The sequence below is a fragment of the Lepidochelys kempii genome, chromosome 25, assembly GCF_965140265.1.
Source record: "Lepidochelys kempii isolate rLepKem1 chromosome 25, rLepKem1.hap2, whole genome shotgun sequence".
Classification (NCBI taxonomy): domain Eukaryota; kingdom Metazoa; phylum Chordata; order Testudines; family Cheloniidae; genus Lepidochelys; species Lepidochelys kempii.
This window is the reverse complement of record NC_133280.1, coordinates 10,581,346-10,647,235: the sequence shown is the minus strand read 5'-3', so window position 1 is coordinate 10,647,235 and position 65,890 is coordinate 10,581,346. Positions and strand designations below refer to the sequence as shown.

General features: G+C 42.1%; 2 protein-coding genes across 6 annotated transcripts; one reads left to right on the top strand and one right to left on the bottom strand.

The window, feature by feature from the left end:
* Nucleotides 1-5,402: 5,402 nt before the first annotated feature.
* LOC140903099 (scaffold attachment factor B1-like) lies at nt 5,403-38,543 on the bottom strand. The gene is given in 24 exon segments (XM_073323855.1): nt 5,403-5,769; nt 6,118-6,169; nt 6,260-6,372; nt 7,465-7,586; nt 8,291-8,333; nt 9,044-9,181; nt 10,387-10,680; nt 12,340-12,446; nt 12,740-12,831; nt 13,907-14,046; nt 15,505-15,584; nt 15,681-15,830; nt 18,039-18,139; nt 25,314-25,360; nt 25,762-26,260; nt 27,158-27,185; nt 28,298-28,360; nt 29,393-29,599; nt 29,680-29,741; nt 34,358-34,445; nt 37,922-38,214; nt 38,217-38,259; nt 38,261-38,440; nt 38,442-38,543. Coding segments are annotated over 24 exon segments (3,159 nt in total). The 5' UTR covers nt 38,529-38,543; the 3' UTR covers nt 5,403-5,639.
* On the top strand, nt 38,472-62,559 carry LOC140903100 (scaffold attachment factor B2-like). Of its 5 annotated transcripts, none has more exons than XM_073323857.1 (21): nt 38,472-38,793; nt 39,613-39,700; nt 41,920-41,984; nt 42,071-42,277; nt 43,528-43,590; nt 44,655-44,682; nt 45,598-46,087; nt 46,495-46,541; nt 47,560-47,660; nt 49,839-49,988; nt 50,096-50,196; nt 52,592-52,728; nt 53,966-54,057; nt 54,612-54,748; nt 56,447-56,740; nt 59,065-59,202; nt 59,773-59,812; nt 60,708-60,829; nt 61,621-61,730; nt 61,915-61,981; nt 62,207-62,559. In XM_073323857.1, the coding sequence occupies exons 1-21, from the start codon at nt 38,605-38,607 to the stop codon at nt 62,331-62,333; spliced, it is 2,793 nt and encodes a 930-aa protein (XP_073179958.1). In that variant the 5' UTR covers nt 38,472-38,604; the 3' UTR covers nt 62,334-62,559. The 5 variants fall into 5 exon arrangements, 4 of the variants coding, with proteins under 4 accessions (XP_073179958.1, XP_073179957.1, XP_073179959.1 ...); XM_073323856.1 differs by having other exon boundaries at nt 42,071-42,349; XR_012156155.1 differs by lacking the exon at nt 61,621-61,730 and having other exon boundaries at nt 42,071-42,349; nt 62,207-62,238.
* Nucleotides 62,560-65,890: the final 3,331 nt, after the last annotated feature.

The window sequence follows — 65,890 nt, the reverse complement described above, 5'->3', positions numbered from 1 at the left end:
TACCTTGTGTGTATACGGTCTAATACGGCCACCTAATGGAATCGGGGAGAAATGCAACTTGTCTTCTGAAACCCCTCGGAGAAAAATCTACACTAAGCTTTCATCTTGAGGTTAATTCCTGTTTTCAGATGCAGCAAACCCCACAATAGGGTTAGAAAGGGCAGTGCCTGTTTGGAGGTTTGCTCTACAGTCTAATTCACCTAGGAATGCACCTGAGATTGCAAACCCTTATGACTGTGGACGGTGTAAATAATAAAATCAACCAACCAACAGAAACAATTTAGAGTAAAAAGAACGAGGAGGACTTGTGGCACCTTAGAGACTAGCAAACTAAGGTGCCACAAGTCCTCCTCGTTCTTTCTGCCGATTCAGACTAACACAGCTACCGGTCTGAAATTTAGAGCAAGTTGATTTTATTGTGCTCAGTATCCACTCCCCAGTTTGGGATAAACTCCTAAGTCCACTTACTTGCCTGAGGGCATCTGAACGGTGTCAATTACCAGGTTTAGAAGGATGCGTCTTATCTAGCTGTAGGACTTACACAACACCCAAAGTGCTACACAGTAATAAAACCCAGCTCCTGATCGTACTTTTCAGCAGTGAATCCCAACATGGTTTACAAAGGAGGTATTGCTAGCTTGTCCAGCCTGTTCTCAAAACCCTCCGATGATGGGGATTCCACAACCTCCCCGATCCAGAGCTCTACCAAGAGCCCGTGGCCCACTGGTCATCAATCATTGTGAAATGTACGTACCGCTAATATTCAAGGAATCGTGTGTCTATACTGAAAATTATGTTCTTAAGGCAGATAACCAGGGGTGACTTCTTTCGGGCAGGTTCCTTTCGGGCCAGGGGTAAAAGCTGCATATCCCACTGCCTGGTCATAGGCCCTCAGGGTGAGGGAGAGAGAATTTGCAAACTGAGCCAGATTAATAGATTGCAAAATCTGCAAGAGAGGAGTATACAGGAAAAAACAATGGGGGTGTGAGAACATATTGTTCTGATCTATCTGGGGGTGCAAACAGGCATCCAGGATCTTTCACCAAGGAGGTAAGCTGACAGCACAATTTGTCTCATGAATGGAAGATCACAGCCAAGCCTGGCTGTAAAACATTGGAAGGACTGTGGGTGACCATTGTCCGGCAAGTCTAGCCTCTAGAATGCACGTCGATTTTATTCTATGTAATCATTTGCCCCCAGTGCTTCTACTTACCATCACTTGAATCTCTGTGTATCATCACATAAACGGTAGACATGGCTAAGGGCCGCAGTGAAGCCATGAATACTGTACATCGAGTTTCCAGCAGCACAGGGGCTGGATGCTCAGGGACATGCTTGGAGGGCTTGGTGGTTGGAGGGTGCCTATTGCCATCCTGTAGAGGGCACCTGGCCTGCATAGGTCCAGAGTGGAGCTCATGTGTTGCCATGGCTGGTGAGTCGGGGAGCTGAGCCCTGTTGTGCCCAGACAAGACTTCCCCCCAGCTAAGGGCAAGTGGCAGAGACGTACATCACAACCCTGGGTACCCCCAGGAAGTATCAGACAGGGAGACAGGGAAGGGTCAGCAAGCAGGCTGTTTGGAGCGGGGAGTACTGCTGAAGATACACCGGGGTGAGGGGGCTCCATAAAAGGCACTGGGAGATGGTGCAGAAGGTCACAAACAGGGGACGGAGGACAAGGCAGGAGAGTAGGAGTCACAGGGGATTGAGAGGAGGGGGGAGGCAAGGGACCCAGGGGAGACAGTTGGGCTGGACAGGCTCTGCCAGCAAATGGCAATGGGGGTGGGGTGGAGTGGGGGTTGGTCCCAGCTGAGCAGAGGGCCCCGAGACCACCCAGCAAGTTGCCCCCACCGGGGCAAATGCCTGATTCCCAATTCTGGGCAGTGACTCACATCCATGCACTGTGTCCTACAGCTCATACTTACAGTGCACGCAATGACGGGTCCTCACGGTGTCTGGCTCCCATGCCCTTCACTGCCTTGGGAGTGTGCCATGTGTTGGGGGAGCAAGGACACCCAAGCTTCCCTGCCTTATGGCTCCCGCTCTTTTCTGCCCCTTTCAGTTGCTCTCCTTTATATGGCCCAGATGCCTTCTCTTAAGCCCAGCTGGGAGGCAGCTGACAAGTCCCAGGTGCACTGGACCCTGGTCAGTCGCCCTGTGATTAGGTGTTTGCAGCAGACGGGTTACTTTTCTGGCCACCAAAAATGTAAAAACAAAAAAAGCCTCTAAATGTGTTAAGCTGAAGAGGCTTTTGTATGCAAGAGAGACAAATACTGCTGGGTCTGCACCGGAGTTCAGGAGGGACGCAGAAGCAGCCTGAGAGTGACCCCAGAGATCAGAAGGGGCAGGGAGTGAACCCGGCATGCAGAGCCCAGCTCCTGGGCCTTGCAGACAGCTACTCCCATGGAGACCTGGAGAGATGAGAGTGACTGGGCCCAGGAGCGTGGGGGCTCCCAGGCTACACATGGACCCAGCAGTTACCCATCCTCAGCGTACAACTGAGCTGTACATATGGTAGCCTCCAACGTTTAAACCCACCCAATTCTCTCTTTCAGCCAACCGGCCAATTGCAGGAGCATGATATGTAACACCACATGGTTACCAAGGTAAGGGGACAGGGTCATTCCCCACCTTGTAAGCAAATTCCTGGGTTGTGCTGGGATGAGACTGTGATTGGGATGGCAACCACTGCACAGGACGCACGGGAACCCCACTGGCCCAGTCCGACCTGGCCATCTAAGTAGGGAGAAGGGTGAAAACAAGCGAAGATGGTAAAGTTTCCATCTGTCCAAGTTATGTCAGGGATTATTAGTGGCACAGAAGGTAATTGGTATTAATTTAGAAGAAATTTTAATCCTCCCAAGTCATCCTATGAAACTCAACTCCCTCCCCGTCCAGGTGTTCCTCTCCCTTGCTTTTAATCCAGTGCTTGCAATCCCCTTGATTATTCTCATGTTCCGATTTGCAGTAGCTGCTAAGCTCTGGGTTGATTTCCTGAGATTTCTGACCGGCTCTGGGTGCCTGCTGTCACAGAAGCATCCTTTGACTAAGGATATGTCTACAATACAGAGACAATGTTGGCATAGTTGTATTGATCATAGAATATCAGGGTTGAAAGGGACCTCAGGAGGTCTTCTAGTCCAACCCCCTGCTCAAAAGCAGGACCCATCCCCAATTAAATCATCCCAGCCAAGGCTTTGTCAAGCCTGACCTTAAAAACTTCTAAGGAAGGAGATTCCACCACCTCCCTAGGCAACACATTCCAGTGTTTCACCACCCTCCTAGTGAAAAAGTTTTTCCTAATATCCAACCTAAACCTCCCGCACTGCAACTTGAGACCATTACTCCTTGTCCTGTCCTCTTCCACCACTGAGAATAGTCTAGAACCATCCTCTCTAAAACCACCTCTCAGGTAGTTGAAAGCAGCTATCAAATCCCCCCTCATTCTTCTCTTCTGCAGACTAAACAATCCCAGTTCCCTCAGCCTCTCCTCCTAAGTCATGTGTTCCAGACCCCTAATCATTTTTATTGCCCTTCGCTGGACTCTCTCCAATTTATCCACATCCTTCTTGTAGTGTGGGGCCCAAAACTGGACACAGTACTCCAGATGAGGCCTCACCAATGTCAAATAGAGGGGGACGATCACGTCCCTCGATCTGCTCGCTATGCCCCTACTTATACATCCCAAAATGCCATTGGCCTTCTTGGCAACAAGGGCACACTGCTGACTCATATCCAGCTTCTCGTCCACTGTCACCCCAAATCCTTTTCCGCAGAACTGCTGCCTAGCCATTCGGTCCCTAGTCTGTAGCTGTGCATTGGGTTCTTCCGTCCTAAGTGCAGGACCCTGCACTTATCCTTATTGAACCTCATCAGATTTCTTTTGGCCCAATCCTCCAATTTGTCTAGGTCCCTCTGTATCCTATCCCTGCCCTCCAGCGTATCTACCGCTCCTCCCAGTTTAGTATCATCCGCAAATTTGCTGAGAGTGCAATCCACACCATCCTCCAGATCATTTATGAAGATATTGAACAAAACCGGCCCCAGGACCGACCCCTGGGGCACTCCACTTGACACCGGCTGCCAACTAGACATGGAGCCATTGATCACTACCCGTTGAGCCCAACAATCTAGCCAACTTTCTACGCACCTTGTTGTGCATTCATCCAGCCCATACTTCTTTAACTTGCTGAGAAGAATACTGTGGGAGACCGTGTCAAAAGCTTTGCTAAAGTCAAGATACAATACATCCACTGCTTTCCCTTCATCCACAGAACCAGTAATCTCATCATAGAAGGCGATTAGTCAGGCATGACCTTCCCTTGGTGAATCCATGCTGACTGTTCCTGATCTCTTTCCTCTCATGTAAGTGCTTCAGGATTGATTCTTTGAGGACCTGCTCCATGATTTTTCCGGGGACAGAAGTGAGGCTCACTGGCCTGTAGTTCCCAGGATCCTCCTTCTTCCTTTTTTTAAAGATTGGCACTACATTAGCCTTTTTCCAGTCATCCGGAACTTCCCCCGTTCGCCACGAGTTTTCAAAGATAATGGCCAATGGCTCTGCAATCACAGCCGCCAGTTCCTTTAGCACTCTCGGATGCAACTCGTCCGGCCCCATGGACTTGTGCACGTCAAGCTTTTCTAAATAGTCCCTAACCACCTCTTTCTCCACAGAGGGCTGGCCATCTATTCCCCATGTTGTGATGCCCAGCACAGCAGTCTGGGAGCTGACCTTGTTCATGAAGACAGGGGCAAAAAAAGCATTGAGTATATGCTTACATGTGCGACCATAACCTCATAGCATAGATGCAGCCTACCCCCCATGGAAGGGGTTTTACTGTTGATGTAGGAACATCTCCCTAAACAAAAGTTTGTTTCTATTGAGGAAACTTTTGTCCATCGACATAGCTGCATCTACACTGGGGGTGAGGTCATCATAGCTATGTCAGTCACGGTGTGTTTTGTTCACTCCTTTGACCTACGTAGCTAACTTTTAAGTGTAGACTAACCCATAAGAATAATGGTCCTCTGCCTTGCTTGGGGGCACCACTCCCAATGTTCCCTGTATGGACACACATGATTCCAGAATAAAAGTGAGTTAATTCCAGTATAATTATTCACAAGGGAACTTCGAGAGACCTAGTGGAAAAACGAACACCGGACACAAATCTCTGCCTGTTTCCTCATCACTCCAAGAGCCTTATGGGATTTGGTCAGTGTCTTTTCTGTGTCCCTTGACCCTCCTCTCTTTCTTCTCCATTTAGCCTGTTTCTCTCTTCCTAAAATGGCTGGTGAGAGAATCCTCCTTTTAAAGTTGCAGTCCCTTTTGGGACCTCCTGGTCAGTTTCAACATCCTGGTCAAATTCTAACTCTGGCGTCTGCAGTGTCATTGGGACAGAAGACAGTTAACTGTAAACTGGTTTTATTTATGGAAAATGGAATGCTTCATCGACAAACATTTTAAATGGGGTATGAACAACACATTACAAAAACAAAGGAATTCACATTGTAGTGAGCTATATAATGTGGCAGCAGCTTAAAAAATTACACATGTAGGGTAACCCATCAGTTACAGTTAATGGTAACCCAGGGTAATAGAGAATTCACCTCTGTTGCCATCTCACATTAAAAAATTAAAACATTCAGTAGCGACGGTTGAAACGGGGGTCATTGGGTCTGGTTGCTCTCTCCTGGCCTGCAAATCCTTCCCCTTGAATCCCTCCGCCATGCATTATCTGGCCTTGGTTGCCACTCTGCATGAAGCCTCCACGCCTACAAAGAGAGTCACACATTAATTTATCTTCAAAGTGTTTAAGTTTTCACTGCAACTTTGATTATCAAATGGATACAATTAGTGCCATTTGCATTTCTTGTATGATTTTCGTTCAGTAAGATGCACCAGATATAATCATGGGAATATTCATTACTCACGGATATTATATCAAGGACAAATCACAAACATTCTTGAATTATTTTACTTTGCATAACTCCAAATTACTTTTGTTCTCTCTCAAAAGATTCCGCTGAATAATTTAAACATGCACAGGAATGACTGTTACAAAGGGAAGAGAACAGGAATAAAAGGTACAAACCCCAATTATCCTTGATAAAGCTGCTTACCCTGACAGGCCTCCCCGATGCACTGCATGGCCTGGTCTGCCTCTACCACCACCTAGAATTAAAAAGAATGTTCAAACATTCCCTTCATCATTCCCCCTATTCCAGTTTTGCTTTCTTTATGCTAAGAATGCTCTATGTTTACCTTGCCATCTCTCATGATCCCGTCCCATCATTCCCCCATCTGCACTGCCCTGCCACGAACGATCTTTATGTCCTTCAAACTTTCGACCATGATCTCCCCAATCACGTCCGTCACTGGAAAGAAAGAAAGAAAGAAAAATCTTTAGGTATGTTTCTTACCAGTTTCATAGCACGCAGTGAAGCCAAACGTAACATCTCATTCATAAATATATTAGTATCCTTTACCAAGATACAAGCTTACCAAACCTGAATCTACAGTGTTCAGCTGGTTTAACCATATCTCAGTAATAAAGTTGCTGAACAATCCACCTAACGTAACAAATGAGGAAATAGGAGTTCCTTAATTCTATTTCTGCAACAGGGTATATTTGATGCCCAATGACTTCTTCCCCGAGTATCCAGGCTGGCCACTCTGACCAACCCACTAATCAAAATTCAATCTGAGAACAATGTATGTTGTCATGTTCTGTATAGTGGCTTATTCAGGGGAAATAGTATCTAATTTTAAAGTTAACAAAATGTTCAGCTTTGGAAACACTTTTACTGGGTTGTTTTCCTGAAGGGCGCTAAATTCCAGGCTGGTCCCTGCCACTTCAACTGAAAATCAGAGGTAAAACCCCACTGTGGAACTGACAAATGTGTATAGACACAGAAGTAACAAACCGTAAATCTTAATACTGTGATAAAAGGAGAAGTAATTTCACTGAATACCTGTGAGTGCTCCCCACTATACAGTTGGAAAATTTTAATTCATGCTAAGACTGGCATGATGGTTAAACAAGAACAGTCTGGGATTCCAAGTTTGTCCCATATTGGGTTTTCCATTAAGATTCTGGCTTCTCTTCCATTTAACAGTCTCAAATTCAGTCCACTAGCTACAAGTTACTCCCTCTTCAAAGAATTTCAGGAGCACCAGGGTCAATCAAATTTGACCCTTAGAAGAGGAAGCCTTACAAGAGAACTGTGAATACAGGCAAACCACAGCAACTCTTTACTACAGAGCTCCATGATGCACAGGGGCACTACATGTGTAAATCCACTGCACAGCCAGGAGAGAGGAGACCCTCAGTAAAACTATTTGGAGAGGATTTACTCTGGTAAAACTGCTTCCCTACTATCACCCTTCAAAAAGTTCATTTGAAGTTTCAAAGAAGCATGACCATTGCAAGTGCTGGTAAAAGACTGTCCTCGTTTCCCCATACTAACCGAGACTGTGGAGGTATCCCTCTCCCTTCACTCATTCTTCTGTCAGACCCATAGCCACCCCAACTGTCCCGTGAGTCTCGTGAATGACGATCTGGTCCTCCATGGCGCTCATCTCCATAATGCTGAAAGGTGAAGGTACACATTGGAATGCTGTAACCTGATCCTCAACTTGGTAAGAGCTGATCAATAGAATTTACCCAATTCAATAACCTATCCATCAGTAGAGAGCACGTTAGGATCCCAAGATTTCAGAAAGCCCATCCAGGAGTGTCACCACTGGAGCAAAAATTTTCCTCTGAACAACTTCAAAACTTTTTCGCTAATTCCATTTTGGCCTAGTTTAATCTGAAAGTTACTCTGTGGAATTAAATTCTTCCAATGACTTCCTTACTCACCTTTACCTCTGTTGTGTCTTTGCATTTTCTACGCACACTTTTGGTACACTTTACCATACTGCTTTCAGAGTAGCAGCCATGTTAGTCTGTATCCGCAAAAAGAAAAGGAGGACTTGTGGCACCTCTCTCTAAGGTGCCACAAGTCCTCCTTTTCTTTTTACCATACTGAGACACTCACTAGTTGGGTTTGTCATGCCAGAGGAATTACCTCTGATGTATTTGTGTACCAGTAAATAGAACAAGTGATCAGATTACTCAAGTGTTTTCATTTTTACCTATTTAAAAAGAAATTAAGATTTATAATGCATAGGTTTTCCTTTCCTTATCTGCATCTCTTACACTAGTTCATTATATATTAATCTGACACTCAGTATAGGAAATCAGTTTATAAAAATTAAGCTACTCTAGGTCCATATCCACATACAACTCACCTGCCCATCGCGATCTCCCATCGCTGTTCTTGATCCCTCTCTCCTGAAAAGGAGCAATTCGAATCAGAATCTTGCGATGACATCATAAAACTAATTTACATGAAGTATTTAGGGCTGTATTTTCACAGGTGCTGAGCACAGGTTTCTGCTGGAATTGCAGATTCTCAATCTTTACAAACTATCAAATTTCACTTGCACATATGGAAACTGGGAAACATTCTGGCCAGTTTAAAAACCTAGTCAGTCCCAACGTAAGAAGGTAAATAGAATATTCACTGTATAAAGACTTTTATCTTGTCTACATGTTAGTGTGAGCTTTTAAAACATTTGGCAACTTTCTGACTTGCAACACTGGGAATATATAAATACGAAAGAAACCAATTAGTCATGGGAAAAAGGCACTGGGTGCTCACAGTGCTATTTCAAGGACTTTATGAGTCCTATTGCAATCAGTTCTGCTTGTAATGCTATTTCCCACATTTTGAACAAATCTGCTGGAAGCTTTTAGTTGATGACACAGTACATTCAAACACCTTGTTTTGTAAGGTTTCTTCTGGTTACACAGGTTTCAAAAGTAAACCCCACAGACAATTACAAACTTCAGCATGGAACAAGAATAGACAAGCTCTGATGTCTTTTTTTTTTTTTTTTAAAAAAAAGCAGCATTTATCAAATAAATAGAGAAAAATGTCATACTAAATATTCTATTGCTGTTACCTGATTTCAGGCAATGCAGAAAAACAAATCACTAACCTGTCCATAGAATGGTCTTGGTATCGGCCACGATCCCTGTGGTCATAATCATGGAAGCGATCTTGGCGGCTAAAATCAGAATGGTATCTGTCATCCATCGCCATTCGCTTTGCCTCTGGCCAATAGGAGTCATCTCGCCTACAAGAAAGTTCAGATTTAATACAACATTGTAGTCCAGACAGAATTATCTTTCTCTTTTGTTCTCTTCATATCTAGTCTCATTTAGTTATTACCTTTTTTTAAAGGTAAGCATAATTGATAGGATAAGGTATTTTCTTACAGAAGAGGAAAAAAGTGACACATGAGAAAGGAATACAGCAGAACTAAGGCAGTACAAGTTATGAGTTACACAGAATTACCAAAATTATCTGAATTACACTGTTAATCAGTTCCATCCATGTTTGGTCCATGTTTCTTTGAATCTAAATTAAGGAAATACATTATTCAATTTCTATTCTGTGGGTTAATCTGAACAGTCAATAATTATTTAGATTTGATTATTAAAATCTGATCTGCCAAAATGGTGTCTTTGAGTTTCAGAAAAAAGACTGCTTTGAGTTAACCTATATCAATCTTTACCTTATTGTGCATGTGCTGAAACAAGAGAAGAAATATTGTCTTCTATCTGCATTTGTTTTAGGATTTTCTACAGTAATTTGTCCATCTGTCACAAGGCCTGTCTATATGAACTATTAGTGCAGGGCACGCTGGGATGTAAATCTACCTTGTGCTAGCCTGCCACGCACTAACTGTGTAGACTCTGATGCTGTGCACTAAAAGTTCCCTACTGCGCTTTGATCTACCCCTCTTCAGTACACCACGAAACTTTTCATGGGCAGCAGCAGGGTCCACAGAGACAGTTAGTACATGACAGGCTAGCACAAGGTAGCTTTACATTCCAGCGTGCCACACACAATCCCTCAGTCAACTTTTCCCTGAGGGCTTATAAAACAGACTGCTTTAACTCCAGTCAAAACGAGATTCTGATCAGCAACACAGGGAGAAAGACAGACTAGGTTTTTTGCAATTACATGGATCTTCTAATCCACCTGTAGGGAAATTTACTATATTTTGAGTTTTTTCAATTCAGAGAGAACTGGTATGGGTAACTCTATGAAGAGTTTAATGTGTTTAAGAATGATTACTGATTGAACTGTTTACATGCAAAAATGTGCTTGTCACTATTAATCTAGTGGAGCATTTGACACAAAAGCCCATCAATGACTGTCCGCCTACGTAGTTCTCTCCGTGGTTTGGAACTTCCAGAGAGAATCTAAGGACTGCTAGCTTTTCTACTTGCATCAAACGGGAAATCATTAACTCACTGTATTTGTAGTTTTTACCTCCCATCTATGTCATATGGTCTTCTCAATGCCGATCGCCGTTCCTGCTCATAGCGAAGTTGCTCGTGCTGACGACGCAGCTCTTCTCTCTCCCGCTGTATGCGATCCTGTTCTCGTCTCCTTTCATGTTCTATGTGCATTCGCTCTCTCTCCAGGCGCTCTCTTTCCATCCGCTCTCGCTCAAGGCGCTCTCGTTCAATTTGTAGGCGCTCTCGAGCTATCTCAAGCCTGTCTCTTTCTTCTCGTTCCCGTATGGTTTGCAAATGCTGCTGTCTCTCCCGACGCTCACGGGTGCTATATAAATAACAAGGTAAAAGGCTTAAAGATTTAACCCTTCAATGCTGACAATGAACTACAAAGCAAAAATAGAAACTGCAATAATCCTAGATTTGTGTTGGGGGTTCCCTCTAACCAGGCTATGGGGTATTTAGCACTGAGGATGGCTGCTCACCTGTAACTGGAGTTCAATTATATCACCTCTGCAGAAGCACGCACATCCTCACAGATCTGAACACTAGGTGCAAGGCCAAGGGACCATGATACTAAATGCCCTAAATTCATTCCTATTACTCAAAATATCATCCAAGGACTATGAAGAAGCAAGAAGGGAGGGTGGGTTAGCGTGAATCTGCTAAGGCTAAGAACTCCACTTACAGGTGGGTGAGTAACCTCTCTCTTCCGAAGAAGAATTACCTCAGAATATCCACTATTAAGAGGGCTGAAAACTGAATACAGGGTCTAATCCATTTAGATCTACAAACAGATACAGATTCTCTGGACTTGTCCAAAAAAATACTAAAAACCATGTTGAAGTCTTATGAAAGGGTTTTTGGTTTTTTTTTAAAACCCTACCCAGATTTAGCTTTCCCTAGATAAGCTGTGAAATTTTGCAAAGGATGGGAAATGGATGCACTGATTAAGATGAGTAAAGGCCAAGGAATTTAGAATGTGGACACAGTACTACCTTTATCCTTTTACAGAACACTATGAAAGGAGTATCAGAAAAAAATAAGCATCTGCACTAGGGTCCCTCTCTGAGCTGAAAGGACACAGAGAATGTAGCTTTGAGGCACGGATAGTAAACCATTATTTATATTTCTATACATAAAATCATAGGACTGGAAGGGACCCTCAAGAGGTCATGTAGTACAGTCCCCTGCACTCATGGCAGGACTAGGTATTATCTAGACCATTCTTGACAGGTGTTTGTCTAACCTGCTCTTAAAAATCTCTAATGTTGGAGATTCCACAACCTTCCTTGGCAATTTATTCCAGTGCATAACCACCCGGACAGTTAGGAAGTTTTTCCTAATGTCCAACCTAAACCACCTTTGCTGCAATTTAAGCCCACTCTTTGCATACATGTGTAACCAGCTTTTTTTTAAATTTCAAATTACATGTAAACTTTGAATGGTCTGACAAGGTGAGTCACCTAAAAGGGAGTTAAGATTCACCCTGCCCGATGGAATGAGTCTGGATGGAAATCTGTCCCTGATTCTGAGACAATCTTCCTTCTTCCCCTCAGGCATTTTCCTGAAAGCACTGAATTGGGTGGGATGGAATTGTTTTGGGGGATTTTCCTTTTTCTTGCCAAGCAGCAGAGAATACTTAACATTAATTAAACCTATGTACAAAATAGAAAAGGCAGAGGAGGACAATTTGAGCTATGTTTTCACATATAACTTCACACTGCATGTTCAGATCCAAAGAGGGTATATGAATAACCTCAACAATCAGTGCTCTGCAGTCTCTTCTGGGGCTTGTGGCCTCCCGATGTGTGACCTGACAGTGGGCATCTACATAGACAATGCTTACTTAACTGAATAAAAAAACTAAACTTCAAATACCAACCATAAAGGGACTATGTCCCCTTTAAATAGCTTTAGTGAGAAGACAGTCACCAAAGTTCTAAAAAGAAAAAAAAATTCCACACAACTTTGCCATTGAACTTACCGGCGTTGTTCCGCCTCTCTAATTTTTCGCTGTGCTTTGATTTTGTCGAATGGCACAATACCTTGTCGCTCTTTGCTCTCTGATTTGCGGTCCTGGCTCTTAAGGCTCTATAGTTAATATAAAAGTTGATAAAGGCTTACTGGAGTGCATTTATAAGAACACAATTATGATAACCAATCAAACAATACTCATAACATCCCTTCCTTTCACAAATGGTGTGTCTGAGAGCTTAGTCTCTGCATGAATTTTTTTAAACATATTTATTCCTTTTATAAGCGCAGACAAAACACACAAAAGAAATATGTCTTAGCTTGAGTGTAGTGCTGCAGGTTTTGTGATGTCAGCCATTTAAAAGCTATTTGACTAATGGGAATTTTGAACCCAGAAAAATTAAACTTACTCTCTCTTTTGATGTAGTTGAAGTTTTCACGCTAATAACAGGTTCTCCTTTGGATTTGTCCATTACTACTATCCTTTCTGCTCCCTTACTTCCTACACAAACCACAACAAAAGGAGATTACATAATATAATGGGAGCTTTGACTTTCAATGGTAGAAGTCCTTGCAATGTGAACATTTTTAACATTAACTCCTTTTCAAAATGCTGTTTGACAGTAGTGACTTTTGAATACTCTGCAATTTGTACCCATAAAGTAAAGTAACATTTTTATTTTATCTTTTCTACTTAAACTGAGTAACACCAGGGGCAGATCCCTTGTAAGACTTTTAGATGCTACTTGATATCAAAGTGATCAGGTACATAGTGAATACATTTTTATACAACTGTTTCAATTTCTAAAACCAATAGATACTAAATATGAAATGCACTTGTCAGCATAACCTGAACCATTCAATAATGACTGTTATAACAGAAAGAAACCAAATCCATAAACAAGATATCTATAAGTTTTGTAATTTTGGCAGTTTCCATCAGATTTCTACTGACTAGTTATGGTTAAATTTTACTTACTGTTTAGTTTACTACTAAGTTATATTTGATTAAATTACCCACCCCGCATATTCACAAATATATCAGGCATGGAGACATAAGAGAAGTCGAAACAGAAAAACAAAACCCTGTTTTCTCATTCTACCCAGCATTTACTACATAACTAGGGTGATGTAAACGTCCAGTGTGACATTTTTTGATTACACATCCTATTTCTAATTACATTCACTTGAAGTATCCTAACATATATAGCGAACAGTGCTTGTTTCTAAGCTTTCCCCCTAAAAATGGACCTGATCGACATCAAGGCTAATAAGAACATAGGTAGCTGTGTAACTGTGACTATTTCACATACGTGCATGTAATACCTCCATTTTTCAAATGATCAGTGCCACAAAGTCTTGACAGAACTCCAGCAGCATTTCATCACCCAAAATTATGCACTGTAACTCTGTTTAATATGATGACCAAAACGTAGTCAGCTATAGCAATTTTTAAAAAGTACTATCCTACCTTCCATCTTACAAAACATTTAAATCATTTGGTTTGGGAAGACATAATTGTAAGCATCCACATGAATCATGCCTAATACTCTGTAACAAAACAGCAGTTAAATTACCTGATTTTGTAGTCTTCAGTTGATCTGAGGACCCAGACTTCAGCTCATCTTTATCCTTCTCTTCTTTTTCATCTTTTCCTTCTGCTTTCTTAGCATCATCTTGTTGGTCAGTCATCTCGTCGTTTTTAACACTGCCAGACCTATAGAAAATAAACTGATTTAAAACTGAAGGAAAAAACTCAACACATTGACAAAGAATGATATAAATGTGCAGAAAGTCTGAGCTAAAAGCAGATTGAAATACATGTCCTTTTACATATAAGGCTTTGGCTTAAGTCTCTGGAAGAGATGCATAGTATGCCCAACGGCACTGATACTGAAAATGCTAATTCCTCTGTTGGCATGAAGTGAAAAAGATCAGAACCTACTGTACAGCTTCAAAGAAGTTTTGGCCTAGCATAAGATCAAGATAACTGAACTATACACAATAGGAACACACACATTATGGTGTGCCTAATGCCAGAAAAGATTCCTGAGAGAAAACATGGCAACCAACGTCAAACCTAGTAGAATTTTTGTAGCATGGCCGTTGAACACAACAAAACTGACCCCATACAGTAGGCGGGCAGAGCCTCTCATAAAATTAAAAGTTTCCAGAGATGAGAGCTAAATTAAACAAAGCCAAAATCTAGTTATCAAACAGCATCTGACAAGAGAGTTATACTTCAAGAAAACATTTAAAGCAGAGGAGTTATCTTAACCCTTCTGGCTATTCTAAGTATTCCAAAAAGAAAAAGCAGTGTGGCGCTGATGAGAACAAATGGTGGGAACAGAATCTTGAACATCTGATCTCCAACAGTAGCCCTAGGTAGCCCTGTTCCATGAGAGAATCTCTTGTGTGTAAAAAGCTCTAGTACGGGAACAGACTAATGAATGGATCAGAACTCTGGAGTGGTGCTCTTTATAGGTTTATGATATTGATGTGTAGCAGGCTTTATTGCAGGCTGGCATAAGAAGATCTAGACATACCAAAAAGCCTATGACCGAGAAAACATGGGTCTTATATATGCCTAACAAGGCATGCAGTTGAAATATCTGCACTTCACTCACTGTTAACTTTTATAATAGTATATTTGGTAATAAAGATCAGAAAAAACAGTCATTATGATAAAACAGAGAGCCAAAAAAAAACTGAACTGGAAAATGGAACTGAGAATTACAACTGAGCTAGGGAGTAAGGTTCCAAGCACATACAAGGGAAAGTTAGCATTCAAGGAAAATAACCAATTTCTGAGATTTCTCCACCCACAACAATAATCAGGATACTTCAAAGTCTACACAGGGGAGTCAGGGTGGAGACCTTTTAATGAAATTCCATCAGGGAGTTGTGTTTTCAGTGGTTTCTTTTTTGCTACTTAAGCCTTATTAGTTCCTAGATAATCAGATAAAGATTTAATTTGTGACTGCATACACTTGACCAGAAATGTGACAATGAAACACAAATATTGCTTCATTCATATTTTTGCATGCATCACTCCAGACCTCTTTATATATTCACCTTGCTCACTTCTTAACACAGCTTTGTTTTTCCAGACAAAGCAGAAAATACCCCAAAACTATCAAACTATTTTTCAGATATGGGATCTATAGAATGATACCTCTCACTGACAACTGTTTCCTTCTTCACTTCACTCTCTTTTTTCTCTGTAGGTTTTTTCCCAGCAGGTTCATTTTTTGCCTGAAATTATATTTGACAAACACCAGGTGAAACATTTCAGTAATATAGGAATTCTTAGACAGGTTATTCTATCTTTTCTTGAGAATGATCACTTACTTTTTCTACAGAAATTATTTTCCCATGTAACTCTGTTTTATGAAGGTGTGTAATACACTTTGTTGCCTCCTCAGCTGTAGACATTGTAACAAACCCATAGCAGCGAGAACCAGGACTGCGAGCATTGGTCACCACTTTTGCACCAACCACCTTAAGGAGGACAATTACAGTGTCACTTTATTATAAGTACACAACACACTCATACACAGCCCATTTATAACCTTAAAATATTAGGTTTCAGAGTAGCAGCCGTGTTAGTCTGTATTCGGAAAAAGAAAAGGAGTACTTGTGGCACCTTAGAAACTAACAAATTTATTTGAGCATAAGCTTTCGTGAGCTACAGCTCACTTCATTGGACACATTCACCATGTCTTTTACCTACTCTAATGCAGCCTATCATACCTGGATTATCTGTTTTTAAGCGACAAACAACTATGAAAACAACATTTTGGAACCAAGCATTATAAGTGCAATGTTGCAAAAGTTCAACTGGTGAAAAGCAAAAAGAAAAGGAGGACTTGTGGCACCTTAGAGACTAACCAATTTATTAGAGCATAAGCTTTCGTGAGCTACAGCTCACTTCTGAAGAAGTGAGCTGTAGCTCACGAAAGCTTATGCTCTAATAAATTGGTTAGTCTCTAAGGTGCCACAAGTCCTCCTTTTCTTTTTGCGAATACAGACTAACTCGGCTGTTACTCTGAAACCTGTCATGGTGAAAAGCAGACTATGTGAAGTCTATTTATAAGAAATCCTGTAAAATGTGCATCACCAGCATCATTTTGATGAACGGTAATAAAAGGAACAACAGTCAAGGGCAAGTATAATTTCCACTCATGTTGATACGAGTTCAACAATCTGCTAGGATGAGTCCCAACAAAAATGTAACTTTTCAGTCATTGGTAGTTGTATGCACAAAATATTAACGAATTAAAAATTTTTTCAAATAAAATTCAGTTTGAGAGGTGGGAAGCACTCACCAAAAATATGATTTTAAAAAGCCTACTTATATGCAATTTTCAAGTATGCTACAGAAGACAGGGAAGAAAACATTGAAACAACATGTATAGATAAGTATTTCCATAAAAGCTCTTTGTTTATGCAGATAAAGTCTATACAGCACACTTAATACTGGGGGAATAAATCAGAAATTCATACAGGCTTCCCATTTTAAAGTGCAGCTGAAGGTGGAATATGCTTTTAACATGTACTTTACCGCAGGTGTACTTTTGCCTCTTGAAAATTTAACTTTGTCCATAATTAATATTCAAAGAAGAATATGGATTCTTTTGTTTGAATTACAGTGACTGCTGTCAGATTATTCAGGCAAATACAAAGACAGCTGTCACCGGTATTTTGGATGCACATTTGTGCCATTTCTCTAGAATCATCTCCTCCCAGATCACTGGATGAAATTTTGGATTAAACTAAGAAAATGAGTACACCTCATTTTAATAATGTAATTTGACACAGTTAATTTTCTTGGCATCAAATGCAATAACCACATGCAATTCAAACAAATACCCAGATGTGCTGAAGTTAATTCATTTGATTTAATGTAAGATCACAATATGTTAAGTTTTGTTTTTTCTCAAGGTGAATTTGCAGAAAGCCATTCCCGCCGCTTGCAGTGGGAACGGTATTTAAGCATTCTCAGCATCTGACAACGTCATTTTAAAGTACACTACTGAACCTCTGAGAAAAATACTTAAATATTCCTTCAAATACGAGGGAAGTTATTAATTTTGGCATCCATCATCTATTAAATCAGCCCTTCCAATTTTCCTCTTAACAGGAGATATGGGATTTAATTCAGCACACCATTAACAGCAGCATACAAAACCTTTTTCAAGTGTTAATTTTAGTATCAGTGTCAATTTTAGACCAAACAAATCTTTGGACTTACTTATTTTCTTAGTTTAATCCAAAAGAATGGAGACACCATTCTTACATACTACACCAGAAAGAAGGCTCTAAATTCCAATATTATTTCATTCAGGTTCAAATATAGCCCCTTCATATTATTAAATTTACGCTGAGTGACCATGAGGGTGACACTACAGTATAGGAAATGGAGAAATATATATAACAAAGACATTAGCCTAAATTAATTCAAACCAGGATCTGGAGAGGAAAGGATATTTTTTGTACGGGTGAGGGAAAAATACAAAAGCTTAAATAGCTTAGATTAGTACATCTTATTTGCTTTTGTGTGCAACAAGAATATTTTTGATAATTTAGACTTCCAATTACCTGTACTTCATCTGTGGTACTGGTATTCCATTAAAATACTTTAAATAGCAAACACCAAGAGAAGAAATATTGTTAGCTAGTTTGGGGTAAAAGGATCAAAAACTGTACCTTCCCATATTTGCTAAAAAGATTCTTCAAGTCTGTAGCTCTAGTCGTGGAGGCAAGTCCACTCACCCAAAAGTTTCTACCAGAACTGCTACTAGTGCGACCTAATTCAAAAAGAAAACTCATTTCACCATAATTAAAAAAAGCAATTCCAGTTCACATTCTTTAGTCACAGGTCAACTGAAATATAAAGTGTAAAATTTACCTTCACTGATTGACATTCTTCAAAGTGAATAGTACCTTTAAGTTCGACGTATTTGCAGTTGTAACAAAGTACAAGTTTTGACATGCATGATAAAAATATAGTACATTACTTTACAAAGACTCAGACTTCACTAAATAGAATGGTTACTCACCTTAGGTAACTGTGGTTCTTAGAGGTGTTTTGTCCATGTGGATCCCACTTATGGCACAAATATTCCTCATGTGTGAGAGACTGAAATTTTTGACCATTCAATCTAGACTCCTAATTGCCTACATCCCTTTTGAAAATGAGATTTAGGCTCATAAATTAGTTAGTTGTGGTGCTGAGTGCCGCAAAACCTAAATACCTTTAAAAATATGGGCCTACGTGTTCTAGGAACCTAAGTGACTTGAAAAAAAAAATGGATTTTCGGTATTTCTGAAGTAAAATTTTCAATCACCTAATCCAGCATATAATGGCTGTTAAAGGTATGGCTTGAGCTCCAAGTGGCAGCCTTGCAGATCTGATATAGGAAAACTTCTTAGGCACCCTGAAAAGGCTGTCTCGCTTTAGTTGTGTGGGCCCTGATGCCCAACGGAGGGGGCTTATCTACTAGTTGGTAACAAATTGTAATGCACTGAGTGATCCACTTGGATCCATCCACATAAGCATAGCCCTGAAAAGCAGGTTCTACTAGCTGTTGAAATGCTTTACTGGGTTCCAGTTGAGCTGTATTCTGCACACACATCCTCCAGCTGGTTTTAGAGCAACAGCCGTGTTAGTGTGTATTCGCAAAAAGAAAAGGAGGACTTGTGGCACCTTAGAGACTAACCAATTTCTTTGAGCATGAGCTTCGGCAACTCTGCCTTGCAAAATCCCTTGTTCTTCCTTATACAGGTGTGGGTCTACTCTGCTCTGATTACCTGCTAATGAGCTGTCAATGCATTAAATTGGGATTGGGAGAGTTTTCAGCCACCTATGACAGGTTTCAGAGTAACAGCCCTGTTAGTCTGTATTCGCAAAAAGAAAAGGAGGACTTGTGGCACCTTAGAGACTAACCAATTGAGCTGTAGCTCACGAAAGCTCATGCTCAAATAAATTGGTTAGTCTCTAAGGTGCCACAAGTACTCCTTTTCTTTCAGCCACCTATGAAATATCCTTGCTGTCCATAATTGAAACAAGTCTTTTTATGACAGGTTTCAGAGCAGCAGCCGTGTTAGTCTGTATCAGCAAAAAGAAAAGGAGTACTTGTGGCACCTGAGAGACTAACCAATTTATTTGAGCATAAGCTTTCGTGAGCTACAGCTCACTTCATCAGTGAGCTGTAGCTCACGAAAGCTTATGCTCAAATAAATTTGTTAGTCTCTCAGGTGCCACAAGTACTCCAAGTCTTTTTATCAATCCTCGCTTACCAATTTCCTTAGGCTTCTGAGTGGTCAAATGTCCTCCTTAACTGGGTGGAGTAGATCTTGATCTAGCTATCTGCAATTGAACCAACAGTTGCTCAGTTTGGAGATATTTCTCTTTCAGTCTCTTAGAACTGCTCTGATATTCCTTCCAGTTCCTTCACCAAATGCAGGCTAGCTTTACTAAAGCCCTTCGCTTCTCTTGACAATGTTCTCTTTTTCCAAATCACAGCATTCCTTCTCCATAGGTTCTCACTTTCAACAAGAATTGTACACTGGAAATGTTTCTCTGTCAACCATCTGGACTAATACCCTTGTGATCCTCAGTGTGGTTAGCAATGATTTGTGCCAACAACCTTCTAAAACTGGTCTTGTTTACAAGAGTCTAATTCTGCATATTTCACTCCACCTCAAGAATTTTTTGGACTAATGCATGTAATCTGCTCAGGTACACAGCTGTTCTCCAGTATGTTGATCAGTTTCAGAAACTGACGCTTAAGCTCTGATGCTCTCTCTATAGCTCCATATGCCTTTTCTAGACTCTTAAAAACCATCTCCAGCACTTGTCTTGATACCAGCTAGTATGATTATCCTCACTGCTGGGGTCAATGCATTTGCAGTGATATTACCTCTCTTTATCTTGTCAGAGATTTCATCACCTTTCATAAAGTCTCTGGTTTGAGCTTGCCAGGCAGGATAATCAACCTCTCCACTGAGTCTGGGTGAACTGCCCGAAAAAACATTTCAGTTTAAACTTTACATCTGTCGTTCTTTGTCTCACTGGTAGATTTCAAAACCTGCTCTTGTAAACAAGACAAAGATTTACAGCAGCAACAGCTGCTTCCACTGAATGACTACCTGTTAACCCTCTCCTTTGTCAGTCACATGTGTAAACTGTCTGTCAGTATCAGATCCTCCATCAGAATGTTCAGGATCCCCATGCTCATTGTGCTGGGAATCTGTGAGCAGTTCTAGTGGAAATAAGTAGCATAATCCTATGGTGAATAGATATCACAACCCATTTCTTCACTAATCTGTGTATTTCACACACTCTCTCCCCTTGTGTATTAAGGGAGGCAAGATCTGGAAATTCACAAAACATTTAAAACCACTCTCCTTCAAAGGTCTGTATATCAGTTACCTGACTATATGCCCACCTATCAGCCCACCTTATTGCTTCTGTACTGTCAGTATGAGACATCACTGATGGAAATGGGTCTGTAGGAATTCGGCCCAAATGTCTGCAAGTGTCCATGACTCTAGTCAATAGAATCAATACAGTACATGCACACACATATACTACCACTCTATTCTCTTTGACTGAATAATACTGATTGTCTCAGAAAGAGAAATCAGATAAAACTGTTTAAACCTCAAGTCCAATTTTGGGCACTATTTGTGTAACAGGAAGGGAGGTAGATGAAGAAATATTACATATAACTATTACACTCCCCCGTTTCCTACATCTCAGTTTAACACTTTTCTGAGGTACAAGCCAGAGTTCTCTCTTTATGCATTATGCAGTTAAACCTCATGGCTACTGTATGTAAAACCCTGAATGTAGCTGTTAACTGTTCCCAGTCAGCTTCAAAGAGAGTACTATACAATTTCTAAATAAACAAAGATTTAAGACACAAAAATATTGTAAATAGTATTTGGAATACTTATGAATATTTTTAAACAACGTCTTTTAGAATGTAATAGAAACATCGGTAGATTTACAGACTGTCCCATTTTGTTGCTGTTATATATATATATATTTTTAAATGTTAAGGTTTCAACGTAACATTTGCACTTCTATACTTTAGCACGCACATATAAACAAACCCCACTGATCCGATTTCAGAGGATTTTTCAGTCTTTATAGTGTGGCCCTAATATGTATAGTATCACCTGGATTCTTCAGAGCTTGAGAAGAATGGAAAAGAATAGAGATTTTGCCAAACTCATCAGAGCTTTGTCAACAAACAAAAATCTGGGGATCCTTACAGCTAGGAGGATTCCAGCCCCTGGATTAATAGTTCCTGGTCTCAGTTGTTGGTGAAATAGAAATCTGAAGTCTATAACCAAAGTGGTAGAGGCACTGGAATCAACATTTCTATGAAGCGCTCACTCTGTAGGGTACCATATTTTCCCTCACAAACCCACCTAAGTCAGGTAAGAATTTACAAACCTTTACCTTTGCTCTGTTCTCTTTTGGACAAAACCCCTTTTTAACCTCCACCTCCTCCCTCACCTAAACTGTGATTGGCACAGCTCTCAACTGGTGAATGTGTGGGACCTGAACAACTGCTCGCCCTAAATGAATGCTACTCCCGCAGCTTCAGAAGCAGCTACTGAGCATGTCTATTAATGACATGTTTCTGGATGTCCTGGGTCCTTCCACCAGACCTTGGGCCTCAAAGTTTCAGAGGCAAGAATCCGGGAAGGATCCTGGGATGGTAATTGCTCTGAAGAAAAAGGAAAAGTATTTGATGTTCTTGTTGGCAAACAGGTTTATTATGGAAGGGCTCTATTTGCAGAATAGAGGCTTGAGGATGGAGTTCTTCAGCAACTACTAGTGGTTGGCAGAGTACTGAATGTCGAGGCAATTATGCCAATTGTTTGTTCCTGGTAGTTATCCTGTAAAGATGGCGCTAATGCCACAGCTTGATTGTCTCCTGACAAAGAAAGGATGAGTTGGCACCCTCCTGCCTATCGATATAAAATATTACTTTACCAAGGTGTTGCTTTACTGTGGTTCTTTTCAAGAGCAGCAAATTGATATGGAGTAAGGACTCTTTCCAGAACAATATGCCTTGCATTTGCAGGTGGTTTAAATGGACCAGAAACCTGCTATGGAGACACTTGTAATCTTTGTTGCTGTGGGAAGAGAGGTGTAGAATGGTATCTCTTCTTTGCAGCTCAACTAGGGATAGGTCCATCAGTCCAGGGAAATACTATAGGATTTGGAAACACAAGGCAAATGTTTGTATTTGGTGGGTTGGTAAAGAAGACTTCAGCCGGCCTTGAAGGTGAAGACTTGCAAGAGTGTCACATGAGTGCACAAGGCCATGTACCTTAACAGTTTGATTCTTGCTGTTCTTGCAGGGTTTCCCTGAGGATGAAGATCAGGAAAACGATAGCCTCAAATCTGTCTTGAGGAAGATATTCCTTTGCTGTATTGGAATCTAGAAAAGCCCCTATAAAAATGCTATGGACTGGGTTGGCCAACCTCAATTTGGAGGATCCAGAGGCTGAACAAAGGGTTTGCTGACCCTGTCTCAAAACTGGTAAGGAGACTTAGCGCACAGTCCCTACTTACAAAGGCATAAGAATGGCCATACTGGGTCAGACCAAAGGTCCATCTAGCCCAGTATCCTGTTTTCCGACAATGGCCAATGCCAGATCCCCCAGAGGCAATGAACAGAACAGGTAATCAAGTGATCCATCCCGCTGCCCATTCCCAGCTTCTGGCAAACAGAGGTTAGGGACATCATCCCTGCCCATCCTGGCTAATAGTGATTTATGGACATATCCTCCATGAACTTATCTAGTTCTTTTTTGAACCCGGTCATAGACTTGGTCTTCACACATCCTCTGGCAAGGAGTTCCACAGGCTGACTGTGTGTTGTGTGAAAAAATACTTCCTTTTGTTTGTTTTAAACCTGCTGCCTATTAGTTCCATTTGGTGACCCCTAGTTCCTTTGTTATGAAGAGTAAATAACACTTCCTTATTTACTTTCTCCATACCAGTCATGATTTTATAGACATCTATCACATCCCTCCCCTTAGCTGCCTCTTTTCCAAGCTGAAAAGTCCGTGTCTTATTAATCTCTCCTCACATGGAAGCCGTTTCATACCCCTAATAATTTTTGTTGCCCATTTCTGAACCTTTTCCAATTCCAATACATCTCTTTTGAAATGGGGTGACCACATTTGCACGCAATATTCAACATGTGGGTGTACCATGGATTTATACTGAGGCAATATGATATTTTCTGTCTTATTACCTATCCTCTTCCTAATGATTCCCAACATTCTGTTCACTTTTTTGACAGCTGCTGTACACTGAGTGGATGTTTTCAGAGAATTATCCAGAATGACTCCAAGATTTCTTTCCTTAGTAGTAACAGCTAATTTAGACCCCATGATTTTATATGTATAGTTGGGATTACGTTTTTCCAATATGCATTACTTTGCATTTCTTAACACTGAATTTCATCTGTCATTTTGTTGCCCATTCATTCAGTTTTGTGAGATCTTTTTGTAGCTCTTCACAGTCTGCTTGGGACTATCTTGAGTAGTTTTGTATCATCTGAAAATTTTGCCACCTTACTGTTTACCCCCTTTTCCCTGATCATTTATGAATATGTTGAATAGGACTGGTGCCAGTACAGAGCCCTGGGGGACACCACTAATTTACCCTTCTCCATTCTGAAAACTGACCATTTATTCCTATCCTTTATTTCATATCTTTTAACCAGTTACCAATCCATGAGAGGACTGTGCCCTCTTATCCCATGACAGCTTACTTTACTTTTTTGGTGAGGGACCTAAGGCACTGAAGAGGTAGAATCTCTGGGAGTCAAAGTTCCTTTTTGGAGTCAGAGGAACATCTTTCCAAACCCAACACTCCCTATATGACTTGTTCAAGAAGGCAGAAATATCTAGAGTGATGAATTCTGGCGGAAAAAGATCAGCATATGGTCCAGAATGTGGCCTTCATAAAAACAGATTAATAAATTAAGAGTATCTATCCGTTAATGAAGTAAGTCCATTTGGCTCGATGTCAGTGTTTAGGCTCAGCCACTAGGTGAAGAGATGCCAAGTAGGAGTCAGGAAGAAGAAAATGCAAAGAAAACAAATAAGACACGGCCAAAAGGGCAGAAAAGTGTCCTTAAAATACTTATAGCAATTACTAATATATACAAAACTGATTTGATGAAAGGGTGTCAGCAGGCAGACACTGCCAAGTTCTGTTCTACTGCTGGAGTGGTCAGAGCGAACGGGGAGGCAATTGGATCTGCACTGCCCTACATATCCTTGAATGGGAGAGGAGACAGATATAAGGACATGCACAGGCAATGGGGCCCAGCTGACACTGCTGGGTGAAAGATTATGATCTCACTTGCATATGGTATGTACATGTCCCATAAGTGGGATCCACAAAGACAGATTCCATGAAGAAACAAAATAATTTGACTAAGGGAGACTGCCTTTGAAGATTGTCACAGAAGTGTACAGCTATTTTAATTTAAATGTATAGGCAATTATTAGAATCCTTATTTTAGCAAAACAGAAGATTATATATGATAAATTTGTTTCATATATTTAAACTGAGTAGAATTATGAAAGGCTCTTCACTCAATGAGATGTCCATAAGCACCTTCACTGGTCTGAAGGACGTATCTGCCATGTATTAAAAGTTTTCTTTGAAGTCACTGTTACAATTTGTAGGATATAGTCACCTAATATCCATAGAAAATGATTAGAACAATAAGCTTTCCATGATACACACTAAGTATTTTTGAAACAATGGTTACATAATGCAGATAGAAAGCCTTAATTAAATCTTGCAATCATTGCCACTGATTTCAATTATTTTCAAATCATTTACAATAACCTACTCTGCAAAAAAGCAAAAGGAATTACACAAGTTTTACCAAATGAATCCTAGGATGAAGATTATTTTCCTTTACAACATACCTTTCTCATCTTTTGAGACTGTCTTTGTAGCTCTGTCCTCCTCAGGGCTAAAGACAAAAATTAATGTTAATCAATGAGGAAACAAAAAGGAAAATTAACTCTAAATTATGGTATTAAAATACCTACCAGAAACTAGTTGAGAAACAAAAGACACCTTTGCAAACTTGTATTAAGAAATCTGACATGAAATAAGGAAAGTCAGATTCTTAAAACTTATGTCTGGCAGAAGATAAAAATAAGAATTTAATAAAACAACCTTTGAAGGTTGAGGAAAGGAAGGAAATCAAACCATCAGTTAAAAATTGCACAAGAAGAAATAAAAGATTCTTTAGGAATAGACTACAATTTCATCAGTCTTGCTGGCCAATTGAAGGAAACAGCTTATTTGCATCACTTAATGACCAATAAAAAAAGATAGCATCTGGTCTAAAACTGAGAAAAAACAAACCTCTTTTTCTGATCACCGCCCTCATTGGTAGAGGACTCTTTAGTAGCAGATGATTCTTCAGAAATAGCTTTGTCTTCTGTTTTCTTGGCATCTTCTTTACTATCTTTGGTTTCAGGACCTGCATCTTTATCCGCTGTTTCCCCACTAGAAGCTTCCAGACCTTCTGATGGTTTGCTACTCTGATCACTTATGTTTTCTACTACTAAAGATTCAGAGTCCATTTTCTCTTCATCTATTGTCTGTTCACTTGTCTCCCCTTTTGCTACAACTAAATGCTTTGCTTCCTTCCTTGAAAGATCTTGTGCTGACTTGCTGTCCAAATCTAAAGCATCTTCCTCCGACTGACTGGCAGCAAGAGCGTCCTCTTCCTCTGCTAGCTTTTTGCCTGCCACGGCGTTACTTGCTTCTTGTGCATATGGCTGCTCCACTTCGGAAATTTCTTCTTTAAGTGGTTCAGATTTACAAGTTTCCCCCAAAATCTCGAGTATTTTCTCATTTTCTACGGATTTAACAGGAATAGAATGGCACAAGATTTAATCACCAGGGAAATAAAGCAATCACAAATGTGGAACTGGCATGGCTGCCACACTAACACCAAGAGAAGTTCTAAGCTACACAGAGATTGGAAAACCCTAATGTACACAATATTAAAGTTCTAAACTATTTGCAGCCTAACAAATTATATTAAGCCCAAACGTTATAGGGAAGAAAACGCCCCCACAGATTTAACAAAAACCTTCTGGCTGATCCTTGACATTCTTCATGAAATTGTTCAGTTCTGGTTCTTCTCAATTTAACTTCCACAATCCAAGATGTTTAACTGAATGTATCAATGCACTGAAAGTTCAATTTTCTAATTTCTGTGAAATTCTTTTAGCAGACACTCCAACATGAAAACTGGGACATCTTCTGATGGTGCATGAGTATATTTTCAGTCCAGAAAGTGAATAGAATCTGTATGGAATTTCCATGAAGAAACTGTCTTCTTTCTTCTGTATCCAGTTACTAATTTTTAAATTTTAGGTCCCTACAATGGCTTTATACTGCCTTTTCTGCTCTACTAGTTAAAGAATTAAGATACTCTGTGATATCACAAGATCTGTTTTACATGTAGAATCTTTAGCTTTTAAACTGAAATTAACTTTTCTAGATCCATTTATGTAGTTTAGGAGGCTTTTAAATAACCACTTTATGTCAGTGAAAATATTTAAATGACAGACATTAGTTCACAGATCTGGGGATATGATTGGGTTTCCAATCTCTATGACCCTTGCATGATCTGGATTGTCCACCATAGGAATAATGCAAACTATAACATTGCATTTTTTGTTAAAACAACTAGTGTTTTAAAAAGGGTTAGTTGAAAAGATGGGATTACATTGTTCTTTAATAGTACCTGGCTCCAAGGGTGATTCCTCGATTTTCTGTAAAAATAATAAAATAAAATAAAACATTTGCAAACACTTTTATAAACCTAATAAACTGAGTCTAAATTATGAACAAAAATAGAATTTAGACTATTTGAAGTTACTGTATTTAAAACTGGCTCACCTAGAACCATTTCAAACGAATGTTTATATAAATAATGAAAATTTACATAAACAAAACCACAAAATAAATCAAGACTACCTGAGTTCACCTACATTTGTTATGTGTCTTTCTAGCTAACTCAGGCTATGTCTACACTATGGACCTGTTTACAGTGGCACAGGTGTGCTGTTGTAAGGTCTCCCCTGAGCTCCCCAGAGAGCTCTCCTGCTGGCATAATTAAACCATTCCTAATGAGCAGTGGCAGTCATTTTGGCAGGAGAACATCTCCCGCTGTCCACACCAGCGCTTTTGTCAGTGAAACTTTTGTTGGTCAGAAAGGTGTGTTTTGTTTTGTTTTCACACCCCAACCGACAAAAATTTGTCTACACTAACACTTTTGTTGGGTAAAAGCCTCAGAATACTAAAGGCCTTAGAAAGAACATTTATGTCTACTATGCCGAAAATAATAAATATGGAGAAAACATATTGCACATTTGTACTAACCACTGTAATTCACAATGATGAAAAAGGAAATGAAGTGAACTGAAAATCAGATTATGTAATGTTAGCATTAATGCGGTATTTTTGTTTCCTCTCTAAAAGAAAGTTCATCAAAATATGTATAAGCAGGGGGTATTTAAGTTCTATTGGTGCCCACACAAAAGGAAGTTAAGCTTTCCAAACTAAAACCACTTTTATTTACAACTCAGATAGTAGAGGATGATGATGATTTCTCAAAGTGGGCAGCCAAAACTGGCAAATGTGCTCAATCAGCTTATAGATATGAGTAAAGATAGTGTCCAGACTCCAAAATAAGTAGGCACTGCCCTGAGACCCCACTGTCATTATGACTTTATTAAGTATTACAACATCTATACTAAATCATAATATGAATTCCAATTAGAGTAAAAGACGTGAGTTCAGTTTTATTATGTTGAGAGATTAATTGGCAATTTTCTATGTAGTACTGAAAATAACCCGCAGTAGAGCTAAAATTTCAATTTACCTTCATGATATTTAAATCAGATGAGGCAGCATCTAAGCTGTTTCCAATTTCCTCACAGTCTTCCTGAAAGATTGAATGGAAAATATTTCACTCCTTACAAAAAATTAACTATAGCTTTACAGATAAAAACCTAAATAAAATATTGGAAGGTAGGAGAAACAACACTACTTTATCTGACTTTCCCAGGGAGATAGCATTTGTATAAATATTTACCAATAATCAGAGGAACTTTTGCTCCCAAACCTCAAAATGCTACCCAAGAATGCTGAAAAATGTCAGGAAAATTATTCTAATAATTTAATGAAATTATTCATCAGCAATAAAACATCAGTTTACAATGGTCTTGCACATTTAAAGCTCCTGATCTGAAGAGAAAATTCGTTAATTTGTTTGACAGCTTTTAACATTAGTATGTCTCATTGCCTTGCTTCTCCTGCTTCTAAAGGGAAAAAAGTAATCTGAATTAGTTAACACAAGACTCATACTCTGGGTTTTTGGAGACAAAGCATGTCCTACAAGTAACATACTTGGACCCTGCTGAGAAATGAACAATAAGACACATAGCTCAAAGCGCTGCTATATGATTTAGAGCAGTTTTAACTTGTAGAATACCAGGTTTTGCCTTCCAGATTAAGGGGCCACTGCTGCAATGGCAGAACTTAAAATGTAAGAGTAATAACGTTAGTACAAAATTGGCATTCCCAAAATAGAGGAAAGTAACATTGGGGGAGCCCTGAAGTGAGCAAATTAGTTAAAATTCTGTGTCAGCCCAATGAAAATATATTGTACAATAATGCATATGTGGGTCTCTCATAAGGCTCTCAGACATACGAAGGTATAATTTAAAAGAATGCAAATGTAGAATTAGGGCAAAATAGAATACACAAAGACTTAAAACCTAAATATTTTTAACAAGGACATTATTTACATAGATGGTGTGGACGAAATCAAAAAAGTTCAACCTCCAAATTATTTCCATTAAGTGGAACACTAACATGCAATAAATAAATATTGATTCCTGACATTTAAGTGATGCATATCATCTACAATTTTCAGAAATTAAATATATGATAAATTGTATCTCCAGTTACTTACCTCGTTTTCTGTAAGTTGATCTGGAAGTTCTTTCATTTCTGCATCAATATTGTCTTTACTATCAGACAGTGAGTCAAGAATATTATCAGCATTGTAATCATCTCCACAGTCTACAGCACTGCCATTATCTATTTCAGCTTCATCTAATACGCTAATATCCATCATGTCAATATCCTGTAAATTATCCAAACTTGCTTCAATATCCTCCTGTAAAAAGAAAAGAATAGCTGTATATTCATTGTGACTTGAAAGCAACACTATTTAATCTTCATCATGGTTTCACATACCTGTTCATCTCTAGAGTTTTCCTCCAGTCCATTGTCTTCAATGCCTTCTTCTGGTTTTCGCCCTGAAAAAAGCATTATTCAAACGATTAAGAGCAATATCTGTTTCAGAATACACACTCTTTGCTAAATTAGCTATTCAACCTTGAGTTTGTTCCAAAAATTAATCATTAAGACCCCGATTCTGGAGCTGCAGATAATCTGGGCTGTATTTACCACTACAATGTCATTACATGGCATCAACTTGAACAAGTGTAGTGTTTCTGGTGCCTGTTCTACACCTAAAATTTAGGTTGACCTATCTATGTCACTTGGGGCTGTGAAAGATTTCACACCCTGAACTCTGTAGTTAGGTTGACCTAACCCCCAACGTAGACGTGGCCAGGTTAACCTAGCAACCATCTCTCGGAGAGGTGGATTGTCATCAACAGAAAAAACCCCTTCCACTAACGTAGGAAGTATCTACACTATGTGCTGCTGCAGCACCACAGCGATGCCGCTTTAGCGGCTCCAGTGTAGTCATACCCCAGGTGACTATTTAGATTTCCCTACATCATTCTCTTACCCCTATACACCTCAATAAAAGGACACTATAAAAATAAAATTTTAAAAAAGCCACCTTAGAAATTATAATAAACAGAATCATAATATTTTGCTTTCTCCATTTATGTTCTGCTCATCTCAAAAACAGATTAGTCAATTATTAGTTTATAATTTAGATCCCAATATTGCAAGCAGGTCCATATCATCTCTTTGCAGGATCAAGGACTTTGATTTTAAGAAAAAAAGAAAAGGAGGACTTGTGGCACCTTAGAGACTAACAAATTTATTTGAGCATAAGCTTTCGTGAGCTACAGCTCACTTCATGGATGCATTCAGTGGAAAATACAGTGGGGAGATTTATATACATAGAGAACATGAAACAATGGGTGTTACCATACACACTGTAATGAGATTGATCACTTAAGGTGAGCTATTACCAGCAGGAGAGGCGGGGGGGGTGGGTGGGGGGGAAGGGGACGGGACTGGGACAACACACAGAGGGACCTTTTGTAGTGATAATCAAGGTGGGCCATTTCCAGCAGTTGACAAAAATGTCTGAGGAACAGTGGGGGGTGGGAATAAAGATGGGGAAATAGTTTTACTTTGTATAAAGACCCATCCACTCCCAGTCTCTATTCAAACCTAAGTTAATTGTATCCAGTTTGCCAATTAATTCCAATTCAGAAGTCTCTCATTGGAGTCTGTTTTTGAAGTTTTTTTTGTTGAAGAAAGATTAAGAATGAGCTCTCAAAATTGGATACTCTCATAAAAACATCAACCTTCCACACAAACTTCCTCGTGGCTGGACTTTACTAAAACTAGACAAGCCATTTACAACACACACTTTGCTTCTCTACAAAAGAAAAACGACACTAATCTAAACTACTACATGCCACAAGGGGTCACAACAGTGGTTCCCTTAACCCACCCAGCAATATTATTAATCTATCCAACTATACTCTTAGCCCAGCAGAAGAATCTGTCCTATTTCGGGGCCTCTCCTTCTTCCCCCTCCACCCCACGAACATGATACAGTTCTGTGGTGACCTAGAATCCTATTTTCGACATCTCCGACTCAAGGAATATTTCCAACACACCTCTGAACAACATACTAACCCACCGAGACCTTCCTACTAAGACTACAAAAAGAAGGATTCTGGGTGGACTCCTCCTGAAGGTCGAAACAACAGACTGGACCTCTACATAGAGTGCTTCCGCCGATGTGCACAGGCTGAAATTGTGGAAAAGCAGCATCACTTGCCCCATAACCTCAGCCGTGCAGAACACAATGCCATCCACAGCCTCAGAAACAACTCTGACATCATAATCAAAAAGGCAGACAAAGGAGATGCTGTCGTCATCATGACTAGGTCGGAATATGAACAAGAGGCTGCTGGGCAGCTCTCCAACACCACTTTCTACAAGCCATTACCCTCTGATCCCACTGAGCGTTACCAAAAGAAACTATACCATTTGCTCAAGAAACTCCCAGAAAAAGCACAAGAACAAATCTGCACAGACACACCCCTGGAACCCTGACCTGGGGTATTCTATCTGCTACCCAAGATCCATAAACCTGGAAATCCTGGACATCCCATCATCTCAGGCCCTGACAGCAAGATTGTCTGGCTATGAAGACTCCCTCCTCAGGCCCTATGCTACCAGCACTCCCAGCTATCTTCGAGACATCACTGACTTCCTGAAGAAACTACAATCCATCGGTGATCTTCCTGAAGACACCATCCTGGCCACTATGGATGTAGAAGCCCTCTACACCAACATTCCACACAAAGATGGACTACAAGCCGTCAGGAACACTATCCCTGATAATGTCACGGCAAACCTGGTGGCTGAACTTTGTGACTTTGTCCTCACCCATAACTATTTCACATTTGGGGACAATGTATACCTTCAAATCAGCGGCACTGCTATGGGTACCCGCATACCGCCACAGTATGCCAACATTTTTATGGCTGACTTAGAACAACGCTTCCTCAGCATTCGTCCCCTAATGCCCCATCTCTACTTGCGCTACATTGATGACATCTTCATCATCTGGACCCATGGAAAAGAAGCCCTTGAGGAATTCCACCATGATTCAACAATTTCCATCCCACCATCAACCTCAGCCTGGACCAGTCCACACAAGAGATCCACTTCCTGGACACTATGGTACTAATAAGCGATGGTCACATAACCACCACCCTCTACCGGAAACCTACTGACTGCTATTGCTACCTACATGCCTCCAGCTTTCATCCAGACCACACCACACGATCCATTGTCTACAGTCAAGGTCTACGATAGAACCGCATTTGCTCCAACCACTCAGACAGACACAAATGCCTATAAGATCTCCATCAAGCATTCTTATAACTACAATACTCACCTGCTGAAGTGAAGAAACAGATTGACAGAGCCAGAAGAGTACCCAGAAGTCACCTACTACAGGACAGGCCCAACAAAGATAATAACGCAACGCCACTAGCCATCACCTTCAGCCCCCAACTAAAACCTCTCCAGCGCATCATCAAGAATCTACAACCTATCCTGAAGGACGATCCCTCACTCTCACAGATCTTGGGAGACAGGCCAGTCCTTGCTTACAGACAGCCCCCAATCTGAAGCAAATACTTACCAGCAACCACACACCACACAACAAAAACACTAACCCAGGAACCTATCTTTGCAACAAAGCCCATTGCCAACTGTGTCCACACATCTATTTAGGGGACACCATCATAGGACCTAGTCACATCAGCCACACCATCAGAGATTTGTTAACCTGCACATCTACCAATGTGATATATGCCATCATGTGCCAGCAATGCCCCTCTGCCATGTACATTGGTCAAACTGGACAGTCTCTATGTAAAAGAATAAATGGACACAAATCAGACGTCAAGAATTATAACATTCAAAAACCAGTTGGAGAACACTTCAATCTCTTTGGTCACTCGATTACAGATCTAAAAGTTGCAATTCTTCAACAAAAAACTTCAAAAACAGACTCCAACGAGAGAGTGCTGAATTGGAATTAATTTGCAAACGGGATACAATTAACTTAGGCTTGAATAGAGACTGGGAGTGGATGGGTCATTACATAAAGTAAAACTATTTCCCCATGTTTATTCCTCCCTCCCACCCCCCCACCCCCGTTCCTTAGATGTTCTTGTCAACTGCTGGAAATGGCCCCCTTGATTATCACTACAAAAGGTTCCCCCCCCCCAAGCGGGTAATAGCTTACCTTAAGTGATCACTCTCCTTACAGTGTGTATGATAACACCCATTGTTTCATGTTCTCTATGTATATAAATCTCCCCACTGTATTTTCCACTGAATGCATCCATGAAGTGAGCTGTAGCTCACAAAAGCTTATGCTCAAATAAATTTGTTAATCTCTAAGGTGCCACAAGTCCTCCTGTTCTTTTTGTGAATACAGACTAACACGACTGTTACTCTGAAACCTTTGATTTTAAGGTATTCAGGACATGGATCATGTGTCTGTGATGATGATCACAAATGTTATGATGATACAAATGTTAAATAGTCAATTTCACTTTCTGGTTCTCAGGTACTACCATAATGGATATACAGGCAATTGGCCCAATATAAACTCAAAAACAACAACTTGAAATCTAGTCAAATTATAAAAATGAGCTACAAGCAATTTCAGAAAATGCATGCCCCAAGCCAATTTCTGAGATTTTGCAACTACATAGTTTATTTATGACTAAACTAACTCCTTTCAGAAAAGGAGGGATTTCTTTCTAACACACAAACTCTGCTAAGGGGGCTTTCAGAGCAGCTGTCTCTCCTATGCCTGGCACAATTCTGTATTCACTGCCATGAGTACTAAAAATACACTTGCAATTTAAGACCACTTCCACTTTATGGTTAAAGGTATACTAACGTAAGGTATATTTGAACTTCATAATACAATTTTAAATAGTCTTCCCTGGTCAAAGAAACAGTTCTAAGCTTAAACATGTAATAAGTTGTTGATAGCATGATTTTAGGGGCACATTAACAAACTGGAATGAAAAATGGAAAATTACAAGACAAGTAATCTTAGAGAAAACTAACAAAAGAAAGATAAGCAAGACTACATGAACCAGGAGTGTCAACTGTTTTGTACCTTTGCTAGTTCTCTTTGGTGTTCTTTTATTGTTAACTTCTGAAGCCACTGGCATTTCATCAGGGTCTCCCCCTTCTTCCTCAATGGCCTATTGTAAACAGAGAAAGTAATTTTTGTTTTAGTGAGTTTTCAAGAGCCCATTTCCATTTCCCCAATATCATCTCACATGTAGGGGAGGCAGATATTGGCCATCAGTAAACAGCTCGGAGTGAGGAGGAGCTATATCAAGGTGCATTGCTCAAAATTTCCCAGAAAAATCAGAATACAATCAGCATTAGGACATCTATTCTGTACATGACAGCATCATATCTGAAGGCTCGGAAGATTACTTAGTCTAAGTTTTTTGGGGTCAGGGACTAGCTCTTTATGGGTTTGGACAGAACCTAAAGCAGGTACCATTAGAATACAAATTTGTAACAACGTTTCCTCACCCACAGCCTCGTGGGAGCTCAGTGAAGGAGTAGAGGGACAGCAGCAGCACAATAGTCCCAAGGGGCTCAATGAAGGGCGTGTGCGGGGGGGGGGGGGGGGAGGGGAGGGGGAAGGAAATGAGGGAGAGCTAGAGGCCCCAGAGAAGGGGCTAGGAGGATTGTGTGTGTGTGTGGGGGGGGGGGGGGGGCGGAGGCACTAGAGGCCCCAGAGAAGGGGCTAGGAGGATGGGGGGGGGGGGGGGGGCGGAGACGCTAGAGGCCCCAGAGGAGGGGGTAGGAGGATTGGGGGGGGGCGCTAGAGGCCCCAGAGAAGGGGGTAGGAGGATTGGGGGGGGGGGCGCTAGAGGCCCCAGAGGAGGGGGTAGGAGGATTGGGGGGGGGGGGGCTAGAGGCCCCAGAGGAGGGGGTAGGAGGATTGGGGGGGGGGGGGCTAGAGGCCCCAGAGGAGGGGGGTAGGAGGATTGGGGGGGGGGGGGCTAGAGGCCCCAGAGGAGGGGGTAGGAGGATTGGGGGGGGGGGGCTAGAGGCCCCAGAGGAGGGGGTAGGAGGATTGGGGGGGGGGGGGGCTAGAGGCCCCAGAGGAGGGGGTAGGAGGATTGGGGGGGGGGGGGGCTAGAGGCCCCAGAGGAGGGGGTAGGAGGATTGGGGGGGGGGGGGCTAGAGGCCCCAGAGGAGGGGGTAGGAGGATTGGGGGGGGGGCTAGAGGCCCCAGAGGAGGGGGTAGGAGGATTGGGGGGGGCGCTAGAGGCCCCAGAGAAGGGGGGTAGGAGGATTGGGGGGGGCGCTAGAGGCCCCAGAGAAGGGGGGTAGGAGGATTGGGGGGGGGCGCTAGAGGCCCCAGAGGAGGGGATAGGAGGATTGTGGGGGGGGGGCGCTAGAGGCCCCAGAGGAGGGGGTAGGAGGATTGTGGGGGGGGGGCGCTAGAGGCCCCAGAGGAGGGGGTAGGAGGATTGTGGGGGGGGGGCGCTAGAGGCCCCAGAGGAGGGGGTAGGAGGATTGTGGGGGGGGGGCGCTAGAGGCCCCAGAGGAGGGGGTAGGAGGATTGTGGGGGGGGGGGCGCTAGAGGCCCCAGAGGAGGGGGTAGGAGGATGTGGGGGGGGGGGGGGCGCTAGAGGCCCCAGAGAAGGGAGTAGGAGGATTGTGGGGGGGGGGGCGCTAGAGGCCCCAGAGAAGGGAGTAGGAGGATTGTGGGGGGGGGGGCGCTAGAGGCCCCAGAGAAGGGGGTAGGAGGATTGGGGGGGGGCGCTAGAGGCCCCAGAGAAGGGGGTAGGAGGATTGGGGGGGGCGCTAGAGGCCCCAGAGAAGGGGGTAGGAGGATTGGGGGGGGCGCTAGAGGCCCCAGAGAAGGGGGTAGGAGGATTGGGGGGGCGCTAGAGGCCCCCGAGAAGGGGGGTAGGAGGATTGGGGGGGGCGCTAGAGGCCCCCGAGAAGGGGGGTAGGAGGATTGGGGGGGGCGCTAGAGGCCCCCGAGAAGGGGGGTAGGAGGATTGGGGGGGGCGCTAGAGGCCCCCGAGAAGGGGGGTAGGAGGATTGTGGGGGGGGCGCTAGAGGCCCCAGAGAAGGGGGGTAGGAGGATTGTGGGGGGGGGCGCTAGAGGCCCCAGAGGAGGGGGGTAGGAGGATTGGGGGGGGCGCTAGAGGCCCCAGAGAAGGGGGGTAGGAGGATTGTGGGGGGGGGCGCTAGAGGCTCCAGAGGAGGGGGGTAGGAGGATTGTGGGGGGGGCGCTAGAGGCCCCAGAGAAGGGGGGTAGGAGGATTGGGGGGGGCGCTAGAGGCCCCAGAGGAGGGGGGTAGGAGGATTGGGGGGGGGCGCTAGAGGCCCCAGAGAAGGGGGGTAGGAGGATTGTGGGGGGGGGCGCTAGAGGCTCCAGAGGAGGGGGGTAGGAGGATTGTGGGGGGGGGCGCTAGAGGCCCCAGAGGAGGGGGTAGGAGGATTGTGGGGGGGCGCTAGAGGCCCCAGAGAAGGGGGGTAGGAGGATTGTGGGGGGGGGCGCTAGAGGCCCCAGAGGAGGGGGGTAGGAGGATTGGGGGGGGCGCTAGAGGCCCCAGAGGAGGGGGTAGGAGGATTGGGGGGGGCGCTAGAGGCCCCAGAGAAGGGGGGTAGGAGGATTGGGGGGGGCGCTAGAGGCCCCAGAGAAGGGGGGTAGGAGGATTGTGGGGGGGGGCGCTAGAGGCCCCAGAGGAGGGGGGTAGGAGGATTGGGGGGGGGCGCTAGAGGCCCCAGAGGAGGGGGGTAGGAGGATTGGGGGGGGGCGCTAGAGGCCCCAGAGAAGGGGGGTAGGAGGATTGGGGGGGGCGCTAGAGGCCCCAGAGGAGGGGGGTAGGAGGATTGGGGGGGGGCGCTAGAGGCCCCAGAGGAGGGGGTAGGAGGATTGGGGGGGGGGGCGCTAGAGGCCCCAGAGGAGGGGGGTAGGAGGATTGTGGGGGGGGGGGCGCTAGAGGCCCCAGAGGAGGGGGTAGGAGGATTGGGGGGGGCGCTAGAGGCCCCCGAGAAGGGGGGTAGGAGGATTGGGGGGGGCGCTAGAGGCCCCAGAGAAGGGGGTAGGAGGATGGGGGGGGGCGCTAGAGGCCCCCGAGAAGGGGGGTAGGAGGATTGTGGGGGGGGCGCTAGAGGCCCCAGAGAAGGGGGGTAGGAGGATTGTGGGGGGGGGCGCTAGAGGCCCCAGAGAAGGGGGGTAGGAGGATTGGGGGGGGGGGCGCTAGAGGCCCCAGAGGAGGGGGGTAGGAGGATTGGGGGGGGGCGCTAGAGGCCCCAGAGGAGGGGGTAGGAGGATTGGGGGGGGGGCGCTAGAGGCCCCAGAGGAGGGGGGTAGGAGGATTGTGGGGGGGGGGGCGCTAGAGGCCCCAGAGGAGGGGGTAGGAGGATTGGGGGGGGCGCTAGAGGCCCCAGAGAAGGGTATTCGCACCAGGGGGCTGTGCTGGGGCCGTCAGTGGTCCTAGGAGCGGCGCGAGGGACCTGGGGAGGAGCTGAGCAGCTCGCACCGGGCTCCGGTTAGCGTCATTTTCCCGCCCGGGCAGAGGGCTCCGCCGGGCCCGGGGCGCGCATGCGTCCAAGGCGCCTCAGCCCGGGGACAAAGGAGCCAGGCGGAGCGTCCCCCCGTCCGCCCCTCCCCCGCCCCCGCCTCGCCCCGCACCTTGCGGAGCCGCTCCATCAGGACGCTCTTGTTGCCGCCGCTGTCCAGGTTGCGGCGCTTGAGCTCGGCCCTCAGGTCGATGACCCGCAGCTCGCTCAGCCGCCGGGTCTCGGGCTCCGAGCCGGAGGGAGCCGCCCCGCCCAAGGGCGCGGACTCCCCCAGCCCGGCCGCTGACTGACTCTCCGCCATGACGCCGCTGCTCCGGCTCTCGCGCGCGCGGGACTCGGCAGAGCAAAGCAGCAAGAGCCGCGATCGCCAGCACAAAATGGTGGCGAGGCCGAAACGCCCCGGGGCGGGGGGGAGGAGAGGGTGCGGCGCGCAGGCGCAGTAAGGAGGGGGGGAAGGGGTATGCGCAGGCGCACGAGTTTCCAGAAAGAAGGGCTGCTTTCCGTTGTAGCACAGACAGGCCGTCACCGTGCCTGCTGACTGCGCATGCGGGTGACTGCGGCCCTGAAGCGGCTCGGGCGCATGCGCCAGGTTCAGACCCGTGTCACGCATCAAGGCTACGGCGCTTGCGCGTCAGCCCATGTGCCCTATAGTCTCGCCTCAGTGCGCCTGCGCCGCAGCCCCTGTGCGTGTCTCTCTTTCTCGGCTTCGTTGCCACCATTTTGTGCTAGGATCGCTGGCTTTTGCTGCTTTGCTCTGCCGAGTCCCGCGCGCGCGAGAGCCGGAGCAGCGGCGTCATGGCGGAGAATCAGTCAGCGGCCGGGCTGGGGGAGTCCGCGCCCCTGGGCGGGGCGGCTCCCCCCGGCTCGGAGCCCGAGACCCGGCGGCTGAGCGAGCTGCGGGTCATCGACCTGAGGGCCGAGCTCAAGCGCCGCAACCTGGACAGCGGCGGCAACAAGAGCGTCCTGATGGAGCGGCTCCGGAAGGTGAGGCGGGGGACCGCGGGGGGAGGGGCGCTGAGGCTTTCCCGGGCTTGGGGGGGGAGCGGGGGGACGCTGCTGAGAAAATGGCGCCAAGCGGGGAGCGAGCGGCGTCACGTGACTCCGCCGGGCCCGGCGCGAGCAGTTGCTGCAGCGCCGTGCCCCGCTCGGTGCAGGTCACGTGCTGCCCCCTCCTCCGCCCAGGCCGGTTGTGGTCTCGAGCCCCGTCCCTGGACAGTGGGGGAGCCCCGCACCGGCCCCTCTAGTAACCATGCGCAGGAACCCCCCCCCCCACACACACACTTTCGTGCACATGGCACCTGCAGGCTTGGGCCGCGGGTGCCGTGTTCCAGTCAGAGGATGTGAGTGCAGTGCGCCGAGGTGGCTGTGCCGTATGGCAGTGTTGTGGCGCCACTGACAAGGGTGACCAGATGTCCTGATATTTGGGGCTTTTTCTTATATAGGGCTCTGTTACCCGCACGTCCTCTGCCCCTGTTTTTCACGCTTGCTGTGTGGTCATGCTACCACTGACCATAGCTGTCCATGGCTGCCATTCTCCACTTCCTTGAAACGGAGACACTATAATTCATCTGATCACCGGTGGGGGGGGGCGCAAAGGAAAGGGGATGGGGTGCATTATAGAAAGCACCCCACACGTTGCTCTTCCACCAGTGCCCTGGGAATTTTTGATATTTCACTTTCATTTGGTCCTACTTGTAATGCTTAGAAGGTTCTATTGACAGCATTTTTCTCTATGGTGTGTTTAGTGCCCAAGACCAAGAGTGCTCTGTAAATAAAGAGTGGCTTTATATCTTTTTCCAATAGGCTATTGAGGATGAAGGGGGAAATCCTGATGAAATTCCAATGGTGTCAGAGATAATCATCAAGAAAACACCAAAGAGAAGCAGCAAAGGTACAAGGGAGTTGAGAGAGGATTTTTTTTTGGATCTTGCACCTACAAAGTAGAATCTAGCTTCCCTCTTTTTTTCTTTTCTTTCCCTGCTTTCACTCTGAAAAGTGTCTTAATTTTGGCAGAGTGAATTTATAGAGCTTCAGAATTTGTGTTTAATAGTATTTGGTTGAGTCAGATATAGCACAAACAGGAGCACTGTAATATAAAATGTACAGTTTAGGCCAGTGCAGCTCAATCTTACCATCAACCTCTTGTGTTACTGACACTCTTTGTTAGTCTCTAAGGTGCCACAAGTACTCTTTTTCTTTTTCCCTACTTATGTGAGTTTCAGTATGATACCAAGTCCCTCATTAGTGAATTGCACATTTTGTTAAATATTAATCACAGGGCCGTGCATAACTGGGAATACTCCCAAACAAAGTGTGTTGGATTGCTAATCAGAATTTCCTGAAAGACCAGCTTAGAAAGGATTGACTTCTACTGCCAACGTAGTGAAAATTTATCATGATGTGTCTTTGCAGGAGGTTAGTTTGAGCCATTTTGAGGTGTGGTTGCTAGCCCTGTCAGGTTGTGGACAAATGAGAAACAGGGTGAAACAACCAAATTAATTTACACTTATGACCAAACTCAGAATTTGAGACCCAGCCTCCAGAGGTGAAAGGTTGGGGTGTTAATTTATTTCAGCTTGTAACCAAAATGTTAAAATTAAAATGTGTTACCCATTTGCTGTGATAAATTTAATCAATATAGATGAGCTCCCCTAAGTTAGTCTGCAACAGGAAGTTAATATATGCTTTTCAAGTATTTTTCACATTCCTGTTGATATATGGAGATGGCAACTAGCTACATGACAAATATAGAATAGCTGTTTGTGTGATGGAAGGTGAAATCACAAAGGGAGTTTCTAAAGCTTTTTCAACAAATAGCACATTGAAGACTCAAACACCCTTTTAAATATAAATAAATTGATTCCAGATTAAACTTAATTCAGTATATATTGGGCTGCAAGGCAGAAGGGAAAGTCATTTAATAGGTGTGCTACATGTGAAGACATGAATTTAGTACTTCAAGTTAAAGTTTCATATCCCAGGTTGAGAGTTCCTTATAGTTTTAAAACCTCTAGAGTTTATAACAGTGATGCATTTGCATTGCTGTAGTTAAAGGGCTGTTAGGGTTACCTTTAATTTCCTATTTACCTGGAAAGCTTCCTTCAGATAGTATTTATAATTACAGAATACCAGGTTTCACTTGAACAAAAACAAGTCATTAGATTTCTAATGGTCTGGAGTCATTTTATGCTGTGTATGAAAGAAATTTCTCTATTTCTGAAATGGGGGGTGGTGGTGTGTTACAGCTGCATAACTAACAAACTAAAGAAAGAATCTGTTCTAATACTAGAATTGTATACAACAGGGATTTTAAAAAACTTCTAACTTCCATTTAAATTCCTAATATAAAATAGTTAAAAGCTTTGAAGTGTGTTAGATGTGGAGTTGTTGGTGATGCACAAATGCTCACCTAACAATACTATGCCTGGCTCAGACCAATGTTAATAGTCACTCTTAACATTGGGTGGATTAAATTCACTTGTAAATTATTTTGGATAATTTTTCCCTTCCCAGAAAATATCTAAAACATGATTGCGACATGTCAGTATGTTAATAGAATGAAAATGTTCAAGCTGTGTTTCTCATTGTAGAAGGACTGTTTCTAAAACCTCTCTCCATTTCTTGTTCTGCTGTGCTTGTATTCTTTGAGGAAAATACACTTGTAAATGTGTGAGAAATTGTCTGTTTTCATGTGTTCCCTGTTGATCTGTGCTAGAACTGAAGTGTGTTGTTTCGGTAATGAGCGTTACTTATGGATCAAGCTGCTGAATGAATTCCTGGTGTAGTAAGATTTTTAGACAGATCATTATAATAAGCTTTTGAAAAGAGAAAATTAATGGTCTTTGAGATACTTAAGAACTACAGTCATGCATAGTCGGCCTAAAGATACCTTTAGCTTAGTCTTTTACGACTTACGTGTTATTGAACATTCAGAACTTTTATTGTAACTTACAGAAAGAAATGTGATGTTCAGAGTTATAGGACTGTTGAAAATAAGGCAAAGTATGTTACTTTTCTGTAAGAAAGTGGATTTAATACCTATTCTAGGAAGAAACATCTGAAAATTAGCAATGTATGAATTCATCATTCTAATAATCATAATGTTACTAGGGCGTAGACTAGAAGAAGAGGGAGTTGAAGATAATGGACTGGAGGAGGATTCTGGAGATGGGCAGGTACGTGAACCACATTTGAGGTGAAGAATAATAGTGCTGCATTCAAGTCACAATGACTATTATATATACTTTTTTTCTTTTTACAGGAGGATATTGAAGCAAGTTTGGATAACTTGCAGGATATTGACATGATGGATATTAGTGTGTTAGATGAAGCTGAAATAGATAATGGCAGTGCTGTAGATTGCGGAGAGGATTACAGTGCTGATAATATTCTTGACTCACTGTCTGATAGTAAAGAAAATGCTGATGCAGAAATGAAAGAACTTCCAGATCAGCCTACAGAATATGCTGTAGGTAACTTGGAGGCATCTCCACAGTTTTCAGAAATTAAAGAAGAATCAAGAGAAATACCAGTAGTGATGGTATGGATCTCTTACATGTGTGGAATCAGAATTTTTTTTTTCAAATTAATTAGTGCACCATTATCTAAACAATAGCAGAAATAATTTGGGGTTCTAAATTTTTATGGCCATTGATTTTTTTCTGTTTGTGGAAATAGCATTTTTGATTTTAAAACATATTTAGGTTTTGTTTGCATGCATCATATTGCTACCCACAGTAGTAGTAGTAGTCTAGAAAGCATCATTTTTATTAAATCTTTGAATTCTCTATTTTGCCTTCAGTTTACATTCCCATTTTCTCTTGTTTTCCTTTGTTCTGGAGGGCAGTGGAGGGATCCATATGTTTTAGTTGAGGGACTTCATAATTGTACAGTATGTTGCTTCTGGAATAATTCAGTGTATTTCAAATTTCTTGTTAGATTTGGGGCTTCCATTCTGACTTTTAGAATGTTTTCATGCTGGCTTTCTGTGCTTATCGTCTGGTAATAGACTGCCACTTCAGCTTTGTCCATTAATGGTTGATGATAATCTTTCTCATGAATCTACAAGTTAAAACTCACTTGAAATGTTCAGTGGGGCAACGAAAGATAATTATTATTGCCCAGCCTCAGATAGGGAGTACAGATGTTACCTCTGACATGCATTGTCTCCAACCTGGGTTATGGGGATCCAGATTGCTGCTTTTGGTTCACTTTAGAAACGGCAGGAATAACTAAGGAAGTAGTTAAATAATTCAGATTTGATTATATTATTAAGGTAAAACTAATGAAGTCTGAGATTTTCTAAGCACTATTTAAATCAACTTGTTGTTTAGAAGTTGATTTTCTTGCTTTGTTTTGTAGCTGTGATTGAAAGGCAAATAAAAATTCCATATAGGATTTTCTGTTAAGATTGAAAGTTTTTATTTTTTAAAAAAGCTCAGACTTTTAAAGTAGGCAAGCAGAGTCTGGAGACAAAGAGAGAGCTCATTGCCTGTCTGTCTGTCTTTTTTTTTTTAAATGCAGTCATCCGTAACCATTTTTCACTTTCTTTGTTGCTCTGTTGAATGCTAGCAAATAATTGCTTAATAGCAGTTATCTGAAAAAAATCAGATAAAATATTTTGCCAACCTCACAATTTTTCATTCAGGTTTCATTATCAGTAAAGATGTGATGAATCTTCTGTATACAGTGACATATTTTTCCTATTTATTCTTTTAGGCAGAAAGTGAGGACATTGGAAACAGTTTAGATGTTTCTTCTTCTGATTTAACTGTAGTGAAGGTAAATTCTTTTTTAATCTTAAATTTAATGTCAATTATGACACATGCTGTATAAAGAGCTAAAAAAACCCTTAGTTTCTGGGGGGAAAATACAAATACCTAATTCTTATCTTCAGAAAACAGTCAAATTCTAAGTTATATTATGCATAGTAACAAAATTATATACCTTTCCCTATGTTGAATTTATCTGGTGATTGGAAGAATTGGGCCTTTTTTTATGCTTTGTTCCAAAATAATTTACTGTCAAAATATAACTGTCATATACTTGGCTATATTTCATATACCATTAAACTTTTGTATACACTCATGTTTATAATGTTCATTGTTACCATGATTGGGTGTGATATAAATTAGCTGAAACATAGGGCCTGGTTTTCAGACGTCTGGAGGATCCACAGTTCCCGTTGACTTCAACAGGAGTTGTAGGTGACTTGTACTTCAGCAAATCAAATTTGTAGTAGTTACATAGTGTTGGGAAAATGGTCTCTCTCACATAGGCACATGTATTTATAAAACTGTTGTCTGCTGATTTGTTTGCCTGTATTTTAAAGGCACTAGAGTGAACAGTACAGTATATACTTCAGCTGACTTAATAGCACTGTTGTGATTTTTTTTCCATCCTTTATATGATGGACATGACCTTAGTACTGTAATATGCTTTGAATACCCACAAAAACACTTAGCCCTGGTCTACACCGGGGGGGTGGGGTGGGGGGAGATGGATCTAAGTTACGCAACTTCAGCTATGTGAATAACGTAGCTGAAGTCAACGTACTTAGATCAACTTACCGTGGTGTCTTCACTGTGGTGAGTCTTAGATTTTTTTATATTTATATTTCATCAGTAGAAATTATAAGGTATTTACCTTAAAAATCTTACTCAAAAAATGATTGTTGTAAGGAAGTTGTTTTAAAATCTAACCTTTTCAAGGTTTATAAGAGTTAATAAAACTTACAGTAATTTTTCCCCATATTCTCTTTTCTAAATAATTTTAGACAAGCTCAGCATCTTTACATAGGATAGTGTTTTGTAATATATATATATATATTTTTTTTTTCCCTACAGGAAATTGAAGAACTACCTTTGGAGCCAGGTACTGTTTTGGGGGGAAAGAAAATAAAAAGCTAGGCTTTGAAATGGTTTTGCTCTTGCACCGATTCCTCTTGTACACTTATTTGTTTTATTTAACTGCATTACTATAGTGTGCATTATTCTAATGGTGCACAGTCCAGATCATTCAAGGATCATAGAGATTGGAAACCCAGTCATATCACCAGATCTGTGACAGTGTCATCTCTGTTTGAGAAATACATTCAGTGTGATGAAATGGTTGCTTTAAAACCTCTTTAAGTAAGCATGGTAATTAACCTAAGCCTTAAAAAGGTTCTGCATGTAAAACAGATCTTGTGATATCACACAGTACATTAACTCTGTAATTTTGAGTGGAGAAGTACACGTAGTATAATACTATAGTAGGGAACTAAAATTAAAAAGTGCCTGGATTTCAGAAGAAGGAAGACAGAGTTTCTTCATGGAAATTTCATACAGATACTGTTCACTTTTCTGGACTGCAAACATACTCATGCACCATCAGAAGATGTTCCGGTTTTCATATTGGACTGTTCTGCTAAAAGAATTTCACAGGAATTTGGGAATTGAACTGTCAAAGAATTGATGCAGTCAGTTAAGCATCTTGGACTTTGGAAGCTAACTTAGGAAGAACTAGAACTCAACTTGAAGAAGACTGTCAAGGATGAGACAGAAGGTTTTGTGTTTAAGTTTATTGGGCATTTTTCTTCCATGTAGCTTCCAGGCTTTAATATAATAGTTTGTTAGACTGCAGACAGTTTAGAACTTTAATATTGTGTACATTAGGGTTTTCCAATCTCTGTGTAGCTTAGAACTTCTCTTGGTGTTAGTGTGGCAGCCATGCCAGTTCCACATTTGTGATTGCTTTATTTCCCTGGTGATTAAATCTTGTGCCATTCTATTCCTGTTAAATCCGTAGAAAATGAGAAAATACTCGAGATTTTGGGGGAAACTTGTAAATCTGAACCACTTAAAGAAGAAATTTCCGAAGTGGAGCAGCCATATGCACAGGAAGCAAGTAACGCCGTGGCAGGCAAAAAGCTAGCAGAGGAAGAGGACGCTCTTGCTGCCAGTCAGTCGGAGGAAGATGCTTTAGATTTGGACAGCAAGTCAGCACAAGATCTTTCAAGGAAGGAAGCAAAGCATTTAGTTGTAGCAAAAGGGGAGACAAGTGAACAGACAATAGATGAAGAGAAAATGGACTCTGAATCTTTAGTAATAAGTGATCAGAGTAGCAAACCATCAGAAGGTCTGGAAGCCTCTAGTGGGGAAACAGCGGATAAAGATGCAGGTCTTGAAACCAAAGATAGTAAAGAAGATGCCAAGAAAACAGAAGACAAAGCTATTTCTGAAGAATCATCTGCTACTAAAGAGTCCTCTACCAATGAGGGCGGTGATCAGAAAAAGAGGTTTGTTTTTTCTCAGTTTTAGACCAGATGCTATCTTTTTCATTGGTCATTAAGTGATGCAAATAAGCTGTTTCCTTCAATTGGCCAGCAAGACTGATGAAATTGTAGTCTATTCCTAAAGAATCTTTTATTTCTTCTTGTGCAATTTTTAACTGATGGTTTGATTTCCTTCCTTTCCTCAACCTTCAAAGGTTGTTTTCTTAAATTCTTCCTAATTTTTATCTTCTGGCAAACAGAATTAATTGTCTGTTTAAACATCTGACTTCCCACATATCAGATTTGAAAAAGTTTGCAAAGGTGTCTTTTATTTCACAACTAATTTTCTGGTAGGTATTGAATTCTAGCACACATAATTAAGAGTTATTTTCACTTTTTCCTGGTTGAATAACACCGTTTTTTGTCTTTAGCTTTGTTGAGGATGCAGAGACAAAGACGGTCTCAAAAGATGAGAAAGGTACGTTGTAAAATTGAGACTGATTTGGAAAAATGTTAAAATACTAAATCTTATTCTTCCACATCCATCAGAGATCCAAGGGAGTAATTGAGTACACATTCCAGTTGCATTTTTTCGCTTGATTCTGCAAACACTTAGCCATATGCTTAATTTCACTACAGTGCAGTCCTATTGAAGTCAATGGGACTACTCTCAGTAGTAAAGTTAAGTGCAGGTGTGTTGATAGGACTGGGATGCATCTTCAAAAATATAATCTTGGCTGTAAAAAGTTGCTTCCTACTTCTAATGTAGGTTCTGATAATTTCTAATCAAGATTGTCATTGCAATGAGTCCTTACACTCTGTAGTCACTGAGGTGAGCTTTTAGTGCGTGGTGAACATTGATTCCATTTAAAGTTACTAGCATAAGGTGGTATGTTTCGTGGTACTATCCATTTTGATTTAATGTCATTCTATATAAAAACTTCTTGCTTACTGGTTAAAACAAAGGCAAGGATTACAGAAATTTTATCTAATACTTCATGATTAGATTTATAACATTTGTGGCACTCTTCAAAAGCATTCAAGTCTCCGGTAGTATTTTCCATTGTCCAGTAGAATCAGGCTTTCAGTAGATGAAAATTTCTTACACTTTCATTATTCTGCATGTCATAAGAACATAAGAACAGTCATACTGGATCAGACCAAAGGTCCGTCTAGCCCAGTCTCTTGTCTTCCGACAGTGGTCAATGCCAGATGCCCCAGAGGGAATGAACAGAACAGGCAATCAAGTGATCCATCCTCTGTCACCCATTTTCAGCTTCTGGCAAACAAAGGCTAGGAGCCTTGACATTACCATGTCATACTAATAGTTATGTCAAAAAATAGTGTGTTTTGAAACTGCAAAAGTTAAACTTCATGTATTTAAAAGTGCTCAACATTTTTAAGCTCAAAATGGTCTGAAGGAAATGGAGTTTCTAGGACAGTTGCTTTTCACTGCGACATTTTTCTGATACAGTAGTGATTTATTTTTTAATTAGGTCGTACAAGTAGCAGTTCTGGTAGAAATTTGTGGGTTAGTGGACTTTCCTCCTCTACCAGAGCAACAGACTTGAAGAACCTTTTCAGCAAATATGGAAAGGTATGTGTTTTTTATATAGTGCTTTTAAATTAAATGCAATTTTTTTACTTAAACAACTTATTAAAATTAAGTGGTGACTTAAAATCTTGCTATTGTTTACGTAATAATGAGCATCATGTTGAAATAAATTTTGTCTTCTGCCTACTTGTGTAAAACCTTAAGAGGAAAATGGGAGCGAACTGGCTGTATGACTGAACAGGCTAAGCTAATAGAACATAGAATTGTCAATTATTGAGTGTCAGATTTCCAGAGTCAGAGGCAAAGGGAGCTGGGCAATTGGCTGCCTTTTATGCCTTTGAAAATCTCCCCCGAGAGTATAGTCCTCTATCAAAAAGTTCTCAGAAATATCTGGTAAAGTAATGCAATGGTTGCCCAGATTGACCCCTCTGCAGAGGGTGTCCATGAGAGGTGGCATGCCTGTTCGAATACAGGAGTGGCAGAGCCAGGATCTGGCACCTTTCCCATCATAGTCACTTCTTCGCCGCCTGGTTATCCCACTGGAATCTAATGCTCTCTATCACATAGTACTGGCTTAGGGGTGACCCTTCCGTAGTTGCTACTATGAGAAACCAGGTCAGTGACAGTATGGTTCCTCCTGGAGCTTTTTAGTGTCAGCAAGGAAGTGGAATCTGGAACAGCTGGTAGCCACTTCTGCCTCCACTCCTCAAATGGCTTTTCCCATTTATAAAAAAAAAAATTAACTGGGATGCTCTGAAAGGTCAGCTGGTGGACTTCTTGGATCCACTGCTACGTGAGAGGCAGTCTGAGGCTATGTCTACACTTAAACACTGCAGCTGCACTGCTGTAGTGCTCCAGTGTAGACACTTACTACACCAACAGGAGGGATTCTCCAGTTGCTGTAGTTAATCCACTTTCCTGAGATGCAGTAGCTAGCTCAATGGAAGAATTCTTCCATGGATCTACGCTGGGACTTAGATTTCCTTAAGTATATCACTCAGAGGTATGAATTTTTTACACCCCTGAGTGACATAGTTGGTTGACCTAACTTCAGTTTAGACCCAACGTGAAGTCAGGGAGGTTTTTCTGACTCAGTAATTCCTTGTGTCATTTATCTCTTCAGAAAAGGTCATCTTTGTGTTGTTGAACATGCTTATAAATGTTCCAGCGAAAATCGTACTACTGCAAATGTATTTTGAGAAATATGTAAATGCTGCATTGTGTTACGGGATTAAATGAAGAAATTGGTTATGCTCATTTGGAGATTTATTCCTCTCATTTTTGTATATCATTTAAGTGAAGTATATTAACCATGTCATACTGATGGTGATGTTAATAAGGCAGTGCACTGGTATTGCTCAGTGCCGCAGAGAGGATGTAATTTTGCAGTTATCACGTCACACTACATAAACTGAATTAGTGTTTTTGTGCATACTACTATAGTAGCACTGTCTAAGTTTTTGGTATTAATTTTGATACTGTCAGGATGGAAGCTCCAGCAAGCTCTAGTACTTATTTCAGCAGTACTAGAATCTGCTCTAGAATTTTAAACTCTGGTCTTTTCAGAAATGTTGGCACTGCCATTGGCATGTAGGGAAATACTATTAGTATTTATACTTCACTTCGATAGGTGCTTCTCAGCACAACATTTTTAGAATACTCATGGCCAGATTGGGTACACCTCGGTTCCAAAATGTAATCTTGATGCCAGTATCAAAATCTGGACAACTGAAGTCAGGTGGTTTCTTTGAAGTGCTGTAAGCTCTTCGGGGCAGGGGCTGTCTTTTTGTTCTGTTTGTACAGCACCTGGCACATTTGGGGTCCTGGCCCATGCGTGTGGCTTCTAGACATTACGATAATACAAATAATAATGAAAATGGTGTTCCAATGGAATGGTGCAAAACCAACGTTCCTGGTACACGTGGCATAGCTGGCATTTTATTCTGTATACCAAGTACATTGTATCAAAGAAGTAGTAAATGGTGGATTCTCTGTAACTTGAAATCTTTAAATCATGATTTTGAGGACTTCAGTAACTCAGCCAGAGGTTTGGGGTCTATCACTGGAGTGGGTGGGTGAGGTTCTGTGGCCTGCAATGTGCAGGAGGTCAGACTAGATGACCATGATGGTCCCTTCTGACCTTAAAGTCTATGAGTCTTAGTCTGAGACTATGGTTGAAGATGTTGCAAAAACAATAATAAAAAATAACATTTCTTAAAGGTGGTTGGTGCAAAAGTGGTGACTAATGCTCGCAGTCCTGGGGCTCGCTGTTACGGTTTTGTTACAATGTCAACATCTGAGGAAGCCACCAAATGTATTGGTCACCTCCACAGAACAGAGTTACATGGGAAAATGATCTCTGTAGAAAAAGTAAGTGGTAATTTTCCAAGATGGATACCATAATGGGAATATAAGAATGCATGCATTAATGATCTCAGACTTGTAATTGATTATATTTTTGGCAAATACTATTCCAGGCAAAAAATGAACCAGCTGGGAAAAAACCTTCAGACAAAAAAGAAAGTGAAGCAAGGAAGGAGAGAGACAGGCACCATTCTACAGATTCCAAGTCTGAAAAGTAAAGTTGGTTTAAAAAACAAAACAAAACTGTGAAATGTAACTGTGAAAGACAAGTAATAGTTGAACAGAGTTTAGTTTTATTGATATAACTGTTTATAAAGTACCCAAACATGTTTTGTTGGTTCATGCTGTACCTGAAGGATTGATTGATATCAAGGAAGAATAAGCATTTTTATTGCACTGCACATCTTGCTTCATGGATCTTGTTTTTGTGACCTTGAGAGTCCATGAAATGGAAATATCAAGAGGTTATATAACCTGTAGTTTCTTTCTTTCTTTGAAAGTTCATAGATTCCCCTTTATGTAAACTTGTGTACCTGATTCAGTTCAGTACTCTCCGTTTGCTTTTACGGCCTCAAAGCTGTCTTGTTGCCCTGGTGCACACATTTCTGACTTAGTTATACACTTCGCTCTTAGCGATAGATATAGTTAACTTCTAATTTGTTTCAGAGTAACAGCCGTGTTAGTCTGTATTCGCAAAAAGAAAAGGAGTACTTGTGGCACCTTAGAGACTAACCAATTTATTTAAAATAAATAAATTATTAAATTTATTATTTAATAAAAGCTCATGCTCAAATAAATTGGTTAGTCTCTAAGGTGCCACAAGTACTCCTTTTCTTTTTTTCTTCTAATTTGTGTGCATCAAGTTAGTCTTGTAAGATCCAAGGCTGATACCTCTTTAGAGTCAGAAAAGGTCTCTCATGTCTAATCTACATTGGAAAAGGTTTGCTGGTGTAACTAGTGTCATATCCTCCTAGTGTAGATGCAGCTTTTGTCAGAAATATGCTTTTGCCAGTATAGCTTATACCAGTTCCTCAAATGAAAGAAGCTATACTTGCAAAGGCTCTCTTGCTGGTACAACTATGTCTGCACTAGGGCTTTTGCCAGTATAAAAATATCATAAAAATCACACCACTAAATGACACTGTATTAGCAGAAGTTTCTAGCGTACACTTGGCCTTACTTAGATTGCAATTTATACTTCTGTTTCCAAATCCTAGATCTGCTTTCTATTTTAAAGTGGTGCAAACTTTACTTCAGCACCTTAGGCCTTCAGGGGGCGTCATGTCAGACTCCCGATCCATGTAGTGATCGTTCCCTTTCTTAGGCCTGACTAGCCTTGATAAATCCTGTACTTCTGGAATGTGACAGTTCAGTACTACTTGCAGTAACTAACATCTGGAGCTGATATGTTCAATATCACGATTGTTTCCTTTCGGAATTATTCATGCCTTTCAAGGATACTAGAAAGAGATAAGTAGTGTCTTCTGGGATGCTAGTACACTGAATGTGTGAGACAAATAAGGTGACCAAGAATCCTCAATGCAGTAAAGCACTGCATAGTGTGGCTTTTCCTTCCATATTGGCTTAGTCCAGTTATTTGTAGCTTGGGACCTGGTCATATTGCTTTGGGCCCTATATTGGTATCTCCTGATCCCGTTCATTTTTATGTAAACCAGCATAGACACTGTGGTCGTCATAATTGTTTCATATACATTGTCCTCATAAATGAGGTATTAAAGGGTCTTCCTGTAATGTTAATGGAACGGAGTCAGCATCCTAAATTTTCAAATCTTCCTGTTACTTAAGTAGCTTCCTTGAAAGACTAATCCCGATTTCTAAAAGGGCTGCTAGAATGGGTCATGAGATGTCTGCTAATATTTATTTTCCCTGGGGCATGATAGCCTGTACTGCTTATTTGAGCGGCATTCCATTTCACAGTATTCTTAGGGTTTGTCTACACTGGCAGTTTACAGCGCTGCAGCTTTCTCGCTCAGGAGTGTGGGGGAAAAAAAACCTCTGAGCGCTGCAAGTTTCAGCACTGTAAAGTGCCAGTGTAGACAGTGCACCAGCGCTGGGAGCTGTTCCCCTCATGGAGGTGGGTTTTATTTATTTTTTTTTTTTACCACCAATGTTGCTAGTGAAGACATGCCCTTAGATGTTACACTCTATTTAATTTACTTGCCAAAGTCCTGATTACTGATTTGAGTATTACTTGAGCAGTTTTTTATGACAGAACATATTTGCAAAAGCTTTTATCCTACTCTAGTTCACTCTGTATGGATGTCTGTTTTTAAATGGCAGAGTGCGCTATATGTGAAGATTCATTATGGATGGAATTAACAACAATTTGGAAAACTTAATATTCAAAAGGATCACCTACTGTTCTTTCTAATTTGTTTGGATCTTTCTAGCTTTCATATTCAGTCAGCTAAATTAAGGAAAATGTGTGCAAGTGTGTGTTGCATTCAGGATTTGGCAAATTGGAAGAGCTTACTAAATTTCAGTTTTTGGATGTCTTTTGTGGCTCATGTAGAAATCCAAAAGAAGTGGAATTGTGTAGATAACTGTGTTCCTATGTACTGTACTATTAAAGCTCAGTTTATTTATAGGTCTGTCAGTATTAAAAAGGACGAGAAGACAGATAAAAAAGACGATACTAAGAAAACAGAGAGAGATGAAAAAGAAGAAAAAGAGAAAGATGAACAGAAAACTACATCCTCCAATCGCTCTAGGACTAGCAAATCAGGTAATGTAAACTGCTTTCTAAATAGAGAACTGTATTACAGACATGGTTTGTATGGACAACTAAGTGACAAAAGATAGACTTTCCAGACATATATATAGATTAGATTGTCATGCCATATCCAGTGAAATCTGTGGGGAAAGTGATAAAACATGGAGAATTCTTCCTCTGTGCTGGAGAAGTTTTCATAATATTCAATACCCTGTGTTTTAAAAAAGAGTACAAATAGGGAACTGTTTGAGAACTGTTGACTCTTTGGAATTTAGACCTGTAATCTAAATATTAGTGGCAATTTGGTGTCCTTCAAAATATTTGCAATTTTATTACATTGTAGATAAATGCTTTTAGTTGTTTGTTTTCCTCTCCCCAAAGGATTTTTCTATTCTGAACAAAGTGTGTTTTTATATTATAAAAAAACCTCACATGTAGTATAAAATACATTTTAATTATGAAGACACAGCTAATTTAAAGAAGTCTTTATTATTCTACTTAAATTATTGCAATTTAGAATATTTATTCTATTCAGCAACAGATAGTATTTCAGCAAGTTTAACACTCCATTAAGAAGAATGGTTGAAGCTAATTCATACAGCATTATGCTGTTTCTCTGTCAGACTCTCAACAGAGCAGCAGCTGTTTGATTTAGGGCATAATGGGTTTAGATTTATAAAACTGAAAAATTTGTGGAAAGAATAAAAATGTATGATTTTTGTATCTTTTTTTTATTCTCTGTGAAACTCTTGCCTCTGGTTATAAGCAGGAAGTAAATTTAGTCTAAAGTTTTGCTGATATGTATAGAATCTGGTGCAGTTCATGGTCTGTCTTTTGAATGCGAAACTTAGTTTTCTGTCCTACATTGTGTGAAAAAAATGCATTTTAAGGTGCAAAAGTGGACTTAAATTCACTATTTTGAATTTTTTTGTCCTCTTCAGATAACAGCAGAAGTCTTACTGTAATCTCCCATTATTTTTCTTGTTTCCAAAAGTTAACGAAGGCAAGCATTCTGAAGCCCTAATTTTACTAATACTCCATTTTCTTTTATATAAATCTCATATTAAGGTTAAAAAAATTTAACCTCCAGCCTCTCACTTCAAAAAAAAAAAAAAAAAAAAAAAAAAAGGATGAACATAGTTCTGTGGTTGTAATATTTATTAAAAAAAAAATCTAAGATATAAATGATTGCACTTGCCACAGTTTGTTATATTCATTACACAATCTTTGGTTTTTTTGGTTCGTTTAGGAAGTCGAGGAATTGAAAGAACAGTAATAATGGATAAATCCAAAGGAGAACCAGTTATTAGTGTGAAAACCTCTACCACATCAAAAGAGAGAGTAAGTACAATTTCAGTAGAAAACTTATCTATGAAAATAGATTTAAACCAACTTTCCCTGTACCTCTGCAGAGTATTTGACTTGCATTTTTAAAACTGTGGTGGTTCTTTCTAAATAAGGGGATTTGGCAAGTCATATGACACTATATTGGTAAATGATTATGCCTTGTCTATGCTACAGCTTTCTTCACTGCTATTATAGGCAGAATTGCACATATTTAATGGAACAAGGCCATTAAGACATCACGCTGCCCCAGATGTGTAGAGTCAGGAGCAGTGGGTGTCACTACACCTTTAAAATGGTATGGTTTGTGTTGCCCCAGAGACAAAACTAGCTAGCAGACTCACTCCCCAAAAATTGTAGCCGAATTATTGGTGCTGCCTACAACTCTCTTCCTTCTAGTTCACCTGCAAAGTGCCTACAATTATTTGTCGCTCTGGTAAGGAAGGGGGGATAATAGTGGTCCTGTTTGTGGGCATTTATCTTATCTGGTCTCTGGAAATGTAATCCAAACACTTTTATTCTGGTTCATGTATTACTTTGATTAAATGCAGAATACTAAGAGCCAGGATCGCAAGTCAGAGAGCAAGGAGAAACAAGATATTTTATCATTTGATAAAATCAAAGAACAGCGAGAGCGTGAGCGACAGAGGCAGAGAGAACGAGAAATCAGAGAAACGGAGAGACGCCGGTGAGCTTAGCGTCATCGCTACCCTGAGCATCGGGAGCCCCCACGCCCAGACTCCCACCCCACTGAGTTCCAACCAGCTGCACCCTGACCTCCCACCCCACCAAGCCCGACTCCTCCAGCACCCAGATCCTCCACTGAGCCCCCCCGACCGCCCCAATGCTGACCTATAACCACCTTCACTTGGACTCCCCTGCAGAGTCCCATTCCCCCTGCACCCAGAACCTCCCACCGAACTCCTTTGCATCTGGACCCCCACTAAGCTCCCCATACAGTGATTCCTCCCCCTGTGGCTGAGCAGCATTTGGGCCAGGATGTGGGGGAAGGGGTCATTGCATGGAGAGCTGCTCTCCCTGTCCACCCATCCCCAATATATCCAACCCCCACCCGGAACCCCCACCCCACCGAGCCTCACCTCCTCCTGCATCCAGACACCCATCCCCCAACCCCGTGCAGAGCTTCCTGCGGCCAGGGGAGGTTTCTGGGGGTTGATCTGCCTGAACAGATGTGCCTGCGCTGCCAGGGAAGGGTGAGTGCGCACTGGTGCAGCTTCTCTTTGCTTCCCCACAGAAACCATTTTTCTGTGGGAAACAGAGAATCTGCAGGGAGCATGTTTCTGCACATGCGCAGTGGCACAGGCTTCCCCCAGGAGTAAAATATGATTCAACCTGATTGAACTATTAATTCAAACCATTCAGATTTGGCTCCTTGTTCTGATCGCAGATTGTCTGCAGAAATGATGACTTTTTAGGGGGTTGTGATTCATAGTGGTTTAGTGTACAGTTTAACAAATGTACTTAGGCGTAGTGGGTACTATATTGTGTATTCAATATTTAGAATGCAGTGAACTGTCCCTAATGCACCAACATGAATCATTTGGTGTAATAGAAATTAAATGTATTCCTTCCTTGCTAACGGGGCAAAACTGGAATGTTTTTATATGACTTTTTATCCTTACTGCTATGCAAGGGACGAATTGTCACAGAACATGTTACAGGATCATTTACCCTGCTTTGAAAATCTCTGCATTTATGTAGTAGCAAGAGATGATACAGTTCTGTTGACACAGTCTGTTATGAAAATGACAATTTAGTGTTGGAGCTGTCACCTCATGCATTGTTGTATTCAACTTCAAAGTTTAGTCTCCTGTATCTTTGTCCATTGGTCTGGGTTTATATTTTTCTGGTGCTATTTATTCCATGAGCTTTAATGGAACCTGCAGTAAATCTTTTGAACAGAAGCAGAATCTTTTCTTGTTATTCAGTAACACTTAGGTATTTTCAAATTTTGCATTTAGCTTTGCTAAAATACCTTGGTTTTAACTTCGCTTGTATTGAACTTTCACCCTGAAGGGAGAATAAAATTGTCGTCTCCCTTCGGGGAGTTGCATGCCTGCTACCTTTTCTTCCAGAAGAATGTAAAGAGGGACATAGAACTCCTCACCTTAGAGGAAAGCATTTTCAAAACTGCTCCCTAAGGAAGGGGTGTTATCACTACTAAATTCTTGCCTCTCGTCTCATTGTGTGTGTATATTGTTGCTTTTTTAAAAACTATTTCAAGTGACTGTGATGTTTGTTTAGTAGAAAATAACAAAGTCAGCTGGGTTGTGTGGGAGAAGATCTAGGAAGCCTTCAAAAAATACGTCACTTGAAGGTGTAGTGTACCCTTTAAAACCAACAAATCTCTACTTCCCCTTTTCAGAGAACGAGAACGACGAGAGCGAGAGCAGCGTATTCAAGCCATTCATGAACGGGATGAAAGACAGAGGCTTCAGAGAGAGCGCGACCGACTTGAATTTCAAAGGCAGCGGCTTGACAGAGAGCGTTTGGAGAGGGAGAGGCTGGAGAGAGAGAGGATGCACATCGAGCAAGAAAGGAGGAAGGAACAAGATCGCATACAGCGAGAAAGAGAAGAGCTGCGTCGTCAGCAAGAACAACTGCGCTATGAGCAAGAACGGCGATCGGCAATTAGAAGACCTTATGACACTGATGCAAGGTAAGTGACTGCAGTGAAATTCCAAATTTTAGAGTGTGTTTATAGCAGGAAGTTTAAGGCTGTAATCTGAGATTGTTTTTTATGCAATTAGGAAGAACTCTTCTTAGAACAGATGCTAAACTTCTGAGCTCCACCCCTGTTTCTAGCTCGGTTTGTTTGTTTTTTTTTTCTAGTTAATTTGATGTTTTTAAATAAGCACAATCAGCAAAACACACAGATGTGTATTAATAAACTCAAAAAGCAGTAAATGCACATCCAAAGTAGATTACAAAACAATGCAGTCAAACAGCCACAGCAAATGAGGAATCCATTACCATGGGGTGTTAAGTGCAGCTACACAAATTAAGGTTACATCTATGATTCTTGAGGAGAAGGAACTCTTTTCTCTCCCTGCTCGTTGAAGCAGACTTTTATCTACCTCGACCCATAGAATGGTGGAAGTATCTTCCTCATTGGCATTAAAGATGCTCTTTTCTAGGTAAGGACCTAAAGAAATTGTGTTTTTTAACAAATAAATTCATAGTAGTCTCAAGGGTAAGTATTTGAATTTCAGTGGATACGGATGGCTGCCAAATCCCCCCTAAAGTGCTGCAATTTTTCCAGCAGCAGGGAGGCAGAAGCAGGCATCCCTGTTTCCACTTCCCTGCTAAGGCTGCAGCTACTCCAGGGGGTTAACAGGCTGATTCCAATCCTGGGTTCAGAGGTGATAGGTCATTTGGATCCTGGGGAGTAGGGTGGGTGGTGGTTGGGGTAGGTGTGTCTCAGCCGATGGCTCTATGCAGCCTGGCCTAATAGGGTTTGGGGCCTGGCTTTCTTCATGCCCACCTCTGGCCCAGGCTGTCTGCTGCTGCGTCCTGGCGGGTGGGGGGAGAGGGGCAATGTTGTTAATGCATCGCAATCAGGAGCCCCATCCCATAGTGGCCCCCCACAGGCCTGGGGGAGATACTGCAGCTCCAGCTGGCAAGGAGCTGAAAGTGTGTGAGGAGCCCTGGATCAGGGTGAGACCAGGATCCATCCCCCATTCCACTCCCCTCTGCCAGGGCAGGATCCCCTCCCACCCATGCTCCAAGTGGATGATCCCATTCTGAGCTCCTTGCCAGCCCATGCTGTGGTATCTTCCCCCGGACCCGCTGGGGGAGCAATGTGGCAGGCTGAGCTGGAGCTCCTAATTGTTGTGCGTTGTCAGTGCTGGCCCTTCTTGCTGCCATACCCTCCCTGCCCTCACCACACACGAGCAGCTGAGTCCCCGCTACTGCCTCTCACCTGTAGAAAAAATCATGGTATTGGGCTAATTTGATTATTTCTGTGTGGTCCTTGAAATCTTGATTTACATATAAGGCAAGAAGCATTTTAATCACTTGTGCCTTGCCAGCTTTTCACCTTGACTCTGTCTGTTTCTGAGGCAAATATTCACAATAAATTTCAGTTCACATAGCTAGCTGAGTGCCCAGTGAGTATAAATTATATTGCTGGTGACTTTTGAACTCTTAAGATTTTAGAGCATGAGTCAATGCAATAGTGTACGATCATTCCAAATTAATTCTTAACCAGGTATCCTGAACAATATTGATATTTGACAATCCAGCTGCACACAGCTTTACAAATGATGATAGTGCTCTCAAATGTGTCTTGTCTGCTAGATATCAGTTCACCTTTGCAGTGTCTGTCTGAGAGGGCTGCAGGCTGATAGAGGAATATCGGAGTGAGTTGCCTGAATTTAACATGTTCTGAAAGCTGATTCATACCTATTTTTTTGATGATATACCTGAAATGTAGTCATTTGGGGACAAATTCAACCCTGGTTTAATTCTGGTGAAGTGCTCCTGGGGGGTTACACCAGGGTGAATTTTGCCCTCAGTCACCTACCCTTTTTGCCTTACTCGGTCACCTACAGTCACCAGTTTTACTGCAGAAATAAAAAATAGCCAATTGGAAGCTGTGCTGCGATGTACATAATACTATGTGACAGCACTCAATTATGACTCCTACAGAAACTACTCTCTCCAGGGAAGTTACACAAGGGGTTGTAGAAATTGTGGACTTGAATCATAAAACACAAATGTCAGAAGGATTAAATAGTCTTTCTACTCTCATTTCAACATACGCCGAGATTAGGGTGTGTGCAGTATTGGTGCAATTAACTTCTTTTCTGAAATTGAAATGAGAAGTCAGTTTGGCACGTCAGGGATTTTAATTATCATATCAAAAATATAACTATTGAATGTTCAGCTTACCACAGGTTGCGTTAAGTGAGACTTGGTTTAGAAAGACCAAGATGGAAAAATTATTGCTTCACATTGTATTAAACGTGCACTTTCTTACAGGCGAGATGACTCCTACTGGCCAGAGGCAAAGCGCATGGCGATGGATGATAGATACCATTCTGATTTTACCCGCCAAGATCGCTTCCATGATTTTGATCACAGGGATCGTGGCCGATACCAAGATCATTCTGTGGATAGGTTAGAGATGTGTTTTTTTGTTTTGTTTTTTTTTTCCTCCTGTATTCGCTGAAATTAAGAAAAGAAAATACCTAGTGTCGTATCAGGTTTACTATTTGCTTGTAAAATAGTGCAAAAAAAGTAGGGATTAGAACTTGTGTGTTCTTATGGCTATATGTGTATCTGCTGTTTGCAAGCTTGTGTATGTTACTTCTGTGCCACTTCGGTTATTTCTCCAGCTCTTTGTGTTTGTGGTGTTTATTGTGTACCCTTTCTTGGTCCCAACCCTTCCTTCCTGTCAGGTCTGACACAGAGCTATTGCCTCCGGTGCTTTGTCACATTTCAGTGATACTGCCGCTTGTGTTGCCCTGGCACACACAATTTTAGTGCCGTGGTATGTGTTTGCTTTTGGTAAACCAGTTTCTCTAATCCTAAAACTATATTTCTAATAAAATAAGTATTCCCATTTCCATACTTTACAGTGTAACAAATACCAGCATTCAATGTAGATTACTTCTTCAAAACCCCAGTATAATTTAACTGGAAGATCTATCCATCGTTACTGAATTGCTCTCTTTTTTTTCACCCCAGGAGAGAAGTTTCAAGGGCAGTGGCAGATCGAGATGGGCAGGTGGGTTAAGTGGAAACACTTGCGTCATAAACATGTGCATTTAGATAGTGCCTTTCATTTGGAAGGATCCCTGGGTGCACAGGGCTCTTAAATGCAGCCGCCACTGGCATGAAACGCAACAGCTGTTTAATAAACAACTGATTTCCCACACTGAATATGCAATGCATAAATCAGTTGCTAACTACAGTAGTTGTCATAGATTAGGAAAAAACACATCTAAATGATTGAAGTTACCATATGGATTCTCTTTTTGGGGCTAGGTGGTGAAAAGAAAGTGTGTTCTGGTTATTGGTGTCAGATGCATTATCAGTAAATGTAACGTGTAAGGTAATTATTCTGGCACTCTATCCATGAACAGCAAAGAACCCATTGTCTTCAATATAGCAAAATGGTCTATAGAAAATGCAAAGGTGCCATAATACAGAGGGGCAAATGTAACCGTGCAACAAATATTACCTTTTTAAAAACATTGAGGTAGGGGCTGGATTGGTACTTTGGAAATCTAAGAATTCTGTTGACACTTTACCAAAGTGGAAGAGTTGAACTGAGAATAGTTCATGTAAAGTTATTTGAACCTGGGAGAAAGAACTGAAGCAAAGACAAATGGTTAAAGGGATTGGAGTAAAATTGCATTCCACCAAAATATTAATTAATACACAGAATGAGCCTTAGAGTAGTAAGGAAACCAGTGAAGAGTTTTGAAAGTTATTTAAAGGAGAAAATATTGCTCCAAGAGCTCACACAAGTAGATGGTCATAGAGGGGCTATATGGAATCTTGCTGTCAAAAATGCCCTAGTGACTTGATAGGTTGTGGCACTGGTTAAATTCTGTTGACCAGCGTTTACCAATTTGAGAATTAAATTACAGCATTCATCTGTGTCTTTCGTCTTTCAGCATTATCCAGATGAGCGCCATGGAGGACCAGAACGTCACTCGCGGGATTCACGGGACAGTTGGGCTGGCTATGGGTCTGACAGAAGAACGAGCGAAGGGAGAACGATACCTCCACAGTCCCGGTTAGTATGTGTAAATGAGGACAGTCATTCACCAGTGCTCATGCTCTTCGAAACGTCAAATAAACTCTCTGAAGGGTCATAGTGGGAATCAGTTTTACAAGTGTAAATCCTCTCTCCAGATAGTTTCATTGAGGGTCTGTTCTCTCCTGGGTGTGCAGTGAATTTACATGTAGCTCCCTTGTGCATCAAGAGAATGGAGCTCTCTAGTGAGTAAAGAGCTGCTGTGCAAGCTGCTCTGCCAGTGGAATCATGGTTCTCTTGTAAGGGCTTCCTCTTCCCGGGATAAGATCCAGTTCTTTCACTCACGCTCCAGAAATTCTCTGAAAAGGAGCTAATTTAGGGCTGGTAGTCTGGATTTGAGATTGTATGTATTAATAGAAAGCAAGCTAGAATCTTGGTGGAAAACCTGAGATGGGACGAATCTGAAATCCCGGATGTTTTTTTTTTAAAAAAAAACATCCAGATTTTGCATTATTGTTCTGTATATTAAATCTACACCTACACTTCCTGAAGTGATATTACTCCATTAGTAGGTCCATGTTAAGTATTGAGTGTTGCAGTATGTTGTGATATTAACTGATTGTCTGTAGATCAATTAAGAAAATTGTTTTCTGTGTTAGAAACTTGTTGAACAATCTTCCTAATTTGATTGTATCCACTGTAAATGTAGGATTTGCATAGATATAGCTTGGTAAATGATTTTAATAAGTTTACGTATGGGGTATTGTATTTGGCTTCACCATCACGCACCTAGAAGATTTTCTTTCATTTTTTTTCTTTTGTTTTTTAAGAGATGGACGTGACTGGGGAGATCATGGTCGAAAGTTAGAGGGGCATCAAGATCGTTCATGGCAGGGCAGTGCAGATGGAGTGATGGGACGGGATCATGAGAGATGGCAAGGTATACTTGCTGCTTAACAGTGTGATTGTGGTTTTTGTAGGCATTACTGCTGTTGAACTTGTAGTGGTAGTTAAAACTCATACTGAGCTTTAAAAGCATTACCAAGCAAGCAAAATTCTGGGAATAAGGTGTTGCTTTTTAAAAATGCTTTATTTTTATTTAAACGCTTTCCACTTTATTGTAGGTGCTGATAGAGTCATTCCTGCTCAGTCCACACCAGCCCATGTGATGAATCGAGGAGCAGTATCTGGGTAAGAAGCTTAGTCAAAGATTTTTGGTCCTTTTCCTTTACTTCCTTTCCCTCTGCATGTTGTAATTGAATCAGTTGAGTAATGTTTCCGTGATTTTATCTGGTGCATTTTATTTCAAGAATAAAAATCATTAAAAAAATGTAAATACTACAAAATCACAGCAATGTTACAAATTTGCAATGAAGATTAAAACACACATTTTAAAAAGCTTGACTTTGCTCCTAGGCGTGGAGGCTTCATGCAAAGTGGAACGCAGAGCCAGATAGTGCAGGCTAGTGGAGTGCCAGGAGCATTTGCAAACCAGGACAGAGCAAACAGACCCAGTGATCCCCGCTTCACGCACCGCTACTGAAATTTTTAACCTTCTCTGAATGTAAGATGGCTACAGTGGTGAATTCTATTACCCAGGGTCACCTTGAATTTATGTAATTAAAAATCTGCTGCCATATTGTAATAGAAAACTATGTGAACTCATTTGTTTGTTTTTTGTAATAAATGTGTTCTTGTTCAAACACCACTTAAGTTTCTGTTAATGAAACATTCCATTTTTCATAATAATAAAATTAGTTTACAGCTAACGCTCTTCTTTGTTTTCATGGTCTTCGGCCATTCTGTATCACAAGAGAAGTATAAAAAAATGTGAATTTAAGTACATAAGAGCAGCCATACTGGGTCAGCCCAAAGGTCCAGCTAGCCCAGTATCCTGTCTTCGGACAGTGGCCAACGCCAGGTGCCCCAGAGGGAAAGAACAGAACAGGCAATCAAGCGATCCATCCTCTGTCACCCATTCCCAGCTTCTGGCAAACAGACACAATCCCTGCCCATCCTGCCTCTGATGGACCTATCCTCCATGAACTTATCTAGTTCTTTTTTGAACCCTGTTAAGTCATTTACTTAAATCTCCACTGCAAAGTAACCATTCCTCTGAAAGCACAAGGAATTGTTTGCGTTGTGTATACGTGAGAGTGCGATGTATTGGTACAGTACACTATAGCTTCTTTAGGCGAAGTAAAGAATAACTCCTGCTCTTACAAAAATACCCCCGATTCCTTTAACCACGAGTAGGCAGGGCATCTGTTTCATTTCATCTGGAAGATGGTGCACAATGCTCTCTACCCGAAGGCGTTTGTTTCCTTGCTGACTGTACACAAGCACAGCCACCATTGTAGTCACAAGAAATCTAACGCGCTCTGGGACGCTCTCCTTTGATCGTATTGCTGCTTCTCATACGCTCAGTCCTAAAGCATCACTTTGGCATCAGGAGTGTTTGGTAACTTTTTCGCTATAATGGCAACAGATACACAAAAACGATACACACACTCCATGACCAGCTTCATCGCTTGCCCTCTAACACAAAACCTTAGCAGTATTAAGGCCGAGTAACTGCCCCAGCGCATGGAATGTGTGACAGTCAGATGTGCTGATCTGTGGATATCGGTGATAAAAAGCATAGCAGGTCCCAACATAGAGCATCAGAGTGTGAGTGGGATGACACGGGGGTAAGTATTGCTTTTGGATACCTGTTGAAGATGGAAATGAAGCACTGGAGTTTGTTCTCCACAGTATTGTAAGAAATATGAAGGTGGAAAGGAATGCATAAACCTTTTCCCCCATGGGAGGCACGTATAATAGGCCAGGTCCTGGCACCGCCTCATGCTCCTCTCTCTCCCCTGAAGCCAGTGGGGGCTCAGCTCCAGTCAGAAGCCAGCAAGCAGCTGGGGCCTGCCAGTGACCTGGTGCTGGGGTCAGCACTGGGGTTCGCGGGTGACCTGGTACTGGTGCCAGCGGCCTGGGATGGTTCGGCCGGGATTCCTCTGGCTACGGGATGGGGGCCTCAGAGCTCTGGTAGACGAGGGGGGGTGGTAGGCACAGGGCCTCTGTCTGAAGGGGCAGGGCTGTGTGGCTAGCTGGCTCAAATGCTGCCCATGCTTTCCCCTTATTTCCATGCTTCTAAGGTTTTGGATGGATGGGTGTGTCCTGCTGTTTCCTGAACTCTCACTGTATGTAAAAAAAGGAGTAGCTCACGAAAGCTTATGCTCAAATAAATTGGTTAGTCTCTAAGGTGTCACAAGTCCTCCTTTTCTTTTTGCGAATACAGACTAACACGGCTGTTACTCTGTCACTATATGTAGCTTTTGTTCACAAATATATATGCTCTCTGGCTTGCAATCAGTGGAATTGGAGAATTTTAATTGTATGACTTCTTCATTCATGGTCTGGTGTGTTTGTCTCTTCCTGACCTAACAAATCCCAGTCTTCAGGCTCCTGAGAACCGTTTCACAGTGCAAAGGCCTGGTTTTCAAAGGTGCTGAATTGGTTGGAAACTCGGGCCATGTGTTTAACACACTTGAAAATCAGCCCACGAGTAGCTGAGCACTTAAACCTGCTCCCAAAATAGCATGAATCCGTGTAACTGACCCCAGTGGAGTAAACAGATTTGAACCCAAGACCTTCAGAACTGAATGAGCCTCTGTTGCGCCAACTAAAAGACATGGTCTAATAATGAGGCAGCAGCAATCAAAAATATTTTATCTGTACTAGCCATTAGAGGGAGACAAAGACAAGAATTCCCCAAGTATGAGAACAGCTAGTTGTATATGATGCAGCTCATCAGTAGATCTCAAAGACTCTCTCTCTTTCTCATGTATGCTCACACATCCCAGCATCAAACTCTCCTAATCCTGGGCTTCCGCTGTGTTCCATTGAAAACAACAAAAGCATAAAACCTTCATCCTCTAAAATCCAGGCTTGGCTTGTCCCTAGGTTTCTCCCTGCTAGACCTCCTCTCTTGCTGTGCCTGGTTCAAGCCATTTATTATATATACTCCTGGGCTGGAGCTAATGGGATTCGCCTGGTGAGCCAGCAGAAATATCTCAGCACCTCTGAATAGGGCCCTGAGATCCTGACCCTTTGGGCCACCGTGCTGATGTTTCAAAGGGCCTGACGTGGTCAATCCCACGGTCTTATCTTCGGAGAGGACCATCTGGTCAGGCAACCAGTCTCCGAGTGCCAACATCTGATGCTTCAGAGCGAAGCGAATCCCATCCCACACACATACCGATGCTCCTGGCTAATAGTGCAGGCTTTGCTGTATGCAGAGAGGAAAGGCTTGCCAGGCGTGACTCAATCAGCTTATTTATCTAGGACTTTGGCTGTCCTTATCCTCACTGGGCTGGTGCCATCCTCTGCATCAGTGATGCCGCTTACATCATAAGTAAGATGGGGACACATACCTTTAGGGCAAGGGCATGTGGTGTTTCCACCACCATCCTCCCTTGAGATTTAACTGTGGTTTCCATTGGGGACTTTACTGGGCTCCTGCTAAATGAGGCCTCTAAGGAATGTGATACCCTGCTCAGGCAACCTCTAGTAGTCAGCCCTGCCTGTAGGAGGTTGTGGCAGCCCTGTTACTGTTGCAGTCTCTTTCCGCCCTCCCCACTGGGCTTTCCGCTGCTGGAGTCCCTGGAATGATTTACTTTAGCAGGAGGCGGTGTAAAGTGCAGAGAATTTAGCCCCTTGCTTTGGCTCAGAGAGGAAAGATTAGTTTGGGGTTGAGGGACTGGGTCTCAGGAGTCAGGGTTCAATTCCTGGCTCTGCCACAGACTCCCTGTCTGATCTTGGGTGAGTCATTTAATCTCTCTGTGCTTCAACATCACCTTCTGTAACAATCCTTCCATTTGCTGTCTTATACCTTCAGACTGTGAAATCTTTGGCAGCAAGGGTAATCTCCTCCTAGGTGTCTGTACATCCCCTAGCACAATTGGGATGTGATCTTGGTTGAGGTCTCTGGGCGCTACTTGTAATATAAATAATGAGATTCTCAGTGGCTCCAAATGATATGACCAGACTGCTGCCTATTGTGCTTACAGCAAGAAGGGATACGGTTTCTTGGGGCTGCAACAAGGGGAG

Excerpts from the sequence above, each read along its gene's own strand:
- LOC140903100 (XM_073323856.1), top strand. The coding sequence starts at position 38,605 with ATGGCGGAGAATCAGTCAGCGGCCGGGCTGGGGGAGTCCGCGCCCCTG. Across the intron at positions 56,741-59,064 it reads CCTTATGACACTGATGCAAG|GCGAGATGACTCCTACTGGC; the intron begins GTAAGTGACTGC and ends ACTTTCTTACAG. Across the intron at positions 59,203-59,772 it reads CAAGATCATTCTGTGGATAG|GAGAGAAGTTTCAAGGGCAG; the intron begins GTTAGAGATGTG and ends TTTTCACCCCAG.